This window comes from Sprattus sprattus, assembly GCF_963457725.1.
Source record: "Sprattus sprattus genome assembly, chromosome: 2".
NCBI lineage: Eukaryota > Metazoa > Chordata > Actinopteri > Clupeiformes > Clupeidae > Sprattus > Sprattus sprattus.
In genome coordinates, this window is record NC_137921.1 from 49,950,517 (window position 1) to 50,021,394 (window position 70,878).

At 42.8% G+C, this 70,878-nt stretch overlaps 8 protein-coding genes across 9 annotated transcripts in view; 4 read left to right on the forward strand and 4 right to left on the reverse strand.

Moving 5' to 3' along the window:
• The window catches only part of tmem38a (transmembrane protein 38A), a 4,660-nt gene extending 1,252 nt beyond the window's left edge, over positions 1-3,408 (reverse strand). The window contains exons 1-5 of the mRNA XM_080833515.1: positions 2,889-3,408; positions 1,607-1,763; positions 833-1,017; positions 517-604; positions 111-228 (exon numbers count right to left, since the gene is read on the reverse strand). Of these exons, the coding sequence (XP_080689641.1) occupies positions 111-228; positions 517-604; positions 833-1,017; positions 1,607-1,763; positions 2,889-3,012 (672 nt within the window). The 5' untranslated portion in view covers positions 3,013-3,408. The remainder of the gene's footprint in view (positions 1-110; positions 229-516; positions 605-832; positions 1,018-1,606; positions 1,764-2,888) is intronic.
• A 4,067-nt stretch (positions 3,409-7,475) lies between these two features.
• smim7 (small integral membrane protein 7) lies at positions 7,476-9,335 on the forward strand (the record flags this gene model as incomplete). 2 transcript variants are annotated; one of them, XM_080833422.1, is made up of 5 exons in its annotated part: positions 7,476-7,525; positions 7,780-7,821; positions 8,593-8,645; positions 8,736-8,826; positions 8,931-9,335. In XM_080833422.1, exons 1-5 carry the CDS (start codon positions 7,500-7,502, stop codon positions 8,944-8,946), a joined length of 228 nt encoding a protein of 75 aa, XP_080689548.1. In that variant the 5' UTR covers positions 7,476-7,499. The 2 variants fall into 2 exon arrangements, with proteins under 2 accessions (XP_080689548.1, XP_080689549.1); XM_080833423.1 differs by lacking the exon at positions 8,931-9,335 and having other exon boundaries at positions 8,736-8,830.
• Positions 9,336-10,330: 995 nt separating this feature from the next.
• On the forward strand, positions 10,331-13,974 carry LOC308383059 (mediator of RNA polymerase II transcription subunit 26-like). Its single transcript, XM_080860646.1, has 3 exons — positions 10,331-10,622; positions 11,834-11,908; positions 11,991-13,974. The coding sequence occupies exons 1-3, from the start codon at positions 10,551-10,553 to the stop codon at positions 13,644-13,646; spliced, it is 1,803 nt and encodes a 600-aa protein (XP_080716772.1). The 5' UTR covers positions 10,331-10,550; the 3' UTR covers positions 13,647-13,974.
• A 1,213-nt stretch (positions 13,975-15,187) lies between these two features.
• On the forward strand, positions 15,188-18,503 carry slc35e1 (solute carrier family 35 member E1; the record flags this gene model as incomplete). The annotated part of the gene is made up of 6 exons (XM_080831957.1): positions 15,188-15,515; positions 16,241-16,311; positions 16,571-16,708; positions 17,216-17,341; positions 17,559-17,804; positions 18,029-18,503. The coding sequence occupies 6 exons, from the start codon at positions 15,188-15,190 to the stop codon at positions 18,257-18,259; spliced, it is 1,140 nt and encodes a 379-aa protein (XP_080688083.1). The 3' UTR covers positions 18,260-18,503.
• Positions 18,504-26,779: 8,276 nt separating this feature from the next.
• On the reverse strand, positions 26,780-39,971 carry mknk2b (MAPK interacting serine/threonine kinase 2b). Its single transcript, XM_080832590.1, has 14 exons — positions 39,867-39,971; positions 38,883-39,083; positions 38,599-38,689; positions 38,245-38,346; positions 37,689-37,786; positions 35,679-35,758; positions 35,422-35,495; positions 35,202-35,306; positions 34,781-34,836; positions 34,568-34,663; positions 29,387-29,581; positions 28,205-28,369; positions 27,941-27,981; positions 26,780-27,785 (listed from the first exon to the last, which is right to left on the reverse strand). The coding sequence occupies exons 2-14, from the start codon at positions 38,931-38,933 to the stop codon at positions 27,500-27,502; spliced, it is 1,440 nt and encodes a 479-aa protein (XP_080688716.1). The 5' UTR covers positions 38,934-39,083; positions 39,867-39,971; the 3' UTR covers positions 26,780-27,499.
• A 4,761-nt stretch (positions 39,972-44,732) lies between these two features.
• mob3a (MOB kinase activator 3A) lies at positions 44,733-48,837 on the reverse strand. The gene is made up of 4 exons (XM_080833242.1): positions 48,654-48,837; positions 46,397-46,963; positions 45,474-45,676; positions 44,733-44,955 (listed from the first exon to the last, which is right to left on the reverse strand). Exons 2-4 carry the CDS (start codon positions 46,812-46,814, stop codon positions 44,926-44,928), a joined length of 651 nt encoding a protein of 216 aa, XP_080689368.1. The 5' UTR covers positions 46,815-46,963; positions 48,654-48,837; the 3' UTR covers positions 44,733-44,925.
• A 621-nt stretch (positions 48,838-49,458) lies between these two features.
• zap70 (zeta chain of T cell receptor associated protein kinase 70) lies at positions 49,459-59,327 on the reverse strand (the record flags this gene model as incomplete). The annotated part of the gene is made up of 12 exons (XM_080860850.1): positions 49,459-49,564; positions 49,819-49,931; positions 50,494-50,634; positions 51,496-51,688; positions 52,119-52,325; positions 52,890-53,100; positions 53,387-53,429; positions 53,516-53,538; positions 53,679-53,763; positions 54,322-54,460; positions 56,195-56,355; positions 58,926-59,327. 12 exons carry the CDS (start codon positions 59,325-59,327, stop codon positions 49,459-49,461), a joined length of 1,824 nt encoding a protein of 607 aa, XP_080716976.1.
• Positions 59,328-70,630: 11,303 nt separating this feature from the next.
• adamts10 (ADAM metallopeptidase with thrombospondin type 1 motif, 10) overlaps positions 70,631-70,878 on the forward strand; it is a 40,855-nt gene continuing 40,607 nt past the window's right edge. The window contains exon 1 of the mRNA XM_080860420.1: positions 70,631-70,767. The gene's annotated coding sequence lies outside the window, so the exon portion shown is untranslated. The remainder of the gene's footprint in view (positions 70,768-70,878) is intronic.

Genomic DNA, 70,878 nt, shown 5'->3' on the forward strand with positions numbered 1-70,878 from the left:
AAATTTGAATGTTTGAAATAGAAATTAGCTGTATTAACAAATAACAAGAACAAACGGCAAACATGAGACAGTTCCTCTGGGAGGCTTTAGTAAGTTCCTCTGGTGAATACCTTTATGGTGGCCATGAACAGAGTGAATACACAGATGAGAGTGCTTTTGGAAACAGGCAGAAGATGAGCCTCCTGAAGAGTAAACAAAATGGCTCCGTACAGGCTGGCCTTGGTTGGGCTGATAGCACACACACACACAGGCGCACACACACACACACACACACACACACACACACACACACACACACACACACACACACACACACACACACACACACACACACACACACAAACACACACACACACACACACACAGATAACACAGGTGTTATTATTTGATTACAGGACAATTCACTTACTTTTTAAACACACTTCATTTCATCTTTACTCTATACTTTAACTTCTGTGACATTTAAGGCACAATAAAAGTGTGTTTATTTCTCCGCAGGACATAGAGTAAACTTACAATGACATGTTGAGGATTTCATTGGTCTCTGGTTTCCACACACCGCGCAGCAGCTGCTCAAAGTTGGAAATAAGAGCCACTCCAGAGCCTGCGGATAAGAATAGAGGCGAAGAAAATTAGTGCAGGGGTGTACGGCCAGGCGCGATGATCTGATCAGGATTTAGCTGACCTCTGTGGGGCCAAGACTGGCACACACACACACACACACACACACACACACACACACACACATGCACGCACGCACACACACACACACACACACACACACACACACACACACAGACACACACACACACACACACACACAGACACAGACCTTTGACGTAGCCGATGATGATCATGATGACAAAGCCATGATGGTAGGCATGGTGTGCGTGGTGCACCCCAGCGGCAATTTTTCGTGTGCGAACAACCTCTTTCAGAGCCACCAACACCAGCTTAATGGGCAGGAAAGCCACACACTTGTAGAACAGGTTCAGAGGGCAGAAGAAAACAAGGTACCTAGGATTGGGGTGTGCCGGTGTGTATGGAAATGTATGGAAATGTGTGAGAGAATGAAAGGGAAAGAAAAAACACAAACAAGAAAAGAGGCAGAACATAAGAACAAACTCACAGGACAAGTTTCTTCATTTGAACTATTAACTACTAATCCAGTAACTACTTTTTAACTACCTTTACTCTCAGTACATACTAGTGATGGGTAACTACTTTTGAACTACCTTTGTAATCAGTACATACTAATGATGGGTTACTACTTTTGAACTACCTTTATTATCAGTACATCCTAGTGATGGTTAATCATTTGCTTTCCCACCCTCACCTGCCAGGGGTACTTTTTGTACAGTGATGTATTTACAAATTTGAATATTAGATAGAGGTACAAAATCTAAACAATAAAATTGTCTCAAGGAGCTTTACAGTGCCCAGGGCCTGGACCCCCTGAAAGTTGTGATGTGTTTGTTCATTTCACCCTTAAAGGCAAACTGCACTCATTATAACCACCATAACCATAGCACCTTTTAGCTGTTTATTTTTGTTATCAGTTTCTGGATGGGTTTAGTGCTGTGGGCAGCGAGGCGGAGACCCTCACCAGACAGCAGTGGCCAGGAGGATGTGGGTGTTGTTGTGGAAATAGTCAATGGGGCAGACCCCAAGCAAGATGTCTGCCAGGATGTAGCTCCCAAAGCAGTAGAGCATAGCACAGAGCCATGAGGCCACGGGACTTTTGCGCGCCACATCCACTGCACCTGCAACGCAACACACACGTTTCCTTACGCGTCACACAGATACATGCAGGTTACAAAAGATCACATGAACATACATACATACACACACACAACACCAGTGTGTGTATCCTTCCCATTCCTGTGCTTTTGCGATGAGTTGACACCACACAACAGGTGTGATTTGGCTTAACGAACATGTTGGTGGACATTTTGACAGAAAGCTGATCCTTACAAATGTGGCCTAAAAATAAATGGTCTCTTCCTTGTCCCTCTTCGCAACTGGCAGGCCAGGATAAAACTCTGACCTATAACACCCGCACAGTGCTGAGCTCATTTAGAGCACAAACCAAAAACCGTTCGACATGCCTATGATCTTAAAAATCTACCGAACTATAAATGACCAAACATCTACACCGGTGATATTTGTAGAGATTTGTGTTATTCTTTTTTCTGTGTGTGTGTGTGTGTGTGTGTGTGTGTGTGTGTGTGTGTGTGTGTGTGTGTGTGTGTGTGTGTGTGTGTGTGTGTGTGTGTGTGTGTTTGTGTGTGTGTGTGTGTTGTTATTGGCCTACAGTATCTGTTGTGTGGTGCGTAAATACATTGTGAATCAGCTTTAAGAACTTTCTCTGAATAAGATAAGGCAGCCCTTTCTCTTCCTGTTCTGATAAACCATGAAGGAAACAAATAGCAACTGGGTTGAGACCAGGACCCTCTATTGTCTATTTAAGGAAATTCTATTTATACCCCCCAACTTTGGTATGTGTCTCACTCTATCCAATTTCATGGGGGCGCAAAGTGAAGTAACTTTGCCTCTAATGCCTACAATGGTAGCAAGATAAATATTCAGATAGTTAAAGCTGAACAAAGTGCAATGGCTTTGAAATACTTTTCTACCCTTGAGGGCTACATCAAGCTTAACAAAGTTTTTCTGTGTGTAAATGAGGCCCTAGACTACTGTAAATCTCCTATTAATCACGTAATAGCAAGGGATGCCAGCTGACCACATCGATGAATGTGGTTTCTGTTGAATTACAAATTACAGGACGCTGGGCGCACCAGATGACAGCAGCGGTGCAGGCGAATACCTGCGTTCTCCTCCAGTAAGCACACACAATTCAACCAAAAATGAATTAAGATGACACTTACCTGGCTCATACTTGAGGTAGAGTATTGACACGATGTAATAGGCAAGATCAAAAACTGGAAACATTGCCATCTTTGACAAATAGACGGAAACTTCGCCCAGATTTAACACGTCTAACACGTCCATGATTATAATGTGAAACCACTACCGCATGTGCTAAATTAACGATCAGCGCAAGAGGAATACATATACCGTGTCCGGCGACTCGCCACGAAAAAGCCCTCCGTCTCCACGAGTAAAACTCCGTCACCCAAGCTCTCCTATTAATAGCCTGAACCGTAGGCTACATCATCTGCGCAGCCCTTTTTCTGAGCCATTTACAGAACGACCACCGTTCGTCAAAGCCTAATCAGTGTGTGGTATTTCTAATTCTAATGTTGTTAACGAGGTAAATTCAGAGATATACATGCATTCATGTAGTCTGGCGACCCCTGTGGTAAACATCCTGAGATGCCGGAGACGATGCGCATTTATTGATAGGACCGGGTATCAAAGACTGTTTTGACTCAAAAGACGTAGACCTAGGTGACTGAACTGTCTGAGCTCAATTCTGTTCTTCAATAACTTAGTCCAAATGATACCCCATGATCTACATTCGGAAACTTACAGCAGGGGTGCTTAAAATAGAGTGACCTCCGACAATAGGCTACATGTGTCTGGATAAATCTGGTGCATATCCAGCTACACGCGAAAAAAAAGAAGTAACAGCAAATGTTGTTTTGCAACCATGGGTTGAAGATTATCTTCTTTACAAAGATTGTGTGGCATATATTCAGTGTGTGTGTATGTGGGTGTGTGCTTCAGAAACCATTAAATACGGACAGACGTTAAAAAAAAAGATTTTAATATTTCGAGAAATAATCAAAACGAAAGACTGAGAATAGAGTCGTTTCTGAGAATAACTGGGACTGAGTTTGTGTACAGCCCTTGATAGCTTTGGCTGGTTTCATCATAAGACTTCTCTTACCCACTTAACATTAGCACTGGGACTCAACCTAAGGGCGATTTTGCTTGTAATGTTGCTTGGTAGATTGCTTGTAAGGTTCTTCAGGTGGATGAGCGCACACAAAAAGCTCAATACACATGCCTTTATCAGGGACACTAAAAATATGCACAAACATTGTGGCACCTATGCACACCTAGTACCGCCGTATGAAAAACAAAAGTGTGTTGCACCATTCATAGAGTTTGTCTAAGGGATTCTTTCTGTCAGTGTCTGGCCTTACTTCCTCTTCCAGTTTTTCGCGTCTCCCTGGGCCCAACTGTAGCTCGGGATGCATCCTCTCCCAGGTGCCAGCTGGTGATCAGTAAATTATGGCCGGTTATGCACAAGTCACTGGACCTGGAAGTACCTCACAGCTGCCTATTATTAGAATGGGAAGTTAAGAGGACAGGGGGATCATTTCAGTCCGCACAAATGTGCCCTACATGTAAGTCTGGTACCTAATTGACCCAGTCAGTCAATTTCGGAATATTTTATTTATCTGACATAGAGTGGTAATGTTTACCCCATCCCCCTAGGAGACATGGGTGGCGGCCATGCGGGAAGGAGGCTAACAGACCCATGGACGCTACCATCACACCTGCATAAGATTATGTCATATGATATCTGGTGTGGTTGGTGACTGCTGTAGAAAGCGTGGCTGACTAACCGGAGGAGGACCTTATGACAGCTTTGAAAGATAGCTGGCAGGAGGGAATAGACCCTGTTGGGGCTGCCATGAGGCTGGCAAATGATGGCAAGGGGGATCCCCCAGCATTGCCAACGAGAGACCAAATTGTCTCAGAGTCGTCTGGTTTGTCAGGAGCAGCCGGTGTGTCTATATGTTTGAACTCATTAATTAAGATGCAGTCAGCAACTGACACCTCTGGAACTGGACAATACACTCATAGTTCTCAAAAACGTCTCTGCAGTCAGACTATAGAATACACAATAACACTCACACTATGTTTATGAAAGGGCCCCCCTCCTAAGAAAAGTATAATTTTTACAGAAGGGGTGCAAAAAAATCAAGTCAAGTCAAGTCAAGTCTTTTATTGTCAGATACACAGAACAACAGAGTCGGACTGGGCACTGAAATTCTTAGGACAGGACACCATACCACACTACCATAACATAACAAGACATAACATAACATATAAACATATAAGAACTCCAACATGATATAACATAACATAACTTAACAATAAGTACTGAACATTAGATAAACATATCTAGTAGACCTACTAGATAAACAATAAATATACAATATAGATACTAAACATAAATACACATACTAAACAGATTAACATACGTACATGAGCTATACTGAACATATTATACACATAATAACCTGAACTAACATGGGACCTATACTAACCCTGGAACACAGAGACATAGACACTTCAAGTGTGTGGGTGGTGCAATATTGCAAATGTAGTGCAAACAGCAATGAAAGTGAGCCTGTGTATAGTAAAGTGGCGAGTGTAAAGTGATGAGAGTGCATTATTGTGCATTTAGGAGTCTGATGGCCTTAGGGTAGAAAGGTACTGCGTAGGGCCTTACGGTCGATGACTGTGCAGCTCCCAAACCACACTGAGATGCTACCAGTCAAGATGCTTTCTATTGTGCATCTGTAGAAGTTGGTGAGGATGTCTGGATTCATGCCAAACTTCCTTAGTCTCCAGAAGAGGCATTTCCAGGCAGCTTTGACCACCTTATCAGTGTGGGCAGACCAGGTGAGATCATTGCTGATGTTGACCCCGAGGAACTTGAAGCAGCTGACCTTTTCCACTTCAGATCCATTGATGTGAAGGGGGGTATGCTCCACCCCCTGCCATCTCCTAAAGTCCACAATCATCTCCTTAGTTTTACTGATGTTGAGAGAGAGGATCATCATAGAATAGACTTTATTTGTCATTGTGCATTAGATACACAACTAAATTTGTTTGTGCAACCACTAAAAAAAGTGCAGTTGTGCTGGGTGGAGGGTATGTCATTATTAAGTTCTGTGATGGCCCTGGGGATGAAACTATTCTGCAGTCTGGAGGTGCGGGCTGTAGTGGCCCGGTAGCGCCTGCCAGAGGGTAGCAGGGTGAAGAGATGGTTTGCGGGGTGAGTCTCATCCTTTAAAATGACACATTCTCGACGGAGGCAGCGCGTCCTAAAGATGTCGTCCAGGGGAGGCAGTGGAAGTCCAACTATTCTCTCAGCAGACCTTATGACTGGACTGAGGGATTTCCTGTCCTTGTCTGTGCAATTGACGTACCATGCAGTGATACAGTATGTGATCACACTTTCAATGCAGCAGTGGTAAAAAGTCTTAAGCAGCTCGGGAGACAGGTTGTTTTTCTTCATTATTCGCAAGAAGTAGAGCCGCTGTTGTGCTTTCTTAACTGTGGCAGTTGTGTTCATTACCCATTTCAGGTCCTCTGAGAGCATAACCCCCAGGAACTTAAAGCAGGAGGTCCTCTCCACTTCCTCATCATTGATGATGAGGGGTTGAGGGTTCGCCTTTTGCCTTCTGAAGTCGACTATGATTTCTTTTGTCTTTCTGACATTCAGGGTCAGGTTGTTTTTGTGACACCATTCTGTCAGTCTGTCAACTTCCTCTCTGTAGGCACTTTCATTTTCATGGGTGATTTGTCCTACCACAGTGGTGTCATCTGCAAAGTTGATCACAGTATTTGAAGGATGGGTGTTGGTGCAGTCATATGTGTATACGGAGTAGAGCAGGGGACTCAATACACAGCCTTGTGGAGCTCCAGTGCTGAGGGAAAGGCTCGAGGATTGGTGAGGACCCAGTCTCACTGTCTGCGGGCGATCTGTTAGGAAATCCTTAATCCACATACACAGGTTGTAGCTGAGGCCCAGATCAAGGAGTTTGGTGATCAGCCGGTTGGGGACGATGGTATTAAAAGCCGAGCTGTAATCTATGAAGAGTAGTCTTACATGCAGCGAATGCGTGCTTCTTTTCTCCTCTTTTGCTGTCTTATTTATATTTATTAGTGATGACATCTAAGTGGGCAGTGTATCCAGCAAACTCCAGTCGTTGCCCTGACGTATCTGCAGTAAAGGGGCTATAGTGTGAGTGAAGTGAAAGCGACACAGGAGACTATACAAATGTGTGGAGCGTAGTGTCAGAAAAGCAAAAAACCCAAAGCGTCCTTCTGCTCTAGAAAGAACATCCTCATGGTCTTTGTTGAAGTTTTAGAGGCATTACCGGTCTACCATGTTGATGTTCCCCACTTGATTGCATAAATAGATTACTGCAATGCATTATTAAAACACTAGAGGGCACAGTGATCCTTAATGCATTGATGCTTTATTCTTGCGCCTACTGAATAAAGCTTGGCCAGATGAACAGCAGTACTCCTTGCTTCTCTGTGCATAAAGACAGCATTGTATACATACTGGATAGCCTACCGTTCTTTTCTCGATGTCCATTGCAGCCGAAGGCTCGGTGACAGCGCACATTACAGTTCACTTTTGGCTACGCAGGACGCTCATGCTGCTATGGTCCAACATGCACGTATGTGTGACGCTTTTTTGTGTTTGTGTGCGTTCATTGGACAGTGAATTTTGTTCACTTCCTCTCTTCCGGTTTCAACGTCAGCTCAGAAACTCTGACACCATGATCGGAGATTTCTTGATTTTCGGGTAACTAATAATCAAAATATCTATCATTATGGATAGATAAGCATAAAAACAGTATATACTGACCGGATGTTACTGATCTATCGAAATATTAGCTAGATGTATTAGATTAACTGGTAGATAGGCTACTGTGTTTCCTAAAGGGATGCTAGGCTTGCGCTGATACATTTAAGACAACTTTAGCATTACTGGGGTATCTCTGTCTTTTATTGTTTTTTTTTTTCTAACTGACTGAAGTATTTGCCTTTTTCATGTAGGACTTTGCTGATGAATGCCGGAGCAGTTCTCAATTTTAAACTGTAAGTTTTCCTAATCTTGCCTGCCTGCTTGCCTCAAAGAAGTAACGATAAGATTGTTGTTTTGGGTTAATTTATATGAGTATTGTAAGAATGTGTTGGTTGCGGTGCGGTTCGTGTTTTATGTTAAATTTCTCTCAGGCCATTTGTTTTGTTTGAGCCTAATTAATTGAATAGAATTTAGGCTACCGTAATTTCTTCGTAAACTAATTATAATCTATCCCACCACCTTCATCAGCAGTGCTATGCTATGGCATATAAGAATTACATTTTCTCTGTGTGTTAAGGTGTAAACTGTAAAGGAAGGGCAGTGAAGCAGAGACTCAGTCTAGTAGTCCATATATAATCACACCTGGTCAGACAAGAAAAGTAATAGAATATACAGAAAAGGATCGATGAGAAGGCCTTTGCACAGGCTGGGTCTTACTTTGCTTAGCTCAAGTATCTGAAAGGAAAAGAATGTATCCTAGTATGTGTCGCAGTAGCATGGCATTGCAGACATTTCTGTGTAGACAGCATTAGTGAGCTACTGGCCCGAGTAGACATTCAGGCATTTAATACCTAGGTATTCTGGGTGAGTAGACTTTTGTCTGACAGGCTGTCACAGCAGTGTGCAACAAAATACTCCATTCTAGTCCATGTTTGTTTGCTATTTGCAAGTTTTGTCTGATGATGGTGACTTAAATGAATACGATAGTGAGTTAAAATTGTTGGCTAGTTGTTATCCCCTAACACATTCAGTGGGATGTTGTGCATTATTTTTATATTTCACAGAAAGAAGAAAGAGTCCCAGGGCTTTGGAGATGAGCCCCATGGGCCTACCACAGGTATGTCTTCTCACCCCCACACCAGTCTTGTACTTCTGTTGGAGGCTATACTTCCCATCAGTGACATTTAACTCATTGATATTTTTTTAGGGGATAATATCAGAGAGTTTCTGCTGAGTCTACGATACTTTCGGATATTTATTGCCTTGTGGAATGTGTTCATCATGTTCTGCATGATTGTGTAAGTATTGGTCCTACAAGTATTTTAACCAGTAATGTTGGGTGCATAGTCATGTGCAAGATGTTCTGTTCACTCTCTCTAAATTACTTGCATCTTTTCTTCAGGCTGTTTGGATCATGAGAACCCTAAGGATCTAAGAAGATATAAATATTTAGTGTTGTATATATTTTTGGGAAATGGGAACTTTATGAATCCGTTTCATACCTTGTTGTATTTTTTTTTTTTTTATAAAGAGCATTTGATGCAGATTTGAGATGCTGGCAAATGTTATGTAATATAATACTGATTTTATGTGCAGTATAAACATACAATATGTAAACACATATAGCTTAACTTGAGATTATTTAGGAACATGGATGTGTATGTTAACTTCATATCTTTGATCAAGTTACCCAGCGCCAGGAAAATCCTAGCCCCATGTCATCATTTGCCATTTTACTGACATAATTGCCAATATTGTCTTATTGTTTTCATAACTATTTTATAATGCAGTTTAAGGCTTTAGCCATCCACCCATGGTAGACTGTATATTTAAATAAATAATGAACAGCCAGAATCTTTTGATGGTATATAAAGTCTCTACTGCCTCCTCTCCTCTTTGTGTAGTATTTTATTATTTGTATATCTACTGCAACCGGTACCTAGTTTCTTTGGCGTGAATGTACATGAATTCAGAGGTTAAGGACTCTGTGTTAAATGTCAAAAACATTAACCAGTTTTGACCAATCTTGGTCCTTCCAACTCATAAACCCACAGTGCTTTTCTATGAAGACATCTGGAACTTGATGTCACTAACTAACTAACATGCCCTGAATTACCAATACTATAAAGCAGCTGGTGGAAGCTTAAAGCTCCTGTAAGAGATACACTTTGTACACTATGTGGGCTAGTTGGTTTTTATTTTTATAGCTACAAAACAGCTGCTATGACAAGGAACTGTACTACAATTTTAATTATAAAACTTAAGTTTGAACTGTCCAGCTTAAATCATCAGGAAAGCGTATAACTGGAAACCTGGCATGTTTATTGAAGGCAGGGGATGTGCTCGTGTAGTGGCTCATTCAGCAACAAATACTAACAACATGACATCTTGAAAGGAACAATGAGTAGGGTTGGAGCAGTATCTTACCTTACATGAGTATCTCTGCACACAAAAAAAAACAATTCCTTATTTGCTCTTATGGACCTATTAGTTTTTATATGGGCATGCATACCTCACTGTATTAATTTGCAGTGAAATATGCTTCAGAATTGATAGCCTTGTGTATCCTTTAGCTACCTGGAAAAACGTTTGTTCATATTAATTTTATCCAAATAATGATTAGCGAAATGAACTGACTTTCATTGATAGTCGAGCGCTACTTCTTATAACGTAATGACATAAAGTTCTTACGCGTGACGTTCGTACCATTTCCCAGCATGCATCTGGCCAGCGTTTTTCAACAACAGTGAACCACACAGACCAAAGAAGCCCCAGTCGGTGCTGCGTGGATGTGGAAGCTCGGTGAAGCTACAGGGTAATATGAGCCGTCGGACTCCGTCCAGCCAAGACGTATCCAGTAATGCTTGATATAATGTCAACGCTGTCAAAGAAATGAGCTCTGGGAAAAATATGGGGCTCCATTTACTAGCTCACCTCCCGAAAGGCCTGTGAGGTCTGCAAGTCACCCACCCCTCTCTTAGGAGGATTCCCCCCGCCTGCAGGTCCCCACTACTGCCAGGCAATGACAGCGGCCTCCACAACCCCGCAGCAGATAAGAGACCGGCTGCTGCAAGCCATTGATGGCCAAAGCAATGTGAGTACCATCAAATGGCAGATAACGGTTATAGGTTAACCTGTATTGGCCTGGGTAGACAGCTTGCCTACTGTTAGGCAGCAGAAATAAGGGCAAGATAACGTGGGAACGTTCAGCTACTTGGCTAGCTAACGTAGCTAACTTTGGTATGCAACTTGTGTTGTGCTGTTGACCGGTGAGCCAGCATATATACGCGTTAAACATTACTTAACTGTTGTTTTGTATTAGTTATATCTACGTTGAAAATGTCCTTATATCTTAAATTAAAACTGCTTAATGATTTAAATGACTGAGTTATAGATACCATCACTGTCGCTAGTTGTCTAAGAGTAAGTTAGTTAGTTAGCTAGCACACTAATGTTAGCAAGGCTGCAATGGCCAATGGTAAGTTCAACTTTGATAACTTAGCAAACTAGTGTTTGGTCAAAGTAGTTTAAATCAATGATTTGGAATAGGCGTCTAGAATATAATGTTTGTCCAGAAAAGATGGCCGTTATTGAACATTCCCGTGTTACTTTTTGTCTCTTAGTCTTCGTTTGAAATTAGCCAGGTTGGAAATGACACGCTTTATCAAAGCTGCCTTAACCCGACATTCCTTTAGTCAGTTTCAGATTTGTTCATTTGACAACGATTATCACTTTAAGACGATCACGTGTATTTTACTTTAACGTCACTTGCCAATTAACTGTCTGGGTTAGTTTACATTTAAAATACTTGACTATAGGTTGAGGAGGAAGGCAAGCTCACCTTAACATAGCTTAGTACAATACCCTTTAGTGCAGTAAAGGAAATGTTGGCAATTAGTCGGGAAAGGTTTTAAGGACACACTTTTTACAGTGATATAAACTGTATGTGGCTATCGAAGTATGCCCATAATAAATATTTGAGTTCTAGTCGACATTTTAGTTGTTGTCATGTGAGGGCAGCTACATTATTTATTGGTTGTATTTTTTTAAGCTAAAAACTAGATCTATGCAAGGCTGTTCATTTTGCTATCACAGATCTTTCTTTCAGTTGATGAGTTTAAGAGGCAGGTGCACAACTGAAAGTTCATTCAAATGTAGGGGCCTCTCGCTCTGCGCAGTTGTGGTTTCAACTGCTGTGTAAGAACTAGACCAATTTGGCCATATGCATTTACATAACATACTGAACACCATACTAGTGCACTGTTTTATTTGTTGTCATTATTATATGCCTGTTTTTTTCTGCAGATTCGCAATATGATTGCGGTTTTGGAAGTCATTTCACATTTGGAGAAATACCCCATCACCAAAGAAGCACTTGAGGTAAGATGACTAAAAGTATACATAACATGAATGAATGTATACATTTGGCTACTTAATTGTCTGTGTATTTAATTATCTCCAGGAGACTCGGCTTGGTAAGATAATAAATGATGTCAGGAAAAAGACAAAGGATGAAGGCCTTGCTAAACGGGCAAAAAAACTATTGCGAACCTGGCAGGGGCTGATTGAACCTGGGCAAACTGAACCACCGCCCAAGGAGTACACAGGAACCAATGGAGGAGCCTTCTCCAGCCGAATAGATTATTCCCCCCCAGCTGTCACCTCAGTCTCAGGAAAAACTGCCCCTGAGCTGAAAATTAGAAATGATTTTCATAACTGTAACTACCCAAAGGTTGAGGTGTCAGGTCACCGAAAACGCAAGGGAGGACAGAAAGATGTTCAGCACTTACCAGCCAAAATCTCCAAAACGTCAGCCTTTGAACATCATTCGGTTGCCACACCGCCTCCAACCAATGGCATTGCTGGAAGCCCAGATACACTTTTAAACACATTTGATAACAACTCACATCATCAGTCAGAAAAGGACTCCATAGACTACCATGACCATGACCGACCCAGCAAAGTTCCTGTCAATGCTGTCAAGCCTCACCCTAGTTCCCCTGCTGTTGCTAAACCACCTAGCGCTTCATTATTGCTTAAAACCGCTGTGTCACAGCAGCAGGCCAAGAAGGACCTGGCTGCCTCAGGCGGAGTGCAGCACCCCCCCAAGAGTCCCTGCTCCGCTGCGGTCAATCCCAAATCGAACATGCCAGAAACATTAGGAAGATGGCCTCCCCCCTCTAGTGTGAAAGTCACCATTTCAAGTCCTGCTCCGAGCCCCAATGTGCCATCAGACAGCTTTGGCTCTGGTCCCTCCTTGCACTCTCCAAGCCCTGCTCTCCGAGAATCATGTCAAGACAGGCAGCATCCGGTGGAGAAGACCCATGACTGGCAGGAAGACATGGGCTCTGGGGCCGGTGAAGGGACTCCGGGGTCTAAGCATGAAGCTGTTGTCCCGCTACACTCAGTGACGGTTGTGCCTGACGGGGGTCCCCCTACGGAGGTGGCCAAGCTGGTGAGTGAAGGGGCCGTGCACAACTCTGAGAAGAAGAGAAAGAAGTATCGGTCCAGAGATTACACGGTCAGTCTGATCGGGCAGCACACAGACGATAGCAAAAAACCTGCTAAGTTAAAAGACCGTAAGCTGACGTTTGACCCTGTTACCGGGCAGATTAAGCCCTTAGCGCTGAAGGAGTCGCAACCCAGGGAGGACACACCAATGTCGACCGTGCCTGAAACTCACTGGACAGACCCACACAAGCAGAACACTGGGCCTCCACTGAACCCCCTCCAGCAGACAAACTGGAAAGAGCTGACGCGAAATGAAATCATCCAGTCATATCTGAACTTGCAGAGCAACATGCTCACAACCTCGGGGACGCAAACCCCTGGGGCTCACTTTTTCATGACTGAGTTCTTCAAGCACGAGGAGCATCATATGAAGGAGGGGAGAAACACACATGCGCTGGTCCCCGATGCTCCTGCGGAACACTTACCTGGGGTTTCGCGAGAGGTCACCAAAGAAGACCTCCACAAATTACACACAGACCACTGGCCTGGGGTAAACGGCTGTTACGACACCAAGAAGAGTTGGCACGACTGGACTGAGTGCATATCATTAGCCCCCCATGGGGACGAGGGTAAATTACACATCTTGCCATATGTCTGCCTAGACTAAGAATTGTAGCCTTTAATTTTTATGTGAAAAGAGAGCTGTTTGGCCCTCTTGTTTGAATGAGTGAGATGATGATGATGATGATGATGATAAATGAACTCTGGCAATCTTGAACTTTATCGTTTGGGTTGACAATCGTGTTACCTACCAACATTCCATTCTGCCTCCTGGTTGGTCTCTGTTCAGATACCAGTTGCTGACAGGGACACAAATCTGCAAAATGTACACATTTTGATATGTGTATGTGCAAGTGTTTTATTAATTTATCTTTTGTTGTATAAAAAAAACATAAATTAAAAAAAGGTTAATGATGCTATTTAGTTTTGACTTTGTACTGTGAGTAAAATAGAAGTAAATAAATTGTTTATATGCTGAAACTATATTTGTTTACCATTACATCAAGACATTTTTTTTGTTTGGTTAGTGATGGGATGGTTGCCAATGTTCAAATTCTATTTTATTTATGAAGTGCCAATAACAATTTAATTGTCTCTAGGCGCATATAAGGACACATGCAGCATATGTACATGATGCATACATGATTCCATGACGTATAAAAGCAGGTATCGACATGAAATGTACACAATTAACAATGGATAAAACTGCAGAGGGCCAACAATCAAAGTATTGGATGAAGAACAGCTTAGTGGATTTGCAGTGTCCTCATAAGGTTACTATGCATGAAATGCATCTATATTTTGTGCATACTGTTTTTTTTTTTTTTTTTTTTTACACCTGTTTACCCAAGAAGGAACTTATGAGGAACCTCAAGTAGGATAGTTGACCCTCCTTGTGTGTGGTGATGCTGTTCACCTTTCACCTTTGTAGCTCTGTGGCACATGATCCAGTAAGCACATAATGGGGCCTTCTACCCCTCACAAATACATAGGCATGAACATTAGTTGGGAGCAATGTAATACGTTAAACAGGATAAACTAAATCTGACCTTTTGAGCTGAGACATTTGTTAACCACAATGTATTTTGTTGGAGCACTGCTGGGCAACAGTTTTAGTACCATCTTTGACCGCAGTAGAATCCTATCACATGTTGACAAACTAGTGTTAGTGTAATAGGCAACTGTTTATTCTACATTCAAGGTAGATGTCACAATTCACAGGTTCATCACTCTACTTGACTGCTACACGTATTTTACCTTATGGAATCTTATCTGATATCTACTAAGGATATTTACACGTAATACAGATATTTATACGTCTTAAATGAAAGGGAAATTGTACCCAATTGCATTCAGACTTGGTTATTAATTTCCTATTTCATATTCACTGACACAGCGCAATATGTGGAATGTTTCATATTGTGTTAAAATACAATTTAAGGATACCCTTTCTTAAAGTGAATCAGTGATCAACATACTAAGCGATTAACCTCATCATAAAATTAGATGTAAAGAACAAAGGAGCCTTTTACCTCGAGGGGTAATTTGCAGGATCCTCTTGAACACGCCCCGCAACTACGTAGTTTCTGTGGACGTAGTCCCTCCACGTCTCACTGGCCCTTCCACAGCCGGTAACGAAATAGGAAGATGGCTGCGGTGGAACGTCCGCCAGTGAAGGAGGGAGTCCGGATTGCGCTTCTATGTTTTTGTTGGTATACGGTCAGCTCTGGGGGCAACATCGTTAACAAAATCATTTTAAATGACTTCCCTTATCCCGTCACCGTATCTCTCTTCCACATATTCTCCATTGTCATTTTCTTGCCTCCGCTGTTGCGTGCTTGGGGTGTCCCGAAAACAGAAGTACCAGCCAGATACTATCGGTGGTATATTTTACCACTGGCTTTTGGGAAATACTTTGCTTCTGTCTCTGCACATTTCAGTATATGGAAAGTGCCCGTGTCCTATGCGCATACTGGTAAGTACGTTTTTTTTAAACTATCAAACCTGTGCTGTTAAAACCACCAGTTTGTACTTTCTGGCTAGCACAATGCTAACTAGCCAGCGTTAGTTCACTAACCAGCTGCATCATCCTCAATTGGTAGCTGCTGCTCCTTATTTTAAGACGAGGCACAATTCGTTTTTCGTTGCAGGGTAGATGTTTAGATTAAATTATCCACGATGAACCAATTGAGTCCATGATGCTGGTGGGTTATGAAGGCCAGTGACTTCTTACGGAGCAACAGCTACATTTCTGCTCACTTGAGTTGCTTCAGTCACTAGCCTAATTTACTAGCCAATTCAATTAGCGGCAACAATGAATCTTTTCGAGTTAATTGAGTAGATAGCAACTAGCATATGGAGTTGACACTAGTCACAGCTTTATAAGTTACCGGATAAAACGCAGTAACGTTAGCCTTTCCCGTATTTATTTGGGCATAAACGTCTTACTCAGAGCAGCCAATGTCCACACCATAAAAGTTTTACGTTCCCCCACTCTGATCAGACCAGATCTGTCTGCAGTCTGTGACAGCAGCGTGTATCCCTTTATTATTATATTGCATGTTATCTGGTTGCTGCGTAGTTTTGACTCCAGGAGTACGGAGGTGTTTGGCCAGATGTTTGATTTCATGTTCTCAAGGGAACTAAGTGATCTGTTCATTCATCAGTGTTTAATACTAACCTCCCTCTCTTTCTCTGCAGTCAAAGCAACCATGCCAATCTGGGTTGTTTTACTATCACGAATCATAATGAAAGAGAAGCAGACTACCAGGGTTTGTCATTTGATACACCTCCAGGCCTTCTCATTCTGTCTGCTTGCCTTGTCACCCATCTCTTATGCAAGCTGTTTTAGAATTTGTATTAACCAAACTGTTGGTCTGCACTTCCCATACTGTCTTAAATATCTTGTGATATGTCCTACTGACACCCTAATGCTCATACGGATAGAAAATAACTGTAAAACTTTTTGCACAATTCTGTATACATTATAGCCATGTCCACATAAAAAATGGAGCTGTGTTTCTTTTCTAGGTGTATGTGTCGCTTATCCCCATCATTGGGGGTGTTCTGCTAGCCACAGTCACAGAGCTTTCCTTTGATATGTCAGGACTAATCAGTGCTCTGGCAGCCACGCTCTGCTTCTCTCTGCAAAATATCTTCTCCAAAAAGGTGGGTGTTTCACATTGTCTTTTGTATATCATCATGTATCTCAAACAAATGCCTAGTACTTATTTTATCCATAAGCTAGTACTGTTTATTCATAAAGTAAAATATGTGTGCACTGGTCTCAATAGACTACATCTCCAGAGATGAAAAAATTAAATGTGAATCTGCATGCATTCCATCCAAAGGCGTTAAGGATATTACACAAAAAGCAGATCACTTTTTGTTAAGCCATAGTATTGTGTTTTTGAGACTTGCCGAAGTGCAGTCATTGTAGACTCTCTGGTAAGGGAGGAAACATCAGTGAAACAGCAAAGGCAAATCAATAAGTTATTTCCCTACCATTTTACGGTTGAGATTCATATTTCTCTGCTTTGCATTTCTCACACGGTTCTGCAGATGTAATGATGATGAGGCAGCTGTCTTTTTGTGCAGCAGACATTTTTGGTGTGAATATTTTACAACCATTCAGTGTGATGTTTTTGTTTGTTTGTTTGTTTTCCCAAACTCTAGGTTTTGCGGGACACGAGGATACACCATCTGCGACTGCTCAACACACTTGGGTTCAACGCAGTCATGTTCATGCTTCCCACCTGGATCCTGATCGATCTGTCCTCGTTCCTGGTGGATGGAGATATTGTAAGCCAGAAGGATATTAACACGTACAACTGTATGAGATCTCACTATTCTTCACCTAAATGTGAAGCCGGCTATAAAAATGGCTGTTATAACCCACAAATAAGGCGACTGTCAGTTAGTGTCTGTGTGTGTGTATTTGTTATGCGTGCTATGCAGCACTCATGTTTTTTCCTGAAATGTGATGATCTTTCTGTGGTGTGTCCCGTGGCGTATACAGTACGCCATGAGTAGCTGGACCGGGACGCTCCTGCTGCTGGTGATTAGCGGCTTCTGCAACTTTGCTCAGAACGTCATCGCGTTCAGCGTGCTGAACCTGGTCAGCCCGCTCAGCTACGCGGTGGCCAACGCCACCAAGAGGATCATGGTCATCAGCATCTCACTGTTTTTGCTCAGAAACCCCGTCAACTCCACCAACGTCTTAGGCATGATGACTGCCATCCTGGGCGTCTTCTTGTACAACAAGGTGAGCATCAGAACAGTGCGTTTTGGTTGAGGGAGCAGATTGCCAGATTGAGTTAGTGTAGTTGTTACTGTAAATCAGGTTGCTTTTAGTTTTTTCAAGATGAATAACTCCATCAGGAAGAAGAGTGCCTCTTAACATGTCACGTGTTTCATTTCAACAGTATCGTGGGATTTTGGGAGTGGATACTTAAATTGAATATATCTTTTCCTCTCTCCCTCTAACAGGCTAAATATGATGGCAACCAGGAAGCCAAAAAGAAAGTGCTGCCAGTGTCCAAACAGGATATGGGAGGGTTTGATCATATAGGAGCAGACAAGCCCCAGTCCAACGGCTCCGGGCCTTTCACGCAAGGTTCAGACTCTCCGTACGGCCGGAGCAATGTACTAACTGACCACTTTCAGTACAGCCGACAGGCCTACACGACGAACTACGGAGCCAACCAGTATGTTGTCTAGGCCTGATGGATGTATATTTTAGTACAAGCTACTGATGAGCTGCTCAGAACGTGCAGGCTCTTTTCAACGTCCTGCTTTGTATAAAGAGGGGTGGCACTGTGGGGGGAAGGCATCTGCCTTACAGCATGGGGGTTAGACTTACATTTCCCAAGGTTTATTTATTTATTGTATGATGGCCATTTGGTTTATTTTTTATCTGAAGTCTATGTGCAAAATAATTGTTGAATGGGGGGTAAGTGGGAGAGACTTTATTTTAACCTTAATAGAATGTAATTAATCAAGGACTTTTTGCACCCCGTGTCTGAAGGCAGAGAGGAAGACATGTTGAAAATGACTGACCATTTTTACAGTGCTGCTGTGTATCAGGAGCAGGAATGTTGTTTGTCAATCTGTTTTGTTGTGCTAACTTGGAGGACTGAATTTGAGCACAGCACTGTTGAGCTCAAACTCCAGTATAATGTTTTGGCTTGTTAAAATATGCTGAATAATGTTTTTTTTTTGTTCATTTTGATACTTGTAAGCGGTACTGAGGGTATGTGATTAAATTACCTTGGGTGGGTTTTTATAGATCTGATTTAATGAAAATCTGCACCGTTTGACTGTAGATACACGTACATGGTTGTTGGCCAATCAGCTTTAATATCTTGAGATACGCTCCACCCATAGGTTTGATTGTGGTGTGTCTAGAAAATGGTGAACTAAATAAGCTCAGCTAGTTCCTTCTTTACATTGCTTGTTTTTGTCAAGGGTATTTGTTAAGAAAACTGTTACAATAAGTCACAGTTGTAGAACTGAATAACAGAAATAGAACTGCGCCCTCCTCAATCATAGCCATATCAAATCCATAACACAAAGGGAAAAAAAGGTTGTACAGAGAAACCAGTTTGTAACCAGGTATGTTTATAAATTCAGTAATTTAGAATTTATTTGTGGGCAGAACCAGTCAGACAAGAGAAAGCCCTCTGATCATATTCAGACGAGTTAGTACCATATCCTATAATGTATGCTGGCATCTCCGCTTAATCCCTTATCCCCATCTAGCCTATGATGTCTCTGTGTTGGCCTGCGAAACACAGTGGAGTTGAGTGAGTGGGTCCTCATTAGCATTCTGACTGTTAAGTGGGACTGTCACATCACTACTCTTTTGCACACTCTGCTGACCTGGCCCTTGCTGTGACCTGTTGAGGAAGAGGTGAGAAGATGTTCTTCGGGAGCTTCACAGCAGAGAGGTGTGGGACTGGCAGAAGTAGAGCATCCTCATCAGCAGGAGCAGCATTGTTTCACATGGAGGCTCATTCACCAACCTTTAGTCCTTCACCGGTTCCATTCATGGCGGACTGGAGTGTCAACACCAGCCTGTTTGAGTGTAATAATCACCAGCCTGTATGAGAGCAATGAGTGTGAATCATTTGTATTGAAAGGCTGTCTGACAGTGTACAGAAAGTCTCTCTCTCTCACACACACACATATCTCTGTAAATATTAAATCTGATCCTGTTTTGATGCTTTGTGTGTTCGCACACATAACCTGTGCATGGAACAGTTTCAGTCTGTGCTGACCTTTCTCCCAGCTCTGTCAAACTAAAAGGGATACTGTATCAAACTTCATTGGATTTATTTCACACTCACTTTACTGCCTTATCACCCATGTCAACCTCTTAAGAGTGGGGAGGTAGGAAAAACTTCAACTCCAAGGGTCAGATGTTGCACTGTGGCCTAACATTTGTTTTGTACTGACCCCAGTACAGGGCCCGCTTCAGGCAGTTGCTCTGGTATTCCATGGTGACACAGTTGAAACATCTTGTTTTTTGGGCCTGAAGTTGTACATACTGTTAGATAAATTACTTTTTTTTCTGTGTCAGTCATGGACTAAGGGTTATTGGTCCCAGATAGATAATCGGACCTGAGTTTTGGTGCATTCCCGCTACATTTGGGCTGTTTTCCATGCTCTGTTTCCTCAATGTTTAGAGCCATTCAAAGAAGACTTCTAACACCATCACATCAAACCCACCCTTTAGGACTGTAATAGCATCTGATTTCTTATGTCTGATCTCTTGACCTTTAATAATTTGTGAAAAAAGTAAATTACCGACAACAGAGATGGTAGCATGTACCTTGCAATCATACTTTGGTGGTAAATATTTTGTTATCTGATTAACTTTTTTTTGGGAAAGTGTTTAATGGAGACTATGGGTTTGTCAATTAACACTTTCCATAGGTGTACAAGTTGTAGAAGTAAGGAAAAGTAACCCTTAAAGTTGTAATTCAGTTTTTAAACCAAATAACTTGTTGAAAGGCAGTTGCTAATAGGTTCGTTCTAATTAACGCTGTGTTAGCCGGGCTAAATACCAGTAGTCTAGTGCTCAGACAAAATCACACAGCAGTTTCTTGTTTCTTGGAAATCCGCTATCATTAGCAATCCATCACGATATAGTGACATTAGGTGTGAAATGTGGCGTCGGTCCTACTGGCAAACTTGATTACAGCTCAGCTTGATCTCCAGTGGGTGTATTTCTCTCAGAGTAAATAGGTCAAGGGTTGGGAAATAAATGTTTTTACAACATTTTGTTGTTGTTTGTAAATTTGTGGGTTGTTGAAATGCTTCTCTGTCCTCTGGAAGTTAACATAGCTTTGGGTATTTTAATAGACAAGGCTACTTCTAGAGATATTTTGACATCGACCCGGGAATGTCCTTTTCTCTGATTCACTTATGCAAGCTCGGGCTTATTAGTCTGCTCATGGTAAACATAAACACTTAACCTACATGACATTAGTCCTATTCTGTTGTATCAATGTTTATTTTCCTATGAAAAAAACTGAACGTGTTTGCACCATGAAAACAAGTGGTGGGTGCGTTTCAGTGTGCTACCTACAGTTTGGATGTTAGTTCCCGAAAAAACATTTGCAACAGCTCAACTACCCTGTCAGAGGCCCTCGCAGTATATCTTCTTATTGTGACGTACAGCATTTCTTTGTTTCTGCAACGCTGCTAAGTGTGGATTCGCTCCAACAGGAGCAATATAGAGATGAGGACGCGGAGCTGCTCAGCCTGCTGTCACATGTCTTCACCACCAAGCTCATGTCTCTTCACTCCTGAAACATTAGTTTTCCTTCAGGCTCTTCTGTGTTTTATGTCCTTGGTTCTACTCTTGTCATTGTTATTTCGACGATTTAAGATCAAACAGCGTTGGAGCGAAAAAAGGGTAAATTGAGCCACCAGCTGTGTCGTCAGAATAAGATGTTGCTTTGGTTGTTTGCAGACAGGCCCTCTGTTTTAAATTGGCAGAAGCGGTTGTTTAAGAATTTTGGTGTCAGACCTCTGATTACTCCGACATCGACCGACGTATTTGAGGGCCAAACGGTAAAGCTACTACAATATCTCGGGCCTATGGGTCCCTCGAAAGAGTACCCCTCGACAATAGCGCCCCCAATTGGAAGCAGCGAATAAGTCAGCCGCAGTTTGGTCACGGCTATGTTGAGTCTATGACGATTTCAAAACTTAAACATAGCGGACCACAGCCTACGCATGGTCAAGACTTTTGCAATGTAGTGTTATTTCAACATTTCTCTGGAAATACACAGTAGCTTATTGGGCAACCTTTAAAAACTTTATCAGTAGCATTTACATGGAATCAAATGTCGCAATGTTTTCATCATATCGTTTGTTCTTCATTGATGTATTGTTTATTGAAAAAAATGTGCATAATAATGTAGGTCAATAAGTGTTTTTTCCCTATTTTTTCTTTTGATTCTTTAAAGGGTGAAGACTCTGTGGACCATGCCTTGTAAGTAAACAAACATTTATCTCATTTTAAAAGTTTAGGCAAACACTGTGAGCAATAGGACCCATAATTACAAATATGTCATATTATGTTATTGGATTGTTATATTATTATTATTATTATTATTATTATTATTATATGATGTTAATATATATACCTGTACATAAAGGTATATTATTTTAATTACACTACCTAGAGTTCACCTGAAAGAAGATACTGAGGAGACCTGCACTTGCAACTGCCTACAACACTGCTGTGATATAGCTAAGACTCTCATGCAAAACAGTGAGGCCAGTGGACAGGAACATTATCTGTGCAATTTACACCTCCTGCAATTCGAGGACCCACACACTTCTGGTTTGCTCAGTGATCGGAACAAGTCAGGACTTCACAAATGCAACTGGAAAGAGGGGCACGTACGCCTCCACACAGATCATGACCATTCCCCAGCGGATTGTAAGCTCTGTAAATGCCTGCACCTCTGCGGTAATGATGGTGGAAGATCGGCCCCGTCCAGTAGTGAAGGGGAAGAAACCCCAGAGGAAGATGACCCTAGTGGATGCTCTGACTCAGATGATAGTTCTTCTTTTTGTGCGGAGTCCTTCGCTCCCAGTCCTCTAGAATCTGAATGTGCTTCCAGAAAGGGACGTGCATCAGATGGAAAAACTAGCTGGAAAATCATTCAAGACAGTGAAACACTTCCAGCTGCTGATCGAGATTCTACCTCTGAAATGAGTGACAAGGACAACGTTTTGAGGAGGCTTGTGTGGGAGGTATGGAGATTCATTCTCCAAGTCCTTCACACCATAACTGGGATGTTTCTGTGGAGACGTAGCAGTGACAGTGATGGACTATCAAGGGATCCCTCTAGATCAGCGACACGACCAAAGAACAGTGTTAGATTCCCAGGTGCTGTTCAGACAGTAATCAGGGCAGTGCCTGATCCAAAACACCCCAGTGTAATTGAGGAGAACTACGGAGGCCTGGAACGCAAAAGCTTAATACAGATGAACTTAAGACAGAAGCATCTGGAGTACCTTTTGGGGGCATTCACACTCTTCAAACAGTCCATGAAACTGTTACCCTCCAACCCGTCCAATCCTCCGTGGTTTAGGAGATCGTTAGAGGAGACAGCAGAGAATCTGACTGGTGCAGAAACACCCTTCCTTGGCCATGAAACCAGAGCCAAGTTGGAGTTCAACATGAAAAACAAGATCATGCAACGGCTTTGGGGTCTCCCTGCAGTCGTGCAGCATTCACTGGACACCTTTATTCCTGAGGCCCCGGAGCTCAAGTTGAGCAAAGCGCTTCCAAAGCCATGGTGTGATGTTCAGGTGATGATCTGCGACGTTCCCGTCCTGACCGAAGAGCAGCAGTGTAAACTGATGAGTTGTGTGAGCCAAAAACAGGATCTCAAGACCCAAGGTTACCCTGAGATTGTGATGGAGTCAATCAAACCATTTGCCATGCCTGCATCCATGTCAGAAGAACTGAGGCAGGGAGGCACGACTGACCAGGCAAAGGACACAACTGAGTCGACTCCTGCAAAGCACAAGAAGGGAAGACAGAAGGATGCCAGACGTAGTTCTTTATTGGGTCAACTAAAGCGGCATTCAAAGAAACAGTCACAAAATGTCCAAGACTGACACCCCTCTCAGCATTTTACTGTGTATCAAACCTAAATTATTACCCAAAACGTTCATATAAACGAGTTATTGATACAAACTTCTTTTCCTTCTGTCATAGTAGTTTGTCTCTAAAATAAAGTGCCTGAACGTCTCCTTGTATGTTTCTCACTCCGTCTTATCGTGCCTGCAGTCAGCAGAGGGCGCCATTTGCTAAGAGTTCTCTTGGCAAAGACAATCTGAGTGTCCTGACAATGCCTCCGATTTAGGTCTTCATTGCGGTACCTGAAGTGTTCACTGTTCGTATTGTCTAGTGGTGTGTAACACTTTGATGAAACACTTGAACGTGTGTAGTATTCTTGTAACAGTGTCGTGTTTCCGGGTTCATGAAAGACGTGGCTTTAGTCATAACATCGGTATCTAGGAGCTGTCCCCCCCCCTCACTGATGCAACTATTTCAGGTCAGTTGCATCAGCGGGCTTGTGACCACCATGGCCTAGCCAGTTAAATCAAGAATTATCTTTTTTTTTAAGTGTGTGGCAAACCTCATTTTCACTGACAATGTGGAAGCAAGGTTGTCATGTCACGTGATTTCGGCACAGGGGACTTGTGTATCTGATAAGTCTGCTTTGGCTACTTGGTGCTTGTTTGGAGGTGAAACCTTCAGTGAGATAACTTAACTTTATGGCTGGTGACTCACGTGCTGCTAGTTTGATTACCGGAAGGCCCCTTGTGAAGTCAGGGGGAAAGGCTAGGTCATTTACTAGATAAGGTCTCAATCTGAATAGTTCATGTGTTCACCATTTGAGGGGTGGGTGGGGGTAGACAGAATCAGTCTGAAATACATGAAAATACTGAAATCACTCTTTTTTTTCCTCTTTTTTTTATTTTTTTTTAGAAAAACAATACAAAAATCTGCAACAACAGTCATAAATTTTGCTTCGCGTGAACTGCGGGCAGTCACCTTGTACAGTAAAGTGCTTCAAATCAATGTTTCTGTTTCCCAAGACGAACATTTCCCAAATAAAAAAGGAGGGGGTGAACCGGTGAAGAAAAAAAAAAATCTTCCCATGAGGATTCGGGGTCAGGAAATGAACAACGCCAGAAACCAGAGCATCAAGAACACTCACAAGAGTAGTAGCCCAGAGGCCAGAGAATCAGACAGATACAAAAATCTTTCAAAACCAAAATTTAGAACAAGTACATAAAAATGAAGCTTTTATCATTCTGAGTGACACTCAGTTTTTACATTTGGGCTACATTCATCTAGCTGGGAGGAGAATACTCAACCAAAGCCTTGGTGAACTGTTGCCCAATACTTAAGTCTAAAAATAAACATTGACAACTCCTCCCATCTCTTCTGGTACAAGGCAGTCCACAACTAAATGCAATGGACAAAGAGTGGCATTTGGAAGACCTTTTACCCAAGTGTTGTTAAGCCAAATACCACAGACTTTTGTGCACAGGAAAACTCCTGATAAAAGCCCAGGACTCGGAGAAGAATCCATAAATGGTGGTTTAAATTATCATGGACAAAACATTTAGGGCAAAAAATAAAAATAAAAATACTGAACTGAAGTGGTAGAAGTTACTGTCAAAACCAGAGATAGCATTCGGCTTTGTTCAGATTCTTTTTTTAAGCAAGGACGTTTCCCAAGCAAAATTTGAGGAAACCGCTGCATAAACATTTCAAGTAAGTCTTACTATAAGACATAAACACCCACAAAGATGAGACTGTAGAAAGGATTTTTTTTTAAAAAGGTTTACAATCAGTGTCCTGTTATCAGCGTTTCTTTCAGAGTACCAAACTGCAGTGTTGGCAATTCCCCCACATTCAGAAGGATCTGCAAATTCTTGCGAGAGATTCTGTCGTCATGGTGAATGAGCACGCTAAAGCCCAGAGACACAGAAGAATCTGAACAGGGGTCTCGGACTTCTCAGAAGTGCAGACTTTGGCAATGGCAATGATGTCTGACAGATGGATGTCTGTCAGATAGACATTCTCCAGTCGAGACCATTTAAAGACCAACGGGCCTTTCCCTCCACCCTCAAAAGATGGGATCATTGCCAACACTTATCTTTAAACTAAATAATGAGGGAACATATCACATATTGCCTTCACTGGGCAATGCTCGTCATTCATCTACATTCCTTCCTCACGACTCAGATCATTCGCTCCTGCTCACAACCTTCAACCTCCATCAATATTCAAGACCATTAACATTTAAAAAGAAAGAACTAAAAAGAGAAAGCTTAAAAAAAGAATATCTGGTGTTGCACCTGAACGACTGGACAGCACCCACTTGTAGATAAAACTTAACATGAATGTCAAATCAGTGTGGCACAATGTGAATCTGACATGGTGTTGTCCCATCAACATAAGTAGTAAACCTTTAAAGGAACTTGTACATATCCGTACAGCTACTTTTTCTTGGAAGACGTTGTTTTTTGTATATATATTTTTTATTTTTTTTGTTGTTGTTGGAATGCGTTCCATGTTTTAAATGTTTAAAACTATATTCCAAATTATTTCCTAGCTCTGCCCCATCTCTCTTAAGTCATGGTAGATTGCCATCCTGGCAGCAATGGTTTCAAAACAAGCAATAATACCTGGGCTGTAGTCACAATGACAAAGCTGTGTTGCCCAATGTGAAAGTAAATCATTGATTTAAGTCACATCAGAAAAAATGTGCTTATCTTAACCTTTGAACACTTGGTGTAGGGCGTCACTCACGCTCTGCAGCTCTGACTGCTCTCATCTAAGTTATCCTCTGTCTTAAAGCTAAGGGGTTCAACATTAAGCTTTTTAAGGGCATAGTCTCAAAGATAATTGAACCTTCAAATACTTTCAATTTGCATTTTCCCCTCAAAGAGGCAGGACACCAATTTAGCATGGTCTTAGAGTTTACCTTGCCTAATCAGACAGCATAGGAGTTCAGTTGAGTCCCATAGACACATCATTTACAGTGCTAAGGACTGGCCTTCAATTCCAGATATTCGGGGTAGGGAAACTTAACAATAATTTCTATTATTATTATTCCACTGGAACCAATTTCCTTTGGGATTTCAAATCTTACACCAACGTGTATGTTTCAATTAAACTAGAGACTCTAGTGCAAAATAATGGGCTTTATTTCTTCTGACGGGCCTGTGAAAGTGAGGGGCAGGTCAGGGCAGGTCAGGTGTGTTTCTGAGCGGGGGTTGCGGGACACCAGGCAAAGGGCAGTAGTTGAGAGGAGGCTGCCGGGTGCACCCTCACCCACAGCAGCCGTACAGCAGGAATACATTCCACATCAACTCACTGTCCAGCATGGCCACAGGGAATGAAAACAAAAAAATAAAAATAAAAATAAATTCACAGTGGATTTTTTCTATGGAAGCAGCAGCTATGTGTGTGTGTGTGTGTGTGTTTGTATGTGTGTGTGTGTTGAGGGGGAGCTTTGGTGTATGAGCTTGCTTCCAATGCTCTGCCATAAACTGGACTAATGAAGGCTACTTGTGCACTCAGTGCGAGTGTTTTATCACCCACTGAGCGCCCTGGCCCCTGCACCTCTGGCCACGCTGGACATGCCTGGCTCCTGTGCTTTTCAAAGTGCTAAGGAAGCAGAGGGGCAGCCTGGTGTGTGGTAGGTATATGGGTGTGTGTGCGTGTGCATGTGAGTGTGAGTGTGCGTGTGTATGCATGTATGTATGGGTGTATGTGACAAAGCTCAGGTTCCAGGACTGCAGAGGTGTGGGCCAGGCATGGCTGCGGGTCAAGTGGTGCTGAGGTTGTTTGGGGTGGGGAGGGATTTGGGAGTTGTGGGGGTCGAAGCAGGGGCAGGGGGGTTGGTTTCAGGCACAGTCTCCCATGATGACTAGGGGAGCAAGGAGCTGGCGCAGCTCGGAGGCAGAGACGGGCGCACCCTTCAGGATGCTGTTGTGACCATGACGACGCTCTGCCAGCTTAGACTTGGAGGGCGGGGACAGGCGCATGGAGGCGGAGCCAGCTGTCACCACCTGAGGACTGGGCTCCTCCCCATGCTGCTGCTGCTCCTCGAAGTCGTCCTGCTCAGCCAGCTGCCGGTTCATCGCCACGGCCTTCCCAGCAAAGAAGGTCAGGTCCCGAGCACTGCTGTTCCTGGAAGGATGGAGGAAGGAGAGGAGAGAGGGAGAGGGAGAGAGAGAGACTGAGTCAGGGGTCGGGAGATCACGTTTCTCTTATCAGTAGATAAAGAAGCCCAGGCTGATACGGTGAGAAATGCAAACAAAGTGTTACACTAGAGTTGGCCTTACCTCTGCAGTAGAATGGAGGATGAAGGGGTATTGATTGCACCCTAGGGTAGGAGAGAGAGAGACACAGGTGTTACACTCCCAACCTGGCCAGAGTGTGAGTGTGAGTGTGAGTGTGAGTGTGAGTGTGAGTGTGAGTGTGAGTGTGAGTGTGAGTGTGAGTGTGAGTGTGAGTGTGAGTGTGAGTGTGAGTGTGAGTGTGAGTGTGAGTGTGAGTGTGAGTGTGAGTGTGAGTGTGAGTGTGAGTGTGAGTGTGAGTGTGCTTACCCTGCGCACCCAAGGGTGCTGTAGAACCTGAGCGGCGCTGAGACGGAGCTTGGCGTCCCGCACCAGCAGTCTGGAGATGAGGTCTTTGGCACTGGGGGAGATGTGGGCCCACTCCTTCTCGGGGAACTCGTACTTCCCCTCCTGGATGCTCTCAAACAGCGTGTTCTGGACGAGACAACAGGGAACAACAAGATTAGAGGCAGAGTCTCCAGCTTTTTAGAGCCACTCCAGCTAATCACTCTGCAATAGTGAAGTGAGGAAGATCCGTCAATTCAAAACAGATCTTAAAACCCATCTCCACGTAGGCCCTCTTTCAATGTGTGTAGATTTAGAGCAGCACTACCCTTTCCTACTACAGAAACCCACCTGTTAGAGCGTTCTTAATGGCCCTTAAATGAGCACCCTCAAAGTCAAGGCTTAGGTTTTTGCTCCGCTATATGAAACTAATAGAGCTGGCCCTGTGCTCATCTGCTAGTATAAAACACCCCATTCTCTCCTGTGCAGCTCCACTGAACACTGACCTGCACAAGACCACTAATGTACCAGATACACATCACATAACAACATAACATAACAACACTGAAGAGGCCGAGCAAAGGCGTTGCGTTTCTGTAACTTCGTTCTGCAACGAGGGCCAGGACGGAGTGTGCCGGCAACCATTTCAAACTCCACCAGCGTTAGCCTTGGGACATTCACATAATGCTTACGGAGTGGCTCTAGATGTAGTCCAACACAGCCATTACAGGCAGGAACTAGGTCGCTGCAGTAACATGATTGAAGTGTTTGCATTCAGTACATTTCAGCACTTTTGCAAACCCCCCCTACTTCACCCAGCAAAATCGCATTACCCGTAAGAAATCAGATAACAAGTGTTGACATAACTTTGTGTGCTTAAAGTCTAATCCTTATTTGAGACAGGGCTGGGGCATTAGGCTGCATGTAAAGTTGTTTTTATTCTTAATGGTAACTTGGCCAATACTTCAATTCTTAGTGCACCCACTGAAGTATACCACATTATTATTCACACCATTTTAAACACTACTGCACACCTGCTTCAGGGATCACTAGGAATAATACCCTTTCAGATTCCTATATCCAAAGAGTAAGACTGCAGTTGTGAGAACCTGAACCCAGTAGTGTTGTCTGTGCTCAGGTTTGGCGTTCTGGTGCCGCCGGTCTCACCTGGCATGTATGGCACGGCTCGCCCATCTCCCAGCCACAGTCGCTGCCGCAGCGCCCCACGAAGGGCGGGTAGCCACTCAGCATGATGTAGAGGATGACGCCCAGGCTCCACAGGTCACAGCGCTTGTCGTAGATGGTGGCCTCCTCACTGAAGGCCTCCACCACCTCAGGAGCCATGTACTCTGCAGAGCCACACTGGAGACAGAGAGGGGGGGGGGGGATTATTAGCGTTATTATTTCAAAACTGAAGACAATGTGCAAAGGCAAGCAGTATGGTGAGAGGTCACAGAGGAGTCACACAGACAGAGGAAATGAGTCCCCTTGGCTTGGCTGGCTAGGCTGACTGAGCCCTCCTGAGCTCCATACTAAAGTCTCCTAATTCTTCCCCCCTGACTGCATTCCTGCACTCAGCTGACTACTCGTGGCCCTGGGGTAGCGGGAGAGTCACAAGGCAGCCAGCCGAGTCCCCAGTGCAGGGGGCCACACAGAGGGCAACGGGGCCAGGGCAGACTAGCCACTGCTAGCAGACTAGCCACTGCTAGCAGACTGGTCTGCGTGTATGCTCCTGGCCACACACACGCACGTCCACACAAACTGTAATACACCTCCGCATGTGCAAACATGCAAGCTCACATACACGCCAAGACACAGCCGCAAATAGGTTTGCATGCAAGCACTCTCACACACACACTTGCAAACTCACACACACACACAAACTTTTAGCACGCAGGCATAAGATCAATACCCCCCTCCCCCCACTGGACAGAATTCAATGGGCCGGTATGCTACAGAGGCTGGGACAGCAGGCGTGAAGGCGTTGGTGGAACAGAACAGAACAGAACAGACGTGACCCCAGGCAACAGATGGGGCCTCTGAGCCTAGGCTTAGGATGAGGACGAGGACGAGGACGAGGCTGGCCTGGTGAATCATGGAAGTTTTTTTCAGCACTCAGCTGAACGGTCAGGCTGAATAGACGAGACAAGGGGGGGGGGGGGGGGGGTGACTGCACCAGGACAGACTGAAATTAGGCCAAGCACTCCCTGCACAGGAAAAGAGGATTGGCCGCTCCAGGAAAAGCCCTGCTCTGCCGAAGGCCAGGGCACGCATCACTCGTTACATAACTTCCAGAGCACCATGAATGAAGAAAAAAAAAAAAATCAAAAAAATAACACAGCCATGGCATTTCAATGCCAGCTTGGGAGCGAGGGGGGTCATGTGTTCAGGGGGACAGCAGAATGGAGGACTTTCGTAAGAGGGCAGCGCAGGACAGCACAGCGTTTGGGACTCTGTCCTCCCTCCCTTCCTCCTCTCCACTCAGGCAGGCACTGACTGTAGCCAAGAGTTACAAAATTCTCACTAGAGCTAGGAACTCAGCATTCCGCTGATGCGTGACTGTATTCTACAACAGGCCTGGCCGTGGTGTTACTAATGGTTCAGTTCAGCTTTGGCAATACTACCAACAGGGACAGAAAAAAAAGACAAAATCAAATTACAAGGAATTTTTTTGTGCAATCCCTTAAATCCACTCAAATATACGACTGTGAAAAACACAAGCAGCATGTTTTTTCCTCTGTGAATTGTATAGTCTTATTGTGACTTGGGGTGCCAACTAGTTGATGTTGTTTATTTCCATAAGAGGAGGCTGTGTGTGTGACGGAGGCAGGATGAGGGTGCTTTTGTTCTCCCCGGGCCAGCTGTCCCCCCGCCTGGCCCCGCCCTGCCGCTGCTGCGCCCTTATGTAATGGAGCTTTCGCAGTGCAGGAATCTAGGCCTGGCCAGACAAAGAAACCCACTGTTGCTCAGCTGTATGGCCCACCATCCCCCCACTGGCTCGCTCGCTCGCACACACACACACACACACACACACACACACACACACACACACACACACACACACACACACACACACACACACACACACACACACACACACACACACACACACACACACACACACACACACACACACACACACACACACACACACACACACACACACACACACACACACACACACACACACACACACACACACACACACACACACACACACACACACACACACACACACACACACACACACACACACACACACACACACACACACACACACACACACACACACACACACACACACACACACACACACACACACACACACACACACACACACACACACACACACACACACACACACACACACACACACACACACACACACACACACACACACACACACACACACACACACACACACACACACACACACACACACACACACACACACACACACACACACACACACACACACAGACAGACAGACACACATAGGCGCCTAGCGCTGCTTCTGCCTTCAGCGAAAAGCCAACTACCCCCACCGCCTCTCAGACAGCAGATTCAGGTCACTGTGTTTCATTTAGTCACAGAACAACCAGAAGATATGAAAACAAAAACAGAGGAGGATGGTGAACATCCCAGACTCTGAGGAGAGCTGTGGTAGCAGCAGCAGCACATTAGAGCAGCGAGGTGTGCTGCTGCAAGCAGGTCTACCATTCAGCAGTAGCCAAGTCTGTACCGACTCCAAGCAGGGCTGAAACACATCCGCGCACTTTCCCCTCAGCGGCCATCAACATCAACACAACAGTCAGTCACAAGCAGTCAGCTAAAAGCTGCAAAACACACCGTCTTCAGGTCATACTAAATTAAATGTCTGTGTGTGTGTGTGTGTGTGTGTGTGTGTGTGTACACAAGTTTGTGTGTGTTTAGGTAGGCATGTATGTGTGTGTGTTGGTATGTGAAATGTGTGTTGGGGGTTGCTGTGAAGTCATTCGAGGTGCTTGGCTGCTGCTGTAAAGGAGCCATGGTCTTGCATCAGTTCTCTGTGCCTGACGCAGAAGCCAGGTTGCTGATCAGCTGGCCAAGGACAGACACAGACGGGAACAGAACGGGACGGATCAACCTGCGGTAGATCGGGGAGGAACGTCTGGGGCTTTCCAGGCCGCCCGCATAGCAACAGCATAGCGACGCAGCAGAAACACATGCCACAGAAAAAGAGGAAACTACTGTGAGTGTGTCCCCAGGGCTGAATGTTCGCTCGCGCTCTCTCTCTCTCTCTCACACACAACCGCAGAGGCAGGAAGCCACATGTGGCTGTTTCTGAGAAGTTGAGGGTGGTTCAGTGAAATTCAAGCCCTCACCTGCCCTACAGAAACACACAAACCAATCCGGGCTAAGGCGCCCCCGTATTCCCACAGCAGGTTTGGCACGGCCACAACAAACACAACCTCTGCTACACTTCAGCTCGAAGGAGGCAGCGAGGTTTGAGGGAATTGGAGGGGGGGCAGGAAGAAAAAAAAAAAGAAAAAAAAGTGTCAGATAAGATCGTCCCTGGAAAGAAGCCGAAGAATAACAAGGAGAGCGCATGAGCAAAGAGCACTGGGCCCTCCCCCTCCTCCTCCCTCCCAGCTAGCCAATCAGGGAGCAGTTGCTAGGTGCAGGAAGAGGAGTTGGTGGTGATTGTTGTTGCAACACAGAGCCTACTGGGCAGTGTCAGAGAGCTATCCGTCTTTGTATTGACTTCTCACATACAATGGAGGACGCCAACAGACAGAGAACATAGGAGCAGAAGAGGACAGCAGAAGAAGAGAGGAGAGAAGGATGGGACAGGAGAAAAAAACAGAAGGGGGGGGGGGGGGGGGGGCTTTTCGTGTCAACGGTTTCTCTTTCTGTTTTTTTTTTTTAAACAGTAGATCAAGTCAGGAAGACACCCAAGGACAGTGCAGAAAAGGGAAAAGTACAGTTCCAGCAACACTGTCTGTCCCTCCTCTCGTCCCTCCTCTCAACCCTCCTGGAGCGAGGTTGTTGTTTGGCACTGAAAGGGAGGTTGCGCAAGCATGTTCCATACCCTTCTCCTCTAGGAGGCCTCTGCTTGGAGGCACTTTCACTCAACAACAAAATCACTGCCTTCCTCGACAAAGTTTCATTTCACACAAACACACACACACACAAAGAGCTCAGAGGTTACCATGGGGGAGGTTGCTCGGAAAATGAATGGCACGCTTCATGGTATTTGTGTCCTCATGGCTCATCCGCCTCACATGATACTGATAAATCACATGGTGCCATGCGGCGCCTCACAATGATTCAAATCTAGCCAGGGGACAGGAGACTGCCTCTTCAACAAAACACAGGCTGGTGTGACAGGGACAGGAGACTGCCTCTTCAACAAAACACACTCCAGAGGTCACACACACAAATGTGAGACCCGGTAACCCCTATACCATCCTGTCCACAAATAACACGCAGCTCCCATCTTTCCTAAGAGGAGAGAAGAGGAGGGGAAGAGCAGCGCGATTGAGAGCTCAGGTTACTCCCAAAACAACACATAGCCCCCTAAGCTCTCGCATTCATTCATCCATCCATCCATCCACTCCTCCTCCTGCCTCTCTATCCCTCTTCACCTGTTCACTTCTGTCACACTCCACAGCAGAGCCACATGATTACAGACCTTCATTTACACACACAAGCATATCAACAAACCCCAGCACACACACACACACACACACACACACAACACACCCCCCTGAGGACAATCTACATTTAGCTTTGCCTTTGACCGTTAGAAGCAGCAGGTCAGGGTGGGGCTGCTACGTTGCCCCACGTGCCACCAACTTCAGATACAGTGCCGGACGTTAGCCCAGATGATTGACAGCGATAACACAAACACTTGGCCACTATCAGGCCTCCAAGGCTGGGGAAGGAGCAGTGAGACAGCCCTGAGAACGCTGTTATCAGGGCCAGAGCCCAATCTCGCTGAGCTCTCAGCCATAACATTTCAAAGTCCTTGGCCCCACCATTCCAGATCGCCGTCCAATGAGGAGGCCCCGTCTATGTAGCACCACCGAGCCCTGTCCACTCCCTTGCATTGAGCTTCACTCCGATAAACAGGGCTGGGCACTTTTACAATGCCGCCCCAGCAGAGCAGGATGAGTCACCCGACCGCACGTAACCTCCCAACAGCCCTCCAGGCTCACACCACACCGCATCAGCTTGCTCTCCAGAGTTGAGTCTCGCAATATTTTCAGCTACTATATCTACACTCCAGGTCAGAATAAAATTAGCACAGGGGTAAACTGCACAAGTCACACTCACACATAGCGTAAAGACAAATGAGATACTTACAGGGGTCAGCAGCTCTGGGGTAGAGATGGGAGAGCTGTCACTGTTGAGCTTGATGCCACTACCAAGGTCAAAGTCACAGATTTTAACAGGGGAGATCTGTGGGGGGAACCAGAGGACAAATGAATAAGTTACTTAAATGCAGTTTTAGGGAGGACTGGTTAATTCTGGGTAAAGGTCTGATGAATGATTAAACATGGAAGGACCAGGACTCACGTGATCGAGATGTTCACAGAGGATGTTTTCCGGTTTCAGGTCTCTATGGGCCATTCCTATGAAAAAAAACAAAGGAGCGGTTTAGTCTTTTTCCCTCTCACCATTTTCACAGGGGTGTCGTGTGTGCGTGTGCGTGTGCGTGTGCGTGTCCTACGACTGAATCACTTCTGAACCCTTCTAGCATACGAAAACACTGGCAAATGAGTGACCCTTTACGCCGCTATCAGCTTTTGGCACAATCACAGGCACGTGAGATGCTTTTAGCCCGCCAGCTATTCCTACCCAGAAACCGGCCCGCCTCACAGATCAACTTTCTTACTGTAACCTACCCAATCAGGCCCTTCACACACATCTACTCCAATAAAGTCAGCACAATTTAGCTCTCCAGTAACACCCTGCCCCACACCGGGAACTAACTTGCCTTTATTATGGAGGAAGTCCAGAGCACTGGCAATGTCCTGCACCACAATGCTGGCCTCCTGCTCGGTGAAGTGTCGTCTCCTGTGGATATGAGCCAGAACTGAACCTGAGGAGGGGGGGGACAGAGAGGGATTCGTTTATGGGTCATCCCAACAGGACTGCCTTCACTGCTGCCTACAGAAACACACAGCTTAGGGCCACGGTCAAACTCGTCCACCCACCTCCTCTCAGCTTCTCAAACACCAGGTAGAACTTCTCCTCTTCCTCGAAGAACTCCACCAGCTCCAGAATGTTTCTGTTTGGGAGCACCAAAGGAAGTCATGGTTGGTTAAACTCATCAGAGCCTTTCAGCGACTACTGCAAGGCAATGCTGTTTTGAAAGAGTCGGTGTGTGTGTGTGTGTGTGTGTGTGTGTGTGTGTGTGTGTGTGTGTGTGTGTGTGTGTGTGTGTGCGTGTGTGTGCGTGTGCGTGTTTTACCTGTGTCCCTGGCACTGATAGAGCATCTCCACTTCCCGGAACACTCTGCTGCGACTGTGTCCAGGTCTTTTCTCAATTATCTGCATTTCAGAAAAGAAATTAAACATTACGGTCAAATATTTTAAAAAGTGCAACATTACTATAGTACAACAAGGTTTTCCTCAGTCCTCATTTCATCAACATCTGAAAGTTTGTAACAAACTCACATTCCGCAGCTTCAGGCCCTCTTCCCCCTCCCCCACATAAAACTGCCCCCACTGGTTCACCTAACCCGAGGCAGGAAACTAGCACAGGCACAGGGCACTGCACAGTAAACAGTTTTTTTTTCATCTAACCTATATTCTAGCCCAGGGCCACTAAGACTGTATAGAACAGGAAGGGAGAGCAGGTCACTTGAGCTTCCCCACACGTGAACTATATATAGGAACGCAGGGCCCTACAGCAGCAGCATAACAATGTGAGGAGAGAGAGAGTGACAGAGTTTCAATTACTCGCATTCCCAAAACGCTAGAGCTCAATCTAAACAGCAACTTCAGCGGTTTAGTGTTGAGCTGTTTCAGCGCTGCAGATGCAGATTCAACAACCACTGGAGGGGGGGTTGATAATTTCTTCACTTTAAAAGGCTGTTTTTCCCTTGAAACGCTCATTTCAGACCAAGGTTTTGAAAACCACTGACAACAGTGCAGTACATTTATTCTTTGGGGGTTTGGGGAGATGGCTGTTTGCTGCAGAGCAGTAAATCTCAAAGCCTGGGGTGATCAAAGCCTGCCGAGTGTTTGGGATGGCAGGTCGGGGACAACGCAGCCATGGCATTGGTCTCCATCAAATGGACCCTTGTAAACAAGACGGCGAAGACGTGTGCGGACATCTGTGCCGTTGGCTCTTCAGCCTATTGTTTGGCCTCTGACACCCTGCACCACCCCTTTCCATCCCCCAAATCCCCAGTAAGTGGGGGGAAGGCTGCCACCCGAGACATCTGGTGGGAATCGTCTGAGCCCCACTCCCGGCCTGAAATGGCCTCAAGTCTGCGGTCTGCTCCCTGCAACCCCCACAATCCTGCCCATTCCACGCCACCTCCCCCACGCCTGCAAAAGTTACTTGCAGCTCAAAGTATGCCTGGCCTGTTTTTAGCTTAGGGAACATGGCTCTTCCATGAAAGAGATGGAGTATCAGAAAACACATGTTCTACTTTTCTACTAAGAGTTAAACGTTTTTAAAAATAAAAAGATCCTGTAACAACAAGAAAAGGCAACCCCCTAGGTCATGACCCCGCCCCTGCCCCTCCGCTTGGACACAGTTCTGTTTTTGCAAAGCTGCCTGAACACAATGTCCCCGCCACTGTGATCCCTGCTGACCAATAAGAACGGGAGTCTAAAGGAATGTCTCCGCCCCCACGGCTCTGATTGGTTGGTGCACAGCACAGCACTAACAAAACAATGAAAGGAAGTTTCTGTGCTGAGCCAGCATTGTGGGGCCTTTTGCTTTCACGCCAAAAAACCACAGACCCGCATAATCATCACTCACTACCAGGAAAAAGAGCTGGACTCTCGCCTCACTCGCACACACAAATAAAACACACACATATTTCTGCCCATCAAGATGTAGTTCAATGGATACACACATATACCCAAATTCGGCTAACCTCACACGCCAACTGTTATACATCACAGGCAAATATGAATTGGGTCATCACTATGTGTGTTGCCACTTGCAAATGCAACACCTCCATACAAAGTGACACTGCCCTAGCCTCAACTTAACAGGAACTTGTCAAGGATGACCGTCTCTTATTCTTAGCCTGAGGGCAACTGGCACATTCTTACTAGCATTCAATAACACCACTTCTGTTTTTATGCAAAGACTCCACATACTGCTTTCTGAACCAAAGAACAATCTCATTTAAACAATGTAGGCTATTACTTCCCTGAGTCATTTCTGATTTAACAGATATTTATAGACAAACAGCATATTGGAAGTAATGCAGTTTTACGGAAATAATTAAAATCTTACTTTGACAGCATATTCCTTGTTGGTAATTTGGCTGATGCAGGTCTGGACTCGGGCATATGCACCCTCTCCTAAAATTTCTTCCTGAAGTCTGTACACATCTGAGGGAGGAAAAGGAATCCTCCATTGAGATCATCCTCCAGAGTTAATTTATGACATACACTTATCCTGGATGTTTACAACTCAATACACCTCCCCCACTCCCATTACTGGCCAGTTGTGGAGCTTAGAGGATCTGGCACCAATTCACACACAGGCATAAAATCACTTTAACTGCTTCTACGATCAACAAATGATAAGTCTGCAGGTTAGCAATTCCATCCTGACTAACTCAATATTGTTCCACAGGTAGTTTGCTGGGACTTTCATTAAGGGTCGCAGTGGACCCATGGCCTTCTACATACTAGGTATGCACTTCCTAGCATCATTGTGCCAACTTTAAAGAGTGACTCACAAAAGTAAAGCATGACCCTGACTTGACTGACTAAGTATACATTAATGCACACTAGACAAGATCACATACTAGGGTGTCAAATATATCTGATACATGTGAACTCACCCTCAAATCGTCCAGAGAAGCTATCAGTTGCCCGGCATCTCTTTTTCTTCTTGTTTCTCTTCTTGGCATCTGGTATATCAATTGGCCGACTGAATGGCATGTCTACAATTTCAAAAGGGGGAGAATGCTTATTTATGGATGATGTAGTCTCAAGCCTGGGCTATATACACATGGTGGCAAATATAACACAGAAAGGCTGGCACAACATCATGCAGATTTTATACTACAACACTTGAATTTCTTCCGCAATTTTGTATTGATGGCACATCAATTCTAAAAGAAACGGCCGTAAGCTATACGTTTTTGTTGTCGTTTTGTCTGTGCCTTCTGACCTTGCGATCAACAAGTACTTACCATGCCGAGGAGAGCAATCGAAATTGAAGGCCGAATCAAGGAGATGAGATCCTGTTTTGGAGAACTCATCGGATTCAAAAGGGTTTTGGCCCTAATAGGAAAAAACAAAAACATAATTTCTTGCTTATTGTGTGATTAGAGCATACTTTGCCAAATTTCAAAATTATCGTCATATTAAATTACCATATAAAGGGACTTTAACACAAATTCGATCACTGTTTATCCTACTTCTCTCATTTTACGCATACTTTACATGTCATAGAAATAACGAAAAGAAAGCTCACCTTAAATGACCGATGAAACCCAGTTACTTCTGTGGTCTTGTTTTGCACCATTTTGTCCTGATTACGGGGCGACACGCTTGGGGTCTGTAGAGGTGGTCGAGATGTATGGCAATTTGCACTTATTCCAAAACAGTGACCTGTTTTAGAATCAATGCAGATCCCGGCGGTAGGTGGGTGACTGTGGTGTTTTAAACGGGAACCCTGTCCAAAGACATGAAAACTTAATTTAGTCAAATAGTTATAAATCCACATATATTGCCAAATGCCATAACGTTACTGACTATTAACACGGACATTCCCCTTAGCTACTACTGTGTATTTGTTAACATGAGTCAACTTTCTAAGAAATAAAAAAGCGTTAACCTAAAAAGAAAATACCAACCTAAACTCCAACCATTGCGAATACATTAACCGCCTGCCTAGCTGTAGTTTGTTTACCTTCAGCGTTAACTTTAACCATCGTTAAAATAACGTTAAACACAATCGTCTCAACCTAAAGTTAGGGCACTTTTTGGATGAGCCCGTGAGCATTCTACACGCCTTTTCGGTAACCAAGCTAAGCTTACGTCAGCGTTCTGTGTCTGAAGTGAGATATACTTGCAAGCTAACTTACCTTACCCTACGACATTACTGATCCAATTCGCTGACGTCTGATAGCCAACATAAACTGATGTTTACCCTATCGCAGGAAAATCGTTATATTTAAGACTGCTATTCGACAACGAATTTCTTGTTCTCATGACAGGTCTACGGAGGCTAGTGTTGCTAACTTTTGTCAGCCATCAGGAGCTAGCAATTTAGCTATCGATAGCTAGCTATGTAACGTTAACCAACGTCATTGGACAAACAAGAATCACGATCTTTTTCAGACAATAAAACACTTTGCATAACATATGACGTTAACTACTTAACTTGTGATATAGCTAAATACAATGATTTTCACACAAAAGTACTGATCTTTCTTCAACATAACGTAAACGTTACCCCGTTATTTTCTTTAAGGCTCCAGTCTTCACGCCGTTCTTTGACCCTCTGCTTCTAAAGCGCAGATGATGTCGACCGTACAGTCCTGCTGATGTTTTTCGTGGGGAAGGTACTTGTTTATTAGCAGCCCAGCCTTTTATAACCTCACGTACCTCTCCACCCCTCTCACTGGCTAATCCTGCCCCCTTTAGCTGTGAGCACAGCCCACCCCATCGCCTACGATCACAACACTGCAATTCGAACAGACTGTTAGATCAGCTCTGTGGATGACGTAGACAGACCAGTGAGATCTGTACACAAGACCGCATTGCTTTGTGTCCCATCAAAAAAACAAAACCGGTTTTGCCCTAGGTTCTCGCTACAATTTCGAAAAATTAAAACAATATTTGTATTTTTTTTTATTATAAAAATGATGTATTCATCTGTACATAAAACAACAAAATAGTGATCACATCAAGAACAAGTGAAATACAAGCATCTTTTGTACAGGTTTGGCAAATTGACACACAATGTTCTTAGTTAAGAGCTACACCAGCAAGGAAGACAATTCTGAAATGTAGGCCCACTGAATGGCATATTCAATAAATATTGTTATTACGTTTTTTAAAGTACTTTAAAAAAAAAAAATGTATTTCCTCTTTATCGGCATCCATTGCCTGTTAAGATGCCTAAAGGGTGGCTGTATCCTTAATGTAACCTATTTGTTCATACACATATAATATTACATATATTAATTTAACAATTACCCTGGGTATATGCAACAATTCCTTTTTCAAACAAGTTGGTCATCACACATTCATGCCATTAAGATGCCTTCCCAGAAGTATATGTGTGTTGTCTTTTCATGTTTCATTGCAGAGCAGTGCATGTATGCAGAACATGCATTCTATCAGGGATATGTTAATTAAAAATACCTTCGTCTTATCATTAAGTTATGACATTCCTAACGTTTAAGCCTGGACAGTATGACATATAATGCATGATAAAAAGCCAGTAATTTCATGAATGATGGATCAACTATGTATTTATTATGTGTTTCAACTTTGTATTTCTTACAACTTTGTATTTCTTAGTTGTGGATGTCTAGCCTAACATTTTAAGACTGTTCTACAGTAATGACAAACCTGCAGGTTTTTTCCTATTTAAACAGCTAGCATGAGCGCAAGTTTTTTTTAAATACTTTTTCTCCACATTCATGATTTGGTGTTCTTTTCTGCCTTTCTTCTGTGCTTAGACCATTTGCAAAAGTAAAGCACCTTGTGTCAACCTCTCAGTCTTCCGTTCCCCCTGCGTAACTGGCCTATATACACAACGCATTAAACCAGCAGCAAACATTACGCAAACTCCTGGCCCCTGTGCAGGCACGGCGGAGCACATGATGCAAGGCCAGTTTCTGTTGAAAAACAAGCCACCCCCGAGAGGAGCACGGGGTACTCCAGGGCATTGTGAATGGGGCCAACTTACAGGGCTTCACATAGCAGCCAGATTCCTGCACAGACATGAATGGGATCACAGAATCAATAACATTGCGCAATTTACATGTACACTTTAGGGGTGTCTCGTTTTCTGAAATATTGACTGAGAACAATGCAAAAAGGCTGTTGACCTTTGAAGAAAATAATGAACCTGTTCTTGTTATGAACAGATATGAGATATGTCTGAAATGAGATATGAGATATGAGATATGTCTGAAATGAGGTTGCCCCGCAACATCAACAATCATCTCATATGTTTGTGTGACAACACATGACTTGCTGCGCACACCTCTGGGACTAAACTGGACAACTGGCTTTAACAGAGTGGAGAATTCCTGGGGTATTCACGTGCTGGAAACCATGTGAATGTTTGCATGAATGTATAAGGATGGGCAGGGGCGTTGTGTGTGTGTGTGTTATCTAAAGTGATATGTGTACACCAGTCATTGGCCCTATTCTATTACCTCTATGCTGGGTGCATTTTCCATAGAGTCAGCTTACAACACACCCACATACAGTAAAGATTTATATATACTTCTACACTTCCTAGAATGGACTTCCTAGGTATAACAGCAATCTGAGTAGCATCTGTTTCAAGTCTGTGTCTTCTCCATAGTGGACTAAAGTCACTTCAGAAGGAAATTAAATATGCAATTTTTTCAACATTCAGTAATAAAGGCTATATTCATGCTTTTTCTGTAAGTGTGACTATTCTGTTGTATCAAAGGAAAACCCCCACTGGACCTATAGAATAAGACTGTCCTCCAAAACAAACTATGAACCAGAAGCCTTTATGCAAGCATGTATCATTCTATGAACATTGGTAACAGATATGCAGGACTAGGCCAAAGTGCCCTGGCCCTGTGCATGACTGCAGTACAAATTCTGAAAAGAAGTATTCCTTAAAAAGTGCTTGTTTTCCCCTTTGTTCCTAAACATTTCATTTCTTATATTACATTTACATTTAGTCATTTAGCTGTCGCTTTTGTCCAAAGCGACGTACAAGGAATCATATGCAAAAGTAACCTATAAGGATTACATTTGCAAACATCAATGCACTGTACATAGCTGTTACTAATGTTTGAAGAGGGGACGTGTTTCATCGCACATGTCCACAGAACCACATGCCCAGAAATTCGCTGGTATGTTAGGCAAAATGTTTCTCTCGATTGAATCATCTTTTTCCTAGACTCTCCTACTTCCTCATGCAAGCTCCGCCCCCCGATCGCTCACTTGAGGTTTTCTCGATTTGCTCAGGACATTCCAGAAGAGAAAAACAACAGAATGTTGGGCCTTCCGGTTTTTGTCACGTAATACACGGGTGTCTATGAGTGCGAGCATAGACATCATATAGGTGTCCTATGATGTCTATGAGTGCGAGCCCTCAGTGGAGGATGGGCGACGTATTCAAAGAGGAAGGAATGTTTTCTTTCACTTCCTCGGGCTACATTAGTAGTCCTCTCGAAGTCTTTAGGCACATGTTGTTTATCAACCAGAAGGAGTCCTGCTCTTCCTTTCTCTACACATATAAAAGTACCTCGCTCTTACATAAATCAGACTACCATGATCCAAGCAAGTTCATAGTGTGTCATGAGAGGACATAAGAGGATACTGTTACAATTACTCCTATCTTATCAGCGTAATAGCAGTGCGCTGTTGATAAGCCACGTGTGAGAAAAAAAATCCACACATGTTTGCTATAGTCTTGTGCTCGTGTTGCTGGTTATGTATAACTTCCTTTTGATTCCGAGTATTTGCACTCAACGAAACTAATAGCAGACTAAGTATTTGTAACACATTAAGAACCCACAGTTAGTAAAAATGTCTGGAAAAGCATGTAACTGTGTTGCATAACATTAACAAGTCTTTGGTTACCGCCAGGGAGCTGTAAACAAGGCTACTAGCAGCCTACAAACTCGATGCTTGTTGTGTAATCTCCGCATCGTTCACTCTAGTGAAGCTCATGCCCCGATAGCATCGTTGTGGATGTTTTTTTCTTCCTCTGCTGTCATTTTGCGTGTGTCTTATGCCCCCTATTGGACATTTGCCTTGTAGTACCAAGGGAAACCTCACTCTTCTGCAAAAACAAGTGCGCTGCTGTTGGCACTGCAGATCAGTGTTGGAAAGGAAATAAATACACATAACGGCGTTTCCTAGACACATTTAGAATAAATGTGACGGCGTTACGTAGGCCTATTTAGAATATGAATAACTGTATTCAGGTACACTTTCAATGTACTATAAACGTGGGAATCAGAATACCGTTACATCGATCACTCAAGGCATTACTTTTGTAGGCTCTTCGCTCTCAAATTTAAATATTCCCATAAACGAGTCCGCAGAGTCCTACCACCGCCAGTCAATGCTCGGTGTTTCTGTCACTCGACAGGCCGCACCCTAGACTGAACTCTTGTTTCGTAACATTTTATTCCTGCTTATTGTTAAGTTATGGCGTGTTAAAAGAAAGCAAGTTTGGATGCGTTTTTAAGCAAACAGCCATCAGCTGACAATGCAAATTTAAACGAAGAAGCAGATGAACATAACATCGCAAACATAGCCTAATGTTTTCCTCGTTTTTTCAAATCAGAATGACATTATTAACCTCTTTATGTACGGCATTATTTCCTGCCAAACAGTGTTTTTCAATTAAGTCTGATTTGGTGAGGTTAGAGGTCAGCCTACAGTGTTATAGTAGCCCAAATAAAAACCTCTAAAGTTTGTTGGGAATGTAAAAGTCCAGATGTTGTGTTCTAGAAATGTCATGTAACTCCCCTTTCTTTGATTCATTCTATAGGGTTCTATTTGGGGGTTTGCGCGATGGCTCTCAATAAACACACAGTCGGGGCAACTTCCACTATGGTTTTATTCTCCTTAATGTACTTTGAACTTCCTTAAAACATTTTTTTTTTTTACTTTTATTGTCCCCCCCCCCCCCCCCCCCCCCCAGCTCTATATTTTTCCTTAGGATGTTCCTTTTGCTGTTATTTATGTAAAGCACGTTGGATTGCCTCTCTGTATGAAATGTGCTTTGTAAATAAATGTGCCTTTCCTACAAAATAAAGTATTAATCTGACTGCTGTCGCCCCTCTACACAGCATACATTAATTCTAAACGTCATTAATGTCGTTGATATAGATCATTGTAGTTACCTAATTGGCTAAATGGATCTATCCTTTGACCAGCTGTCATGGATGATGTGGACGTACAAAAGAGCTGTAAGAGGCAACATTTTCAGTTTGTTTGTACTCCAAACTTCCATAGGTGTCTTTAGAAGTTCAGTGTTATTCATAATCAAGCCAACCGTGTTAGAAACCATGATCACATTTTCACCAATAACTGAGAAAAACAAAAGAAAAGAGTAAGCATTCGCTTTTAATGTAGACTATCCATGACAAATATTGCAACAACAATAACATAAAATAATACTGAGTTAAAAAAACTTGACAACACATAAAGTTTGACGTACACATTTTTTTCTAAATATGTATGCATTAATTGTCTTTATAAAAAATAAACTCTTGAAGATTTTTTTTTGTTTCTTCTTCTGGGGTCACTGCGATGGACGTGGTCAATGGTTTCCTCTCTCAGTGGCACATGCGAGCGGTCATCTCTTTCTGTTGAGTCGAGGAATGGGAAACCATTCAGTTAAGCCATTGCTGAGCAAACACACAGCTCTGAAACACACACACCTGCTTTTCGGAAATTGCCCCTTGTGACACTGTTTACCCAGCATATAACTGACTTGTGCTTCTGTAACAGGATCTGTGAAGGACAACTGACTGTGTTGCTAACTTTTACGAGTTTGTCACAGTCACACAAACAATGAAGCATCAAGTTCCTCCTTAGCCTATACAGACTCCTGAAATCACCATTGCAGAAAACCATGCCTCAAACAATTTCCTTTAGCTACTAATATGTAACCTTTTCATACTATGTCTCTATGTCTTGTTTTTGACTCTTTCTATCTCTCACATGTATACACTCACACAGACACACACACTCACCTGCAGACACACACACACACACACACACTCACACACACGCACACGCACACACACACACACACACACACACACACACACACACACACACACACACACACACACACACACACACACACACACAGTCCTACCAGTGGTTCCAGCTCTTTGTGCTCAGTCAAGTTGAACTCGGTGACGAAGTAGTAAAAATGTTTGTAGCAGGTGTTGACATGGGCCTCAGCTCCCATTTGGGTCACACGGTCGAAATGGTGGATGTAAACGTGCACAAAAACACGGAACAGGCGCGACAGGATCTTCTTTGCCACCTGCATGAATGTCTTGGGAAAGGGTGTACCTGACATATTCAGGAAAAAGAAGAGACAGTTAGTTGGGACATAAGCAGGGATGTAGAGACAAATAGTTTTTTCGTCTCAACAGTAACACTATCATGGTCAGTCATGAGTAAATGCAAAGATGGATAAAACCATGCTGGCAAGAAGTGTGATTTATGACATGAGGTAGATATTCTTCCACTCATAACATCTCACTTTATTAAGACTAACATCGCAACCATAACGTAACAACATTCTCCAGCCAATCATACTGAAAAAGAAGGCCTACGCCCTTATCCCCTGACAAAAAAGGATGTCCTCCCTTTTTGGTCAAATCTTGGCGCTAACACTGAAGGAGTTTCCTTACTGCTTTCTAAGAATCTGTTTCCCGCGCAGGACGGTCAAGGCATGGCTATTTATATTGTGCGGTAAATTTAGTGACCCCTTTTTAATGCCAGAGACAGCATGGCTCTTACACCTGTTATGGGTCATGTTGAAGGAGGTTGGAAAACCACAATACTGATCCAATTTTTTTCTAATTTGTCACCCAAGCAATCACCTTAGTGTGTGTCTTTTCAGTTTCAAGTGGCATTTTCAATTCACATAAAGCAGAAACATTATTACATGGCTGAATTGAAAAAAGGCTGAAAGGCTCAACGACTGCTGAATTGCCTCCTGTGTCTGTGTGCAACCCTAAATGGAGATGTGATCCACACTGAAGGTGCTGAAAGAGAACCTCTCACCGATGTTGGTGGGGAAGATGTGCTCGTTGTTGATCTGAACCTCAATCCAGTCCATCAGCATGTTCATGTACTTAGGGGCGGACAGGGCAGTGGGCTTCCTGTACTTGTTCTCGTCCTGCCAGCGGTACTCGTACTTAGGCCCTCCAGACATGACCGGGCAGGACTGGTCCGTGCAGGAGTCGCTGACGGTGCCGTAGATAAGGTTGATGCGGTTGAAGAAGTCCACCACGTGCACTGCCACCCAGTCGTTCAGGTCCTCGCCCTGGGGGAGCTGCACCGCCTGCTTCAGGTCCAGCCCTGCGTTGAGAGACGCCTGCGCCTTTTTGTGTAGCTCGAACCGCTGCGTCCCGGGCTCAAATTTTCGCTTGGGCCTGAATGTCCTGTCCTTGTTGAAGACTTGTTTGAGAGCTAAGGACATGGTTGGAGTGTTGGAGTGTAAGAGTGGTGAGTTAGGTTGGTTTTGTCTTCTGGAACCCTCTTTTACTGGTCCAGCCCCAAGAGTAAGACGTGCAACAGCTGATTCAGTACTGGCGCTGTCGCTCTGACCCTTTTGTACAGGGATAAGGACTGAATAGAGACAGAGAGACAGAGAGACAGAGAGAGAGACAAAGAGAGAGATAGTGTGTGTGTGTGAGAGAGAGAGAGATAAACAGACAGAAAAAGAGAAGTGAAAGTTATTGTTACATAGCTATTTGTAGGTTTTAAAAGTGGTGTCTACTGTGAATACATTATTTGCCTTCTTCAGGTACACTAAAGAAGGCAGAGCAAGTGCTCCATATGTGGGTTTCATTTACATCTAAAAACACCAAACATCAAATAAATCATAGAGCCGAAAACATGAACATAGATGGGCAAGATAGGCAAGCTGATTACAGTGCAAAATGGCAAATATTACAAATACTCGTGATGAATACATGCACTATCGGTTTTGAGTTCTCTATGAGGTACTTTATATACTAATGGAACTGTCAAGCTTGACAGAACCATTCTTCATGGATGCAAAAAGATTTTTAACGACCAGGATTTACAAATGACAACAAAAGATCTGGTTAGAAGGCCAAACAAGGCTGAGTTCTTGATGAGGTGAGGAACAGAGACCCTTTTTTTCCTGCAGAGTGCAGCAGGGAAGAGCAGGAGTTGGACAACCCACTTGTCACTCAGGGAAGAGCAGGAGTTGGACAGCCCACTTGGCACTCTCTATCATATTTCTCAGTCAGGCCATATAGGTTAAAATAGTCTAACCAGTACCAGCTGAAAAATTAAGATCTCAGCTAAAAAAAACAGACCATTTCCTAAATGTATTTTATATGGGGCTTGGTTGGCACATGCATGGTTTTAAATGCTACAGTAAGAGTGAAGAGACAAATACAAAAAAACATATGCAATGCATATTACGCACAGAACCTCGCATTATAGTTACATTTTAAATTTGCACAGTAAAAACTGCATATTGTATCGGTAAAGGAAGCTGCCAGAGAAAAAATGGAACCATATACTAACTCTGGAACAGTTGTTGGCCTTATTCAGAACAGAGATATTTTTCCAAGTGAAACAGCTGCTCTCGGGAACATATAGGGCATACAACGTCCAAGTAAATTATAAGGCACGTGTAAAGGTCGACTACAGATTAATTAAAACTGTGAACGCACCTTGCTTTCACCTGTATAATAATGTTATCATGTCAGTCCACAAGCATTGGCGAGGGAAGACCGAGTATGACGACAACACTTAACAGCTGTGACTATCAACTACAAGTCAAGTCATTCAGGCCTTACTTCAAAAGCTGTTAGAGACTGCCCTCTGAAGCACGAAGGGTCAAGGAACACTTTTGTAATGTGCCTATGTTGCCTATTTAACCTGCATTTAAAGTTATTCAGGTGCCATTTGGATTGCTGGGGTCGGCTTAGTGATACATTAAGTTACTCTATATGAATAGAGAATATCAGACTACAATGTCAGTAACGATTAGATTATAACCACTAGCGTGTCGTGGAAAGAACACAGCGGATGGATAAAATGGCTAAGCGAGCGAGGCAAATCTTCAGCCTACAATGCCGAGTTGGTCATGCGGTAGTTCAGCGTGACAGTTAGCTACACTGTACAAAAACTCGTATTACAACGTTAATATATTATAGCTTTCTGATAATTAAAGAACAAGCTAGTCCGAGTCTTCGATGTATTTCACAGGCGAATTAAAATGATATACTAAGAAATAACGGATTTGTTCACGGAAACAGGGAACCTAAAACGAACTTACCCAAATAAGACCTACGTTCTTGTTCCGCTATGATGCTCCCCTTCCAAAGTCTACACGATTAGGACGTAGACCAACTTTCCAAGACTGTACGATAAATTATATGTAACTATAGCTAAACTATTCGTCGTAAGTTTATCATTATAGTTTCTAATGATCTACTTTTCTTTTTAAACTAAACAAGCCACTCCCCAGCTACACAAAACTTCACTTCCTTTGATGAAACGTCATGTTGATGAAAACCACAGCAGAGTTGCAGAGCAAGGCTGTCGTGTTCTTCAATAGTCTACACTTCCCCAGCCTGACCTACTGCGGAGAGTATCCTTTTTAAATAAAGACAGAAAGTTCATTTAACAGACAAAATCATCTTTATTGCTTAAATGCATATTTATTTCTCAAATTCGTGCAATACTTTATCATATTATTTTATTTTTGTCTCTTTTATGAAGCACATGGACACATAAGTCGGCCTCTTTAATTGGAAAAGAATAAGTTATGAGGTGCATATACTTTGCAAAGAAGCACTTGCATCATGCATATCCTAAGCAGTCTGGATAACAGCATTGGAGGCTTTTTCCCTTTATATTCAAGAAAAGAGGATTCATTGAAAAGACCACTTTGTAATTTGTTATCCCAAGCAAAAAACACAATTCATGAGTTGTAAAAGAAATGCAATTCAATCAAGAGTTTTATGCGTAAAACTGCTTCAGACTCGTGGTTCGTAAACAATTTGCCAGCTGGTATGGGCTGCATGATATTGGTTAGGGTCGCCATGATACATATAGTTAGAGGGCAGAGGTCGGTGTCACTATTCGACAGGTTCAGGGACCTCCGAAGGGCTTTTCTTGGAGATGGAGTAGTAGAAGTTCCTCATGCGCTCCTCCACCTTGGCGAAGCTGGGCCTGTCCTCATGCCTGACAGGCACACAAAGAGAAAATAAAACAATGTGTTTGTCTGTTGTTCCACAGCATAGCAGCCTTTCATCTCTTAGTAAGGAGATAAGATAAAAAAGGTTTTGATGTAGCTAATAGTCTTTGCTGATATTAGTAATGCATTCAGGCAGACAGACTTACAGCGGTGTAATGACTTTCACATGCTCACTGAGCAGTCATGTAATATGGCTTACGTATTATGAAGTATATGTGACAATGAGGAAAGGTTCTCATACTTGTATGTCCAGCAGTCCAACATCACAGTGTACATCATTTCAGGGCATCCTGCTGGACTGTCCATTCGATCGCCATTCTGAATAAAACTCATCACCTCGGGGCCTTTCATTTTCTAAACATAGTAAACAAATAAACATGTTTGCAGATCACTTCCTATTAGATGGATTCACTTCCATGACCAATTCCTTTTTTCAAACGTAGGGCAAAATGATGGTGGAGCCACTAGTAGAAAAAAATGTATCACCAACTTATAGGGCAAAATGCTAAAACCAAGGTCATGTTCAGTTCCTGAGAAGCCTATATACAAAGGTGTATGCCTGTACTGTTATTCCCTTTGGAAAAAGTAAACAGACGTGATGTCCCATACAAAAGCAGTCCATTTTTTTAAATATCCAAATATTTGTGTCCTAGGTAGGTAGGTATTTGATTAATATTTTTCTTAAAGGTATGTCATTTTTATCTGTGTGTGTAATATCTTGGAATCAAATTCATAGCACCTTCCAGTGGCCTGCACTTTCCTGTACCAATTGAGCGCCAGTTACAGTTTTCAGATGTGATCTTTGTATTATGACACTGTATAGAAATGTACCTGACCTCAACCCAACACAAGAAAAGATAACTGAGCTTAAAGCAACAGAACTGATATGAGGCAGGTCCTGAGGTAGTGGTGGTACCTTATACGGCTTCCCTCCATATGAGAACGCTTCCCACATGGTCACGCCGTAGCTCCAGACATCACTTTTGCTGGAGAACTTGTGGAATAACACACACTCTGGAGCATACCATTTCAGCGGCCATTTTCCTGCTGAGCGTGCCTGGAACAAAATGGTGACACAACAGATCAAATGAACCATTACAGGCTGTTGTGTAACAGCTAGAAAATGTTGGCAATTTATAACTTAAGCTTTACGTTTAAATTACATTTATTTTTAACAAATACAAAATACTTTTAAAGGTAGCAAACCGTTACAAAATCTTGTCAGAGTAGATATATCATTAGGTAACATTTCATTAAATGTTCAATATGTTACAACACAACGATCAGTACATACACATGGGAAGAGAACATGAGAAAAGAGTCTGTCAATACTTCAAATAACAATGTCCAGAACTAATATTATAGCTTAATATGAAGTAAAATTCACAAGCAATGTGGAAAAGTAATGAAGGCTTAGTTTTCTTGCCAGTGATGAGAGAGACTTTGTGATTTATTACTTCCTCTTCCACTTTTAACTGACAGCTTTGTGATTAACTACAGAGAAAAGTCCTAGTATGGATTTGCAAATAAGTATAAATGAATACTTTGTCTTGACAGGTGAATTTAAGATAAATTATGCTCTACATACAATCAACTTTTGAGGGACTGGTCACAGATAGAAGTGATCATAGAAGTGTGATAAAGATCATAGTCTTTCGAATTTTCCTAGTGACGCGGTGAGGTAACTCTCTACATAACAGCTCAGGTATGGCCCTTCACCAAAACCAACAACATTTTGAGCTGCTTCTAAAAATTAATAAATACAAATCTCCCTGCAGCCTTCCTACAAATCTTCCTTCAGGTCTGACTACAATTATTCCCGGTATTTTATTAACTTTATCACCGTACTTGAATATTAATTAAATAGATTAGATACAATGTAATGTAATACAATGAAATTGTTAAGTGAAAGTCGAACCTTGTAATAGTTGTCATCAGCTCCTAAGGCTTTTGACAGGCCGAAGTCACTGATTTTGGCATAATGCTGGTTAACCAGCAGCACGTTGCGGGCAGCCAGGTCTCTGTGCACGAAGTTCTTCTGCTCCAGGTAGAGCATCCCCAGAGAGACTTGATGCATCAGCTCCACCACGTTCTCCACAGACACCTGGTCTCTGGGGGGGCAAGGGGGGCAAAACAGAGGGGTTACTGCTGTGGGAAAGGGGCATTTCAGGGCATTAGCATGACACTGCATGTGGATTAAAAACAGGAGCTGCTTATACATACTACTTGCTGTGTTAATAAATTAATTGAGCTGCTTTTGTGTACTCATACTCATACTAGTACTCTACTTACCCTTTTAATAGCACCCTGTATAGCCACTCATTTTTTACAATACTTTAATACTCTGCCCCCGCCTTTTTCACCACCAATTCTGTATCTATCATGTGTATACCATATTATGTTTGTATGTATTATTATTTGCATTTACCTCTGCTGTGTACATTTACCACATGTATGCTGTGTACATTTACCACATGTATGTTCTTGTAGTATGAATACATGAATAAAATAATTAACTGAGCTGTCTGTGTAGATGCATACTTCTTGCTGGAAAGGAACTTGTGGAGAGGCCCACCGGAAGCCATCTCCATGACCAGCATGAGGGACTCAGCCTGGCAAATGCCGATCATGCGCACGATGTACGGGTTGTCCAGCTGATGCATGATCTCTGCTTCCCGCATCATCTCGTCCTTCACGCCTTTCTCGTTCTCACTCTTGAGGACTTTGATGGCCACATCAAGGTGTTTCCTGACATCACATGGAAGGGAAGAGTTTTAATTGACTACTAAGGTTTCAGTGAGATTTCAGAAGCCATATTATAATAACCTACAGTTTAATCAGTCACTTCCTCTGAATCTTATATGAATTATAATTTCATATATGTAATAATAGTTCCATATCTAATAAAAACAAATAAGTAATGAATACTTAAAATGGGATTGAAAGATATCACTCCCCGTCGTACATTAGTGGGTTTGTGTGTATAGCGGCGAGCAGGGTCATTTGCTAAGGATAGTCTACAGCTGAAGCCTAAATCTTACGTGACTGATTTCACTGGTCAGATACTCAAAGGTACTTTGAGTGCCTAAAACGTTCCTCTATATCAAGCCCCATGGACTTCAATTTCAGGACAATGAAATTTCCAAAATAATAATCACACTGCATTGGAATTCATCACATCCTTAGGCTTTCTATATAAATACTCAAAGATTTTTCCTTAAAGTCTTCAATTAATTTAAACAATTTAGACAGCAGTGTCAGACTTGCAGCACCAGTCCTGCTAACGTAGGCTACTGATCCTCACTCACTCACTTCCTCATTTTGTAGACGCCTTTCTTGACGCAGCCGAAGTTCCCCGAGCCCAGTTCCACCTCATCAATCATCAGCTGCTCTCTCTTGAGGAACAACTTCTTTTCCTTCAGCTCCTCAGGGTCATCGTAAGGGCTCGTGAACTCAGTGCTGTCCATGGGCATGGCCGGCCGTTCCTTTATAGTCTCCAACCTCATACTGGAATCAGTGGTAACTTCGACACACACCGACGACAAAAGATCGGGATGGTTTATTGATATTTAGAGCACGAGAGATGTAGCCATCAATTTGGTGTCGGTTTGATGTTTGGTTTCATATGATCAATTGTATTCAATTCCAAAGATCAACAAGAGATACATTTTCACTAGACGTTTTCATACACAAACCACATTACACATCATCTTCACAGATGTAATAGTAGAAGGTGACAAGGAATCATTTGGTAGCCATTAGTTATCCCAGAGCCAGGCGCTATCGGAGTTGTTTGGTCATAAACTCACCAGGGGCCGGTGTGTATCCATTCCCGGATCTCCTGTCTTGTCTCTAACAACAACCAAGAAAAAAAAATATTAAGCAATGCATTGAAACCAATTACATTTTTTTTTACATTTGTAAACAAAAGTACATACCCCAGGTGGCACAGTAGGAGTAGCTGAAACCGATGTTTTTTGTTAGAAAGAGAACAATAGATGGTTAATTAAGGTCACAATGAACTTAGAATTTCCTTTTTATGTTCTAGTGAATGGCGTGAAAAGTAAAGACATGTGAGAGAAATGTAAGAGTGTTTAGTACCATTTGCCGCATTACTGCGATTTACACATGGGTCCTTGAGTATAGTCACCAGGCCATCAGGTTTCATCTTCAGATACTCCACCAGCTGCAGAGGCGGGGGGGAGGATGGCAGATACCACTGTAGTCATCAGCAAATATTTCTTTTCTCCACAAGCTAACATCGTCCTGTGACAGTTTCGCTCCAATGCAACTGCACAAACTGGGCTTGTTTGTCTTTAAAACATGACATTATTGTGCTGAACCAACTCATTCCAACACAGTAGTGTTCACCTTATCCAATTCATTCAGATAAGATGAGCCTGATGCAATGAAGTTCACAACAGGGGATGTAAATTATCACATACGTTCTCTGTAGAACTTTGCTGCCACCACCTCACTGTTATCAATGGATTCCCATCAGCCTTTGCAATAACAATAATCAAGTTTAGCATCGAAAATACCTTAAACTAAAAACCAAGATGGATAAAGTACATTAAGAAATGTTATGAAATTGCATCCCTATTATTGCCTAATTTGTGTTACTATGGTGCTTATAAACATTTACATTTTGGACAAAAAATCTGCATGTCAGGCCTTTAAGGTAATACTTTCCCAAAGTGAAATAATATTGCAGAATGCAGAATCAGTGCTCTCTGGAACATACTTGCCACACAGTGTCGAACTTTGTTCCCTCTGGCATTAAGTATTTTCCTGTTTTGTCCCGCTGGATTTGGTAATGGTAAACAGTTTTACCATACACAAGAGAAAGCGCAAAGGTGCCGGTGTCATCCTTCTGTCTCACCCTGAAGTGATCAAGAGAAGCAGAAACTTTTAGACAGAAACAGCACAGGATGCAATGACAGTGTTCGTCATTAAGGGGCGCCAGAGAATGCAAATGCCATCGATCACGCTCTTGTTAATGGACAGTCATTATTAAGCTAATTAAGCCTAGGTGAGCTGAAACAAGAGATGGGCAAAGAGTGCAAGAGAGAGGAGAGAGAGGGAGTGAGTATGTGTGTGTGTTTCAAATTGTACTTAAATTGTTGTTACATATACAGTACTGTGCAAAAGTTTTAGGCAGGTGTGAAAAAATGCTGTAAACTAAGAATGCTTTAAAAAATGGAAGTGTTAACAGTTTATTTACATCAATTCTTCATAAATTAACAAAATGCAGTGAAGGAACAGAAGAAAATTCTAAATTAAATCAAAATTTGGTGTGACCACCCTTTGCCTTCAAAATAGCATCAATTTTCCAGATACACTTGCGCACAGTTTTTGAAGGAACTCGGCTGGTAAATTGTTCCAAACATCTTGGAGAACTAGCCACAGATCTCCTGTAGATGTAGGCTTCCTAAAATTCTTCTGTCTCTTCATGTAAACCCAGACAGACTCGATGATGTAGAGATCAGGGCTCTGTGGGGGTCATACCATCACTTGCAGGACTTTCTGTTCTTCTTTAAGCTGAAGATAGTTGTTAATGACATTGGCTGTATGTTTGGGGTTATGTTCCTGCTGCAGAATACATTTGGTGCCAATCATACGCCTCCCTGATGGTATTGCATGATGGATTAGTATCTGCCTGTATTTCTCAGCATTGAAGACTCCACTTGCAGAAATGCAGCCCCAAACTGGAAAGGAACCTCTACCATGCTTCATTGTTGCCTGCAGACTCTCATTATTGTACCTCTCTCCAGCCCTTCGGCGAACAAACTGTCTTCTTCTACAGCCAAATATTTCTAATTTTGACTCATCAGTCCAGAGCACCTTCTGCCATGTTTCTGCACCCCAGTTTCTATGTTTTCGTGCTTAGTTCAGTCACTTGGCCTTGTTTCCTTGTCGGGGTAGAGCTTTTTGGCTGCAACTCTTCCATGAAGACCACTTCTGGCCAGACTTCCCCGGACAGTAAATGTCTGTACCTGGGTACCACTGGTTTCTGCCAGTTCTGAGCTGATGCCACTGCTTGAAATCTTCCGATTTCGAAGGTAAATAAGCTTGATGGGTTTTTCATCAGCTGCATTAAGTTTCCTTGGCTGACCACTGCGTCTACGATCCTCAACGTCTTCTTCAAAAGAGCTTGAACTGCACATTTTGAAACCCCTGTCTGCTTTGAAATCTTTGTCTGGGAGAGACCCTGCTGATGCAGTATAACTACGTTGTGTCTTGTTGCTGTGCTCAGTCTTACCATGTAAATGGATAAAAAATAAACATTTATTGTTTACATTTTTCAAAGCATTCTTAGTTAATAGCATTTTTTCACACCTGCCTAAAACTTTTGCACAGTACTGTATGTTATGTTATATGTTATATGTTATATGTTATTTTGTATGCCCGTCAACTGCGTAGATGTTGCCTGCCAGGTCACAAGAATTTCACTGCTCTGATGACACTAAGCTATTTGGTGCATGTGATAAATACAATTTTCATTTGATTTTCACTTGTGTGTGTGTGTGCACGTGTGTGTGTGTAGAGGTAGCTATGGTGAAAGGAGAGGTATTGGTGTCATTTGAGCAGTCGGAGGGTCCTAGCTGTGTACTCACAGGAACTTGCCATCTGGCTGTGTGCCTGAGTAGAGACGTCTCTCGCCCTCCTGCCGTGCGATCTTCCCATGGAACCAGTTCATCTTCTCGTGGGCACTGGTGGCGATCAGCTTCTCCAGCTGAGGAGCCTGGCTAACGATGGCCTGTTCCATGGCCTCTCCCTGGGACACACACAAGTCACAGTCACATACACACACAAGTCACGGTCACACACAGACAAACATCCCGTTGATTAGCTGCAGGGAAATCAGTCAGCCCCAGAATGGACAGAATGAGGGTCCACAGATTAGGTGAGTCATATTTCCACACACACACCTAAGCACTGATAAAGGCCAAAATGTCAGTTCTCTGTCAGGTTTCCATCCACTTGCCCTAGTAGTGAAAATGGACATAATTTTTACCTCGCACTTTTGGACTAGAACCATTACTAACGACTAATTAATGCCAATGGGCAAACATTCCAACTCAGATATTGGGCGATTTGATGACTTTCTGCGATTTATTCAGCTCGAACCCTAAACGTAGAAACTTCATTAAACTTCGCTTAGGTCTTGAAAAAGACACTTCAGGTATATATATATTTTTTCATTTTTCTAAACTTTATACTTTTTAAGATGTTAAAGAAAAACTAATACAATTTCTCCAATTGATAGTTTTCAGTGACGTCACTACAATTGTTACCTGGCGGGCAAAAGGAACAGCGAAACAGCGAGAAACAGTGGAAAACTTCGAGCAGTGCCTACTCAACTACGATTGCCATCAACCACAGACTATACTACTATAGCCAGACAGAAATATTCAGAGGGGAAAACAAATTAGGAACTTGTCATACATTTACTGCAGCTGTCCTGACATTTTTATTTCGTTAACCTCCCCGAAGTCCCTGTCTGAACTCCAGTGTGGAGATAGCCTATTTACATCTATCTAATAGGAAATCCGTCCACAGACACATCTCAAAAACTGAAAGCCTACAAAAGCACAGATAGTTATTTAATTTTCAGAAGTGGTTGGGTTCACAACGATGTCGTCCGGAAGGTGAAAACTAAAAACCATTTTCATAATCAGTGCAAAGATGAGTGCCATCTAATAACTAGGTACCAGCTAGCGAGGTACCTGCTGTAAGCTAGCAGCCGTTAGCCTACCCAACGATGTTCTTTATTTTTTGAAACAATTCCCTGGTTTAAACGGTCCCTGGTTTAAGTAGGCTACGAAAACCTTGTCTGGCGAACGACAACTTAAATGATCTTCCCATATATTTTCTACTGACATTGTAGTATTACTAGTTGAATGACAAAATACACTAGCCTAGCCTACTTGCTTGCTTAGATACTTAGGTAGATCAGCAGCTGGGTAATCCACTTTGCATCGTTTTGATGCTTTGTTTCTTGTCTTTATTACTTGATTTATTCCCATTTTAGGTAGTTATTCTGATAAATTAGGCGACCAGAACAGGGTGACTGCTTTTATTTCCAGCTCCAAAAGTAAGGCTACTTTACTGTGTGTCCGAGAAAAGTTGACGCAGAAGGCGTCTACAATCAGCTGGCAGCACGGCGAAATAAACATTTTTTTGATCAGCTGGCAGGAGCGGTAGAGGGTTTTAAATGCGATAAAAACTAAATCTGGGCTTGTCTCCTCGCCGATTTAAACAGCCAACCGAGCAACAACTGTCTGGCATTTTACTAACTTATATTAAAAGAGCTTGAGAGGTGGGTGGTTCCTGTATTAACTCCCGTGTTAAACAGCTGTGGAACGTCTTTTTTGCCCTTCAGCTGGTCATTCTGACGTCAGCTGAAAACTATCAATTGACTTATATTGTGCCATTGTGACATCATAATCAGGTAATTTAACTGGCTTGCACCTGTACTTCACTGACGCCTGCGCCAATTCCAAGGCTCCTCTTATTTCTGTCCCTCTCAATTCAACTGTATAACTAGGAATATTAAGACACACCTTCCATTCTCTACTTATTTTTCTCTCCATCTCTCCATCTTTCTCTCTTTCCCTCTCAGTCTACTTTTTCTCACACTCAATCTCTCTGCTTCACTCCATTTTCTCTCCTTCTTTCAATATTTTCCCTCTTCACTCTCTTTATCTCATTATCCATAGCCACTCCTGTTCACTCTTCTTTCATTTCTTCTTTCAATTACTCTGTCCATCAATACCTACTCTTTTTTCAACTTTTTCGTCAGCCTTCTTTGACTTTACAGTCCTCTATCCTCCCTTCCATTGTCTTTACTTCCTCCATGCCATGTCTATATCTTCCACTTTATCCATCGATCATCCTAACATCTCCTTCATCTGTCCTATTTTAACTCATTCCCTCTCTCTGTAGAACCTCCATCCACTTGTTTTTTTCTATCCCTCTCCAATCCTCTTTTTCACACTCCATCTGTCTGCTTCACTCCATTTTCTCTCCTTCTTTTAGTATTTGCCCTCTTCACTCTTCATAGCCACTCTTGTTCACTCTTCTTTCCTTTCTTCTTTCATACTTGATCACTCTTCTTTCCTTTCTTAACTTTTGCATTTCATGCACTGGTATTTCCTTCAGGAAATGCATATTCTAGTTAAGATGTTGTGTTCCCTTTTGACATTTATAAATCAATGTAACATCCTACCAACCATCCTACCATCATAAATATCAAGCATGAGTCATGCCCTCCAGATTCATGGAAACTGTAACTGTTTTCACAATAGAGATGAAGTAGATATTCTGGGGAAAAACCTGCCTCACCTCCAGGTTCCAGGTCTGTCTGACATACTCTCGCAGTATGTTGTCCCTGAGGGTGTCGAAGACACCGGGGCGGATTGGGGTGTCGGCGGTGCGCAGGCAGGGCTTCCTGAGGGTACACACCAGCCCGTCCTCATCCTTGCTGTAGTACTCGCACAGCTCGGCTGGGCCGCAGTGGGGCTTTCCCCCGGACACGCAGTAGGTGCCGTTCAGCAGCTTTTCCACGGGGTAGTGGTTGAACTGCAGGTTCCAGACCAGCGACAGCACGTAGCCGCCCAGGCTGCGGAGACACTGTCGCAGCAGGAAGAGGCCATCGGACATGCCGGCCAGCTTTAGCTGCTCCTCAGCCTCTGCGCGGCTGATACTGCCGTAGTAGAACGGCAGTTCCATCGCAGGGTCAGTCATCGTGAAGACACACGCTCACAGAGGGGACAGCACACCCTGTAGGCAACATGAGTTATTAATGCATAATACCGTTACTATGCTAATTAGGTTTCCTCCGGTAGGAGGTAACCTATTGTTATTGTAGGCTTTCTTCTGTTAGTACCATGGGAGTCAATGGCAGACCCTAGAACCATATGGTAACTTTTTTGTGAAATTTGGCACACTCATTAAGGACAGTCCCTTCTTCATTCACACCAAGTTTCATGGCTCTCATTACACCACTCTAGCGCCACCAACAGGTCAAAGTTGGACTTTTGTAACACACGCAACCTTTGAACCGTATGACCGATTTTCAAAAATGAGGTACCATTGGATTCCCTGGATCAAGACGAATTTAACCCACCCCATGGCGTCAATTTCCGGTTATATAGATTTTCCGCTATTTCCGGTTTTATCAAAAACCTGTGAAAGCCTACTCCTCCTACAATTTTTGGCAAATCTTCTTCAAAATCACCAGAGATGATCTTCAGACCTAGCCTCACAAAAGTTACTTTTTTAGAATTTTGATCCTCACAACCATTTGTCCGGTACAGCCACTCAAATTCAGCAGAAAAGCGGCCAAACAGGAAGTGAGGTCATATGTCAGCAAATATTTGAGTGAAATTTACGCCACATGGTGTGTTTAATTTGTCTTGATCCAGGGAATCCAATGGTACCTCATTTTTGAAAATCGGCCATGCGGTTCAAAAGTTGTGTGTGTTAACACAAGTCCAACTTTGACCCGTTGGTGGCGCTAGAGTGGTATAATGAGAGACATGAAACTTTGTATGAATAAAGAAGGGACTGTCCTTAATAATTGTGCCGAATTTCACAAAAAGTTACCATATGGTTTGTCCGGTACAGCCACTCAAATTCAGCAGAAAAGCAGCCAAACAGGAAGTGAAGTCATATCTCAGCTAATCTTTGAGACTTCAACACCAAACTGGTATGTCACTTGGAAGACACTACAACATGTTCCCATGTGCAAAGGCAACTTCATATCTTGAAAAATTATTGATATAAAGCAAATTGGATACATTGTTAATGCTAAAATAATGCTTTACACATCTGCAGGTCAAAAAGTGAAACTCTGATTCAATCACAAGTTCATATGAAGACACTTGAGAGTGTTTGGTAAACAAATCTGAAAAAAAGTTGACTGTAAGATGAAAAGTAGATTTTTGGTGAATATTTGAAACATGCATGCTTGACTACTTGCTAGGTTGGTTCTCTATAGAATGTCTCTCTGTCTCCTCATCCGCGCGGCTCCTAAATATCACACACTCAGTCTCCCCTTAAGACACGCGCAGGATTTGTTTTACGCACACACATTCTCACAGACACACAGCTTGGTGTCACACACATACATTCTCACAGACACACAGGGTAAGCGCACACACACAACCTCCACTCAGTCTAAACTTCAGGACAAAAGCATTGTAAATGTTGGATTTGAAATGTAATATCCCATTGACAAGTCTGCAGCATGGATTTTTCTATACAGTGACAAATTGTCACAAAATTACATTTTTCCCTGGTTCGCAATGTTTGGAGGAGGAAACCGCCATCGCTGCTTGCAGCTATATTATTGTTATTACTACTACTACTACTATTGCAAATAGTACAAAATGGTACTAAATAGTAGTACTAGTAATAATTGATAGTGTAATCTCTAAAAATACTTTCTGAAATACCAAAAGCACTTTACGTGTTAAAACAGTGCCCATGGCACACCAGGAATAAAAGACAAACCAACATATGCAGTGCGTGTGAGTGTGAGTGTGAGTGTGAGTGTGAGTGTGAGTGTGAGTGTGAGTGTGAGTGTGAGTGTGAGTGTTGGTGTGAGTGTTGGTGTGAGTGTTGGTGTGTGTGTGTGTGTGTGTGTGTGTGTGTGTGTGTGTGTGTGTGTGTGTGTGTGTGTGTGTGTGTGTGGGTGGTTGTGTGTGTGTGTGTTTCATGTGCATCCCACATTCAGCAAGAGTAGGGATCTTGACGCAATACAATGATTGTAGACATGGGATTTCTAAGCGAAGCCTAAATTATTTCATTAACCATATTGCAATGGAAAATTAATCACTGTGTGTGTGTGTGTGTGTGTGTTTGTTAAGATGTGTGTCTGTGTGTGGGAGTGTTGCAGATGCTGACTGATGCTGAAAAAGCAGCCTAGCCACAACAGGAAGCCTGAGACACATCATCCTCCCACCCCCACCCTCCCAAACACTCCTCTCATGCAGGTGCTCATGTGTTAAGAGTGTTTTCTGTTTTGTAGTTTGTTGATTTTTCTCTCTCTCTCTCTCTCTGAATTCACAAATGATGCCCAATCACATTTAAAATGACAATAAGATTTAGTGTGCACAGTTCACAACGGAGTATACAACATAGGTGAGTACACACACCTGTACAATCTCACTTAAGTGTCAAATGATTCAACACTTTATCACCTTTTAATAATTACTTGTTGACAAGTTGGCTGAATATTTCCTCTTATGGACAATCAAAAACTACTTACACAGGCCTCAAAAACAGTGAATACACCAGTAATAACTGACACACAAGTTAGAAAACCTGTGATCACTGAAACAAAAGATCGGTAACCATTTCAAGAAATCAGTCGAAACACAGTTGCAGCAGTAATCAGGAGGTACAGAATGAGCCATAGAACCACTGATCAGAGCTGCAGAGGCTATTCTCCTAAAATGGCGCCACAGACAGACCTGCACTGAGGGGGAATATTCCAGCATGATAAGGACCCAAAATACACTGGAAAAGGTGAAAATTAGAACCTTGGCAGGAACGAATGAAGCATTGCTAATATGAAAGATTTGACTCTCCGTAATGAAAGGGCCTGTTTTTCAACATATTAAATCTAAACTTTTTAAATTCACAAAAGAGCAAATACCCTATGTTCAACTGCTAGGTGACATTTGAGTGGGGTTAAAGTGGGGGGGTACGCAGGGATGCATTCACCTCTGCTGTATTCTGTAAGTCTGTTACACATTTAAAAGACGTGTCAGAGTGTGTTTTAGCTGTGATTTTAGAACATTTTACAGGGGGTTTGTTGTATACATAATAAATCACTTTGCTCCATTTTTTCAATCATCTCATCTTACAAGAAATCTTGAAACAAGTTCTGACAGTCACAGGAAAGAGTCTACCGCCACCTCTCATTTTCCGGCGTTAATATGTACGCAACAAAATTACAATGTGGAGAAAGTTCTTACTGCTCTCACTAAGTATGTGTGTGTGTGTGTGTGTGCCCGCATGTGTTTCTGTTTCTGTTTCTGTGAGTGTTAGTGTGAGTGTGAGTGTGAGTGTGAGTGTGAGTGTGAGTGTGAGTGTGAGTGTGAGTGTGAGTGTGAGTGTGAGTGTGAGTGTGAGTGTGAGTGTTGGTGTGTGTGTGTGTGTGTGTGAGGGAGAGAGAGAGTGTGAGTGTGTGTGTGTGTGTGTGTGTGTGTGTGTGTGTGTGTGTGTGTGTGAGAGTGTGTGTGTGTGAGTTTGAGTGCGAGTGTGTGTGTGTGTGTGTGTGTGTGCGTGTGTGTGTGTGTGTGTGAGAGAGAGTGTGAGTGTGAGTTTGAGTGTGTGTGTCTGTGAGAGTGTGAGTGTGTCTCTGTGTGAGTGTGAGTGTGAGTGTGAGTGTGAGTGTGAGTGTGAGTGTGAGTGTGAGTGTGAGTGTGAGTGTGAGTGTGAGTGTTTGTGTGTACGTGTGTGTACGTGTGTGTACGTGTGTGTGTACGTGTGTGTACGTGTGTGTACGTGTGTGTACGTGTGTACGTGTGTGAGTGTGTGTGTTTGTGTGTGAGTGTGAATGTGTGTGTGTGTGTGTCTGTCTGTGTGCATTGTATGCTCCTGGGCTACATGATTAATGAAGTCACAAAAGATAGACAACCTGCAAGAAGGTTGCTGTCATGAGAAACACTAGGACTCATAACGCTAACATCTCATCTCCTAACCAACCACAGGCTCAGACATCCAAAGAGAAACGTCTTTAATGTTGACTAAAAGAATCATTAACACAAATATATCTGTCAAAAACACCATTCCACTGCCTGTGGCAATCGGTGAGTAAACGTCGCAGTCCCTGTTCTCAAGAAGCCCTCACACTTGATGTCATTCTTAAAAATGTCCAGTTTTCATAAAATAGATCAAGTAAAGTTGAAGCATTTGACACTTGGGAGCTGCACAGCCAAGGACCGTAAGGCCCTACGCAGTGTGGTCAGGTCTGCAGAGTTTATCATAGGCAGGGAGCTCCCAGACCTGCAGGACATCTTCCATACACAATGCATCAGGAAAGCTGGGAGGATCCTTAAAGACTGCTACCACCCATCCTTTAAACTTTTTTCCCCTTTGCCATCTGGTAGGCGTTACCGAAGTATTCGATCTCGCACCCGTAGATTGGAGAGCAGTTTCTTTCCAAGGCCATCAGGCTTTTAAATGGACAGTGATACAGTCTTGCACCTTTCACTTTACATGTTACAGTTTTCAATTGTTTGCACTACAGTAATATCGCACTACCTGATACCAGGCACATTTGATTTGTCTTTAGGTTAGTATAGGTATATTAGGTTAGTTTAGGTTACTATATGTGTATTATATGTTTAGCAGATGGTATTGTATATTTTTTTTGTAAATTTTGTAGATTTATTATATGTTTATTATATGTGGAATTAATGTTCAGAGTACTTATATGTTATGTTATGTTTTTTTATGTTATGCTATGGTAAGTTGTTGTGCGGTGTCTTGTCCTACGAATTTCAATGCCCAGTCTGACTCTGTCTGTTTTTCTGTGTATATGACAAATAAATACTTGAACTTGAACTTGAACTTGAACATACAAAACACAATTAAAACATTTGACAAATTCTTGTATGCTTTCAAGCCTGTTGTGTTTAAAACAGGATATACACTACAATCTGATTAAATCATGGAAATTAAACGATTAAAACAATACCTATAGAGAGCAATTTGTCAACAGTGTCGCTGAGTCCTCCGTTAATGCCTCTCAGTGTTTCAGCTGTGTCTCTGAGTAGTCCGTTAATGCCTCTCAGTGTTTCAGCTGTATCTCTGAGTCCTCCGTTAATGCCTCTCAGTGTTTCAGCTGTGTCTCTGAGTAGTCCGTTAATGCCTCTCAGTGTTTCAGCTGTATCTCTGAGTAGTCCGTTAATGCCTCTCAGTGTTTCCCCTTATGGGTACGTTTCCATGCAGACTTGCTCTTATGCATTTTCCAGTATGTGGGAAGTGGAGAGTTCACTGATACCGGTTTTGTCTTTTTTCTGAACTCTTGCTTAAAACTAATTTTCCCTTCCTTGTGCCATCGTATCTTAACAACAACAACAACAACAGCATAAACGACAACCACAACAACACTGTCAACAACAAAAGCATCATGTTTGTCGCGCTCATGGCTTGTGAGTTTTAAGAATGGCATTGATGTAACCTCTAAGTCAGAGAGACAGAGGACGTCACCTCACAGAGTCAAGCCAAGGCAGGGGCAATGAGCAACACTCAGTGGCCTGAGACCACAGCAAGACTTCTTTGATTTAAACCACAGCTTACTTCCTGAGCACACCTGTGCACACCTCTGCCCACACCCACAGCGGACACACACACGCACACACACACACACACACACACACACACACACACACACACACAGACACACACACAGACACACACACACACACACACACACACCCACACACACACACACACTCACCACAGGCCTTAAGCCACCACACCAAGGAAGCCAGGGACAAAGACGCCCTAAGAGTCAAGGAGTAAAACAAACATAGCTTGATTCATAATCTCTCTTCATGTAACAAACATAGCTTGGTTCATAGACTGTCTTCATGGCCTTTAAGTTAAGTTCACTTCAAGTTCAAGAAACTCATCTTGCTCAGATATCCATGTGTAGCTGTCATATACTTCATATTGGTAAGCCCTAAAATAGTTTGTCTTACAATTCCTAACACAGAACAACCAAAAGCAGGAATAGATCCTACAGTATAATAATTGGTAATATTGTATTACTCTCCTTATAATGCCAAGTATATGAACGTTTGTTATGGTCGTTATATATAATGTTTATTATATGATGAACGCCTTATGCTTTTTGCATGTTTTTGGAACATTTAGCCTTCCTTCCTCTCTAACTTCCACGTGGCAGTGGCATGATGTGTGTGTGTGTGTGTGTGTGTGTGTGTGTGTGTGTGTGTATGTGCGTGCTGTGGCCTCACTAAATGATGCGAGAGACACTGATACTGACTGACATAAGCACTGAGACAGAGGTTTGAGAGGGTCGGGGAATTGTGTTATCAGAAGCTCTCTGTTTATTTGTCCACCTGGATGACTGCTGCTCCTGTCATTGCAGAACGCAGTGGCTGGTAAAAATGAATGCAAAAAGGGCCTGATTAAGGGTTGGTATATACTCTTAAAGGTCACATACTCCACAGACATGATCTGAACTATGCTGTATATTTATATGTTCAGGGTTAGGGGAGCCTAATTTGAAAGTATAGCATTGCAAGCTACCAATTACTTCATACTGGAAGAAGTTGAACAACAGCAAAGCTACCCTAGAGAGGTTAACTAGTTTGGCTAACAATAGCTACAAAGAAAAAGTAGTTAAAAACTACTTTGGAAGAAACAAAGATCAAATTGACGAAGCACATGTTATATAAAGTTATAACAAATACAAATAAAATAATAAAAAGTCTAATGCAAGCAAAAAATGCCACTCAGTTCAGTATATTGCAAAGAGTGTCTACTTGTTTACAGGTGATAAATAAACCAAAAAATGAAATACTCTTCTATTCATTTTAAAGTGCAAGTGAAGTCAGCTTTGGTTTTGTAAACAATGTCCCTGAGTTACACACCTGCCATTCTGACACTAGAGACCAGGTAGGGGGTATTGCACCAGGCAGGGATACTCAGCTAGCCAGGAAACCTTTAAAGAACATGTAACAATTTATCTGAACATTTGTTAATAAATAGCAATAATGAATACTCATGATTGAATTGATAACTCTAAAGTTTAGTTTTACAATTTTCATATTCAAAACATTAAACAATATAGCCAAATATTTTTCCCAGGTGAGCTGACGATCCGGGTGCCTAGAATACCTTTGAGAACTTAACCTGTCCTAAACAAAACAATTCCATTTGGGCTTTAATGAGAACAAAATTGCAAGTAATGTTATCTGACTTCAACTCAAACTGTAAACAATTCAAAAAATATATAATGTGCACCTTTTTAGACCGTATGACTGACTTGAGTATGGTTTAAAACAAATAGTTTAATTACACGTAGTTTACTGCTCCCCGATACTGTATATTTAAGTAAATAAACAAATGGCTTGAAAATATAACACTTATAGTCGTCTGACCAATTCTGTTAGTTGTATGAGGCCTTTCAGAGTGTGTATCCGCATCAAAGTTTTAAATGTTTAATATCCAATACAGACCGGAAGTGTTCATTATAAATAACTAATTTACTTTGTATTATACTAAGTGTATGACCTATTTGAAGAAATAAATAGCAAAAGAAAGTATTACAAGAAATTACATTGCTTACAATCAGTTCAGCAACATAATTACCAACCAATTCTCCATGTGTGCAGATTATATACACACATCAGAATTGGTTTCTTGTTTTAATGAAAGTATGTCATACAGACACTTCATAACCTCTTGTATCGAAAAATCTGGTGTACAGTATTTACCTACCTAGTCCTACAAATAATAATTACTCTTTAGAATATTGAAGAAGTGTGATTAGTAGAGAGAGCATGGTTGCCACCGAGCTAAGTAAGCTGTTCTATATACTCACCAAAAACCGCATCATGTAAAAGTATTGAAATACAGACATCAAAACAAACAAGACGAAATTATATTACTGATAATAAAAGCAAGACAGGCAGGAACAGTGAATACTAATCCTGACCATGGTGTCCCACTTTTGTCTGTCTGTCAATGACACCCATAATAACACATTGAGAAAAATCACAGAAATACTCATTGAAATGTATGTAAATGTAGTCATCTTAATATATAAAGAGCAAAACATTTGTTCCTCTTCAGGTTAAATTGTAGTTTTAGTTTCTTGAATTTTATGTAACCGAAAGGACAAGAGTACTTTTGTGAACAAAATTTTAAAGGGATTAAAGAATCTCACTCGGAAAGACCCCCTGAAAACTTTATTTTGGTTAGCACTAATACTTACTGTTTGAATAAGACATATCATACTCATTAAAAACTTGTCATAAAAACTGTATCCTGTCAGAACAACGATAATTTGGTTGCCTCAAAAAAAAAGAAGAAGAACTAAAAGAAAATATGCGTGTCAATAGAACCAACATTTATGGATATGCCATATTCTTTCTGCCTCTCTGTGGCAACATCTGCCCTCAGGCCATTTAGTGGAAATTTAGTTGCATTTTCTGTCTGAAAGTTGAACGTCATTTCTATGCTTGAGCGCTTCTGTGTTTGAACTCGTAAGGAAAACCCAATTGAAAAACGCTTTCTGGTCTAAAAGCCACTGAGACTGCTGCATGTGCGAGAACATTCCTGAGTACGAGACAAGCATGAGGGAAAGCTGATGGCCTTACAGGCACTCACCTCAGAGTGGGGCCTCGAAGTGGGGCCTCGGAGTGGGGCCTCGGAGTGGGGCCTCGGAGTGGGGCCTCGGAGGCTAGGGAGGAAACTCTTGACCCTTGCAGGCCACCAAGAGAGAGAGAGAGAGAGAGAGAGAGTAGGAGAGAGAGAAAGAGAGAGAGAGGTGGGGGGAGAGAGGGAGAGGGATCTCTGGCTTATATTGTCTGCTGTTGAGTTGCGTCTCCCTCGTTCCAGACCTCTACCATCTGCTATGGATGAGCGTCATACAGCTCTGTGTATGCGTGTGTGTGTGTGTGTGTTTGTGTGTGTGTGTGCCTGCAGGTGAGATGCAAGGGCTGTTGAAGGAGGATCTGGCCTCACACACAGCTTCTCAGAAAGATCAACCTACTTCCTCACTTTCACCTCTGCCTACCAAACTGCCACAGGGCTTCGGTCTGCTCTGGTGTACGGTTGGTAACTGTCATGTTTTCCATCTTCGACATTCAGGAGCAGAATTGGCTGCAAGTACCGGAGCACAAAACAATACTGTGTGAACAATTGGGCAAATCAATTCTGTTGAACAAGAATGGTATAAGCATAGATACATATACTGTATGTATTCAGTTGACATAGTTGCAGATATGTTTTCAGTTGCTACTAAATGAAGGCACCCATTTTCAGTCTCTCCTCCTAAACTTCAAGATATTTAACTTATTTTTTAAGCATTGTTATTCCCCTCTGCACCCCCACTGGCTTCGCAAATAAACCCCGATTTTTGTATATTCTGTGGTCTGACTCCAATTTGAAGCATATGAAGAAAGTTGGTGAAAAAAGTTAGTCTTAGAGCATGGAATAGAATGGCCTGTCCATGAAGGCAGGATCACAGGCCCAGGTTCGCTGCTGCCGAGTGGGTGTGGCCAAAAGAAGATGATGTTAGGCTCATGGTCTTTTCCATTGGTGTCCTCAGCTGAACGTCACTGGGTAGCATTACCTGCACCTATTAATGGTGGAATGCATAGTTTAACATTAGTGGGTAGCATAACCTGCACCTATAAAAGGTGGAATACAGAGTTTTGTTGTCAAAAAACAAAAAGGTGACTAGCCATACAACAGTGATACCATTCTGATAAGACAGAGAAACAACACTGTAGCATATATTTATTACCATGCATCTTGTTTCTTTCCTTCACTTGCAAAGAACTGAATCCATTCCTGTGTAATCACCAATGCAGTATACAGCGACTTTAACCAGAGGAGTCAGAGAGTGGAGGAAGTGCACATGAGTATTGGGGAAACGGTTTTCATCCTCGGAGGGGAGGTGGAGGTGGTGGAGGGCTACAGATACCTGGGTGTTCACCTGTTCAACAGACTGGACTGGACATGAAGAACTGAGAAATGTAACACTGAAAGATGTTACACATAGACTGTCTTCAGGAAGGGACAGAAACTCGTAGGTCCATGAGTGTGGCAGCAAGACTTATCAGTTAAGGCAAGTGCAATTTTCTTTGCAGATATCTGTTGAGTTGGCAGCAACAGAGCCCGTGACACGAAGAACCTGAGCAAGCTAATGAAGATGGCTGGCGAGGTGCTTGGGACTGCTCTGTGCTGGGGACTGCTCTGTGCTGGAGACTGCTCTGTGCTGGGGAGGGCTTTATGCTGGGGAGAGCTCTGTGCTGGGGAGAGCTCTGTGCTGGGGACTGCTCTGTCCTGGGGACTGCTCTGTGCTGGGAAGGGCTCTGTGCTGGAGACTGCTCTGTGCTGGGGAGAGCTCTGTGCTGGGGACTGCTCTGTGCTGGGGACTGCTCTGTCCAGGGGACTGCTCTGTGCTGGAGACTGCTCTGTGCTGCGGAGAGCTCTGTGCTGGGGACTGCTCTGGAGCCCCTAGGGTTGGTTGTTGAGGAAAGGATGTCACAAAAACTGCCCAACGTAACACAAAACACACTTCCCATCTCCTACACAACCTGCTGGAGTGTTTTCAGTTGGCGTCTCCTTCAACTCCGCTGTAATAAGGACCACTACAGGAAGTCATTCCTGTCCACCGCAACAGCAATATGTAATGATCATCTTCCGGGCCGGGAGACAGGCTTATCCTCTAAGTGTCAGTGCACGATGCACATTCTACATTTAATCTGAATACTACATACTGCAACTATAATTTTCACAGATATAAATTTGTTAATATTGTTTGTTTTTTTACCCTCCACGGGGTTTTTGTCTAAGTTATGTGGGTTTTTGGATTTTGTGTAGGTTATATGTGTCATGTGTTGCATGCAATTTATGTAAATTATATCTATCTATCTATATTCTGTCGGTCTATTTGTCTGTATGTCTTCAGAATTAAATAACGTTGAGTATAAATTAAGTTAATTAACGTTAAGTGTAAAAACATGTAGGTGATTTTACATCAAACCTGCATTTTCTTTGAGATCTGACTTTAAGATTCTAACTAAATACTTTCTTATCAGAAAGAGTAGCCTACAAAAAGAGTATTGAAGCCCAAGTTCCACGATCCGTCCTAGTTCAGGAGTTGCCCTATTTTGGTTTAGGGACGTAGCTCCCTCTTGCGGTGTAGTCCTGCAATTGCTTTCCGGACTTCCTGCCAGTTGCTGTGTGCGGTGCTTCTAAACCCAAACTGCGCGAAGATATCAGCGCTAGCTACAGCTCTATATCAGTGACTTTGGGAGAGGAGCAAGAAAATTCCCTTCAATTCTTTGTGCCACTCTACAGATATGCGGTAGACGACCAGTTTGTTTTGAACGACTCTTGGAGAAACACTGACGTCCCTGAGAATATCTGGGTAACGTTAGACCGGGACAGCCAGACAAACGGAAAGGTAACTTGCTGCTAGTAGCTTAAACCAAGCGAGATATGGGCTATACTGGTTTTTAGTTTTGATATTTTGTCGCATGATTTACAACTTTGCATCTGAAATTAAAGCCTAGAA

Bases quoted from the DNA above. Each gene is read 5' to 3' on its own strand.
- mknk2b (XM_080832590.1), bottom strand. From the start codon at position 38,933: ATGGTGCAAAACAAGACCACAGAAGTAACTGGGTTTCATCGGTCATTT. The intron at 35,496-35,678 runs GTAAAACACGCA...GCTCCCAAACAG, and splicing joins TATCAGTGCCAGGGACACAG to AAACATTCTGGAGCTGGTGG. The intron at 27,786-27,940 runs GTAAGGCCAACT...CCATCCTTCCAG, and splicing joins TCCTCCATTCTACTGCAGAG to GAACAGCAGTGCTCGGGACC.
- LOC308383059 (XM_080860646.1), top strand. From the start codon at position 10,551: ATGACAGCGGCCTCCACAACCCCGCAGCAGATAAGAGACCGGCTGCTG. The intron at 10,623-11,833 runs GTGAGTACCATC...TTTTTTCTGCAG, and splicing joins CCATTGATGGCCAAAGCAAT to ATTCGCAATATGATTGCGGT. The intron at 11,909-11,990 runs GTAAGATGACTA...AATTATCTCCAG, and splicing joins TCACCAAAGAAGCACTTGAG to GAGACTCGGCTTGGTAAGAT.
- mob3a (XM_080833242.1), bottom strand. From the start codon at position 46,814: ATGTCCTTAGCTCTCAAACAAGTCTTCAACAAGGACAGGACATTCAGG. The intron at 45,677-46,396 runs GTGAGAGGTTCT...TGAATATGTCAG, and splicing joins CATCTTCCCCACCAACATCG to GTACACCCTTTCCCAAGACA. The intron at 44,956-45,473 runs GTAGGACTGTGT...TCGACTCAACAG, and splicing joins ACAAAGAGCTGGAACCACTG to AAAGAGATGACCGCTCGCAT.